The sequence below is a fragment of the Helicoverpa zea genome, chromosome 7, assembly GCF_022581195.2.
Source record: "Helicoverpa zea isolate HzStark_Cry1AcR chromosome 7, ilHelZeax1.1, whole genome shotgun sequence".
Lineage (NCBI taxonomy): Eukaryota > Metazoa > Arthropoda > Insecta > Lepidoptera > Noctuidae > Helicoverpa > Helicoverpa zea.
In genome coordinates, this window is record NC_061458.1 from 2,035,254 (window position 1) to 2,089,726 (window position 54,473).

At 35.1% G+C, this 54,473-nt stretch overlaps 2 protein-coding genes across 2 annotated transcripts; both read right to left on the bottom strand.

The window, feature by feature from the left end:
* Positions 1-268: 268 nt before the first annotated feature.
* Positions 269-9,050, bottom strand: LOC124632169 (membrane alanyl aminopeptidase-like). Its single transcript, XM_047166877.1, has 15 exons — positions 8,936-9,050; positions 7,255-7,829; positions 6,963-7,124; positions 6,508-6,825; positions 6,181-6,364; positions 5,587-5,825; positions 4,928-5,120; positions 4,361-4,550; positions 3,949-4,049; positions 3,540-3,716; positions 3,146-3,330; positions 2,351-2,518; positions 1,366-1,512; positions 1,197-1,266; positions 269-970 (listed from the first exon to the last, which is right to left on the bottom strand). The coding sequence occupies exons 2-15, from the start codon at positions 7,827-7,829 to the stop codon at positions 638-640; spliced, it is 3,042 nt and encodes a 1,013-aa protein (XP_047022833.1). The 5' UTR covers positions 8,936-9,050; the 3' UTR covers positions 269-637.
* Positions 9,051-11,966: 2,916 nt separating this feature from the next.
* LOC124632170 (aminopeptidase N) lies at positions 11,967-51,671 on the bottom strand. The gene is made up of 14 exons (XM_047166878.1): positions 51,539-51,671; positions 28,834-29,548; positions 26,476-26,631; positions 25,856-26,149; positions 24,387-24,570; positions 23,852-24,008; positions 23,290-23,549; positions 21,808-22,009; positions 21,210-21,490; positions 16,940-17,139; positions 16,419-16,586; positions 15,528-15,671; positions 14,325-14,403; positions 11,967-13,451 (listed from the first exon to the last, which is right to left on the bottom strand). The coding sequence occupies exons 1-14, from the start codon at positions 51,558-51,560 to the stop codon at positions 13,302-13,304; spliced, it is 3,012 nt and encodes a 1,003-aa protein (XP_047022834.1). The 5' UTR covers positions 51,561-51,671; the 3' UTR covers positions 11,967-13,301.
* Between the last annotated feature and the right edge of the window lie 2,802 nt (positions 51,672-54,473).

The window sequence follows — 54,473 nt, forward strand, 5'->3', positions numbered from 1 at the left end:
TGCTCGGTCATCAAAATTGAGCCCGCGGTTAAAAAGCAACTTTGCACTCTTGTATAACAAATAACTATTATCATGGTGAACATTAGCTAGATTAAATGAATAAATCAACAATATTATCGTGAGTGTCAAAAATAATCAGATCACTCATACTGTTATCACAATTTTGATAATTAAATCGATACGATAGTTTATTATCATAAGTTCAAAAATCAACATTAACTAGGGAGTGGCGAGTATAACACAAAATTTCACAAATTAAAATACATGATATATTTTTTAGATAATATTTTATTCAATAATTTACAGAAGCCTATTTACAATTCATAAGAAAATGAGGCTATTTAACGTTTACTTATCTAAGTTAAATTCACAACCATTTAACTCCATTTCAGTGAAAATTAAACTTTTAGAAATTCAATTTTTACATCTTATAGAATTTATCAAACATAGGGAAAGTCAACCTTTTACTGCAGACTATGTAATTGTCAATATGTGGTATACACTTGAACATAACCAATTCTCACTGCAACATTTTAACCTAGTGACGTGGTGTTTATAGCTGAAGAAGCTATAATCACTTTGGATACAAAAGAACTTACGAACTAATTTAGGATTCCACAGAAATGTACCTAGTTGCTTATAAAATAAGGTGCAAAATGGCACCCAATGAAATGATGAAGAGTGATGCGAAGCTCGTCATTGCTCCGTCGGTCACTGGTACTGGCAGAGATGGAGTGGACGGTTCCGTGATAGGGGGCTGAGTAACTGTGGTTGGTGCAACCGTGGTAGTGGTAGTAGAAGTAGTGGACTGAATGACGTTATCTCCGTTAGTGAGATAGGCGGAGAGGGAATCCTCAACGGTGGCCACCCAAAGGATGCTGTCGTAAGCGGCAACAGAGTCTCCGTAGATGTTATTGTAACTGGTACCAAGGACCTCGCGAGTGGTGGTAAGGTTCAGCCAAGTTTGGTACTGTGGAAGTAATTAGAAGAAATTATTGTAAATCTTTAAACTGTTATCAAACACGATTGTAAAGAAAAAAATTAAAAAAAAAGGTAAAAACACACGAAGTATACCAGTAAGAGTACTGTCTATAGAAGTGAAATTTTCAAACTACGCTTTATCGCAGTAAATTGATTCAAAACTCCATGAATGTAAAAAAAATGAAGAATACAAGTAAAATATGAGCAAATCTTACCGCGGTAACGTCTTCAACTGTCCTCAGCCTAGCCGCGATGTAGGATAGAGGTGTTCTTGGAGACGTAAAGCTAGAAACAAAAACATATGTTAGTAATCCTTCAAATTCGATTTCGATAAAAAAATACTCATATCATTTAACTATAAAATATGGAATCATAAATACATACGCTTTCAAAACAGTCTCCAGGTTATTCTGGATGTAATTGAGAACAAAGAGTGTGTTTTCTTCATTGCCTGAAACAGCAGTGCTGAAAGCTGTGGTGTAGTCTTGCGGACGAATGATATTGTTGGGCGTGACAATATCGTTCAGCAATCTAAAAGAAATAATGAAAACGAGATTAGAATCAAAATTATTTGCAGTAGAATGTCCACAAAAAATTCTCCTACTAAACAGTAAATAACACTGGACAACAAATTATTATTATTTTTTTGGTGCAAAGGTGAAATATACAATTTCTTGTAGAATATTTGATACGTAATCGAAGTCCAGAACATCAAGTTGCACTAGCACGTCGGGATTTAGAAATATACCCCTCCTAAAGTACCAAAAACGAGTTTTTTTTATGAAATTTGATGTAATTTTTTGGGGACAGCAGAATTTTCTAGTAATTTCTAACTAAAGCATTATATAGTACTACTTTCCCCGCATTAACCCCATTTTAATTTATATTTTTGTAAGTTTTCTTTCTCAACATATACCATTTTATATCTCAAGTGGAGTTTTTTCATACTAACAGGCTAAATAAAATGTAGGGAAGATCGAACTATCGTAGCTGTATACATATTTCATGAAAATTTTGACTCTAAGCGTTTGAAATAAAAATGAATTTCAATCGGGAAGAGTTGTACTGTATAATGCTATAGATAGAAACTAAAAAACAATGGTATATCTCTAAATCCCTACGTGTTAGTGCAACTTTATGTTCTGGACTTCGTTTACGTATCAAATAATCTATAAGAAATGATATATTTCACCTTTGCACCAAAAATGCTGTTGACCAGTGTAATTAATAAGCACGGTGAACTTAATAAGACAGTTCTATCTTTCAATAACCAACCTTTTTCGGGCAGTAATAAGGTCTATTATACAGTCTGTGTTATCAAATTAGTCATCAATAATTTGTATGTCTAACATTATATTTGTATACTTACGTGGTCAAAGAGGCAGGGTGACTTGTGCAACCAAGGGTTTGAAGGATGAGGATCTTCTCAGTGTAGACATTGTGTGCCTTGAACCTATTGTACAAGTGGTCGAATTCCACGGCTCCACCATCACGGAGGGCGTTGCAGTATACCCAGCTACGGCTGTCCACTGGTACTCTAGGGACATACAAAAAGAAACATGAGTTTCAATGTTTCCAAATTCTTGTTCATCCAATATGTAATACAAAATAGCAATATCTTACGAGTACAAAGCAATCGGAGCATAGTAAAGATGCAGCTAATTGTAGTCTTAAACGACGACAATAATGAAATCAACCTTCATGGATCTCCAAAGTCATATTTAGTACCTATCTAGGTAAGATCTTAAAGTTGTACAGAAACTAATAGATGTATGAGTGCAAAAAAACAGATCCCACAGGTGACGGGTGTAACAGCCAGTTCACAATAGTATCAATAAATAGATAGAAAACGATTGTAATTAATTTTATTTTCTTTTAAAAAGAGTGTCCATTTAGTTTCTTGCCGGTTCTTCTCCATTAGACCAATTCTTTGGAATCTTGCAACTATCTTAACGTTTCGAAAGAGCTTTTTAGGCCTATTTGAAAAAAAAAAACATGCTAGTCAAGTATAGTCATCAGAACTCAGAGCGTGTGCAAAATTTCATCCTAATCGAAGACCGGCAAGTGGGTCAAATTAAGATTCCAAGATTTTCATACATAGTTACAAGTGAAGCTAATATAAACGTGTTAATTGTTAAAACTACTTTGACTTTATTGCACTTACTCGTGTTGATAAAGACGAAGATTATCGAAGATGACTCTGGCACCAGCGCGGCAAGCGGGTACGTTCAAGTTGCACATAACTGGAGCTAGCTGCCAGCGCAAGTATGACCGCATGAAGGGCTCTCCTTCAATAGGCATGTATGTCAGCTCGGACATTACCTTCGATGACCATTGGACGATCTTTGCCTGTTATAGGAAATACATTTTCAATATTATTTCACTTGATAGAGGATGGTCGTGTAAAAAGAGGGATATTATTTGACGACTTTTTTATTTGCCTAATCCCACTGAAGAGCAAACTCTTTATGTAAAAAAGACTTGAGTATCGATAACCATTCCTTGATTAAATGAAGTGAAAATCATCGAATTCTTTTTGTATAATTCTTTATACTTACATTAAGTTCTGCAAGCTGAGGTTTGCCAACCAATCTGTTTCTAAGCCAGTTGAAGCCAGTAATGGCAGCAACCCATGGGGCGTAATCAGTCTCATTTTCCAAGTAAGAGAGAATGTTCAATGCACGTTCGTACGTCATGAGGCCGGAACGGGCGAATTGGAATACATCGTTGACGATCTGCCAATAATTCAAGATAAATATCGTGATGTCTATGAAGAAACAGTCTACTAGAAGAAATCTTGATATATCGGAGTAATGGGCATTTGGTAGTTAAATAATAATAACTAGCTAGGCGGCATCAAAGTTTGTTTTATACCGTTCGGCTTATTAACATCCAAACTTTGAAATATTTTATTTATCATCTATGAATATAACATTAGTTATGACTACGTTAGTGTCCAATTCTTACCTGAGCACGGTTGTATTCATGAATCTTTTCCCTGTCAGCGCCTCTCAAGGCAAGTATGATCAAGTCCCAGGTGTAATCATCATAATTGACTCTGTAGAAACCTGTATAAAGAATGAGAATGCAGTTATAAAAGAACACCATAAAACGAAATCTGTAATGAGAATAAGCGCCTCATTAGCACTCAACAGCAAAATAAATAATACAGGCAAATATGCAGTTGCAAAATATTAGAAATAGTTGACCCGATAGTTGGCTATCTGTTCATTTTGAAGATAAATCAATCAATCTTTCTGCACTGAGATTCATCTCCACACTGATTTAAGAGCCTGATCACATTACCGGACAAGTTAAGGTATAAGTAGTCTGAGAGAGATCGTAATATTTATCACTTTTTTCAATTTTCAATGCTTACCAGTCTGTTGAATGTTGAAAATGGTCCAGACATCACCAACCACTCCGCGGTCGATGACGGTAACAGCCTTGGAGATAACATGAGAGGGCTTCGTGTTGCTGAAGTCGGGATCGGCTCCGGTCGTGAAAGTGATGGGAACAATGTAGTTCCTGTTTTGGACCGAGTAGCCAGTGTCGATGTCGAAACGACGCTAAAAGAAATCGAATGGGCTTATTTTATTTGTTTGTTATACTTTTATGCATGAATGAATGTTTATATAAAGTGAGACACAGACAGATAATATGTTCAATGCAATGACTGGACATAGAGTGATGTTTGACACTTTATTTTCTTGAACAACGTAACTGTGTATAAAATGATGTTACAAAATTCCTCAACACGGAAACAAAAAGTAAGGGAAGTGTCAGAAGCTAATAACGTAAACGAATTACTTAATTAATTTATTATTTGAAATAGGCCAAGATAGGCAGTCCCTCCTTGTACTCAGCTGCTTAGACTGGAAGCTGACCCCAACTGAGTTGGGCAAAGGCTAGCCAGATGATGATGTTATTGAAAAAGACGTTGTACCTGGTAAATGGTCATGTGTCCGGTCTGGTGATTGATGTGCACATTAAGCACGGGGTGTCCTGGCTGTTCCGTCCAGCTTTCGTAATACTTTACGAAGTCGAAGTGATCTCCATAAGCGTCGAGGGCACCTGCATCGTTACCGGCAGTCTCCAGAGCAGTGAACAAATCAATAGGCTGAACTGTTTTGAATTTCCTGCAAATAATTTTGTTATATAGACCAGAACACATTTTTGAACACACGTAAATGTATGTAGATGATTTGTTTAATGAGTATGTATTGTATACATAACTTCAATTACTGGTAAAACAAAACCAAGTCTTTGATGAAATGATGAAAATACATCTTTTTTGTTTTTTGTATAACTCTAAAATATCAAAAAACTATGATCGACAATTAACATAGTGAAGAGATTTAATGCCCATACTCGTGAATCAGTAATCTGAGCTGTCTTTGAACATCTTTGGCAGTCATTACGGGTAACCAGAAGCCAGTAAGTCTGACAACCAGTCTTACCAAAGGGTATTGGGTTGCCCGAGTAACTGGGTTGAGGAAGTCAGATAGGCAGTCGCCCCTAGATAAGCACTGGTACACAGCTGCATACGGTTAGATTGGAAGCCGACCCCAACATAGTTAAGAAAAGCAAACAATGAGTACTCACATATCCTCCAAGTATTTCCTAAGACCTGCCCTATGAACCTCAAAGCCGAGAAGATGCTCAGTCATTCTGATGACAGAAGCACCCTTGTTGTAGGTGATAGTGGAGAACATAGCGCTGACGGCGGCTGGGCTACCAACACCGGGGTTGGTGAGAGGATGGGCGTAAATTGACGAGTCACTGAGCAAAGATGCGTGCACCTGCTCGTTTATGAAACGAGTGGCGAGACCCATGTCTTCAACCTACAAAAAAGGACGTATATTTATAACTTGTATTATTACTTAGAGACTAAAGATTCAGATGCGGTCGTGCTTATCTTCAACTTGGCGCCTTTTTTGTCAGCCGACAGTTTGTTTGGAGTCATAATACGCATATTACAATGAACAGGTATTTTGATGGTATCAGCCCAACTGAAAACTTTGATTTGAATCAAGATTTTCTGGTCCAGGTCAACTGTCAGTCAACTGTTTAGTCTACAGTGTGCGGACAAAAAGTTTTATTTAGTTATTTATGACCATGGACTGCAACATTCCCATTTATATCTTTCATTACTTTAATGAAAATAATGTTATCTTCAAACGTAAGTATATTTCTTACCCATGCAGTGAGGAAATACTGGTAATATCTGGCAAAACCTTCGTTCAGCCACAACACATCCCACCAGGCGTTGGTGACTAGGTTACCGAACCACATGTGCGCGATCTCATGGGAGAGAATATAAGCGATGATTTGCTTGAAGTTGCTGCTCGTGTGTTGTTCGTCATACAGAATGTAAGCTTCCCTGAAAAAGTTATTAACCTGTTTATTTACTTTATTTTCGTAATGTTATAAGATATTTGTTTTTCCTCTTCTATCTGACTATCCTTTGACTTTTATAATTATCATTCCTCCTTTATCATCTTATGGTATGGCAACTACACTTACCTATAAGTCAGTAAACCCCAGTTTTCCATAGCGCCTGCACCGAAGTCGGGAATAGCAGCTTGAGTCATTTTAAGGTTTTCGTCCTGTTTGTAAAAGTCAAAGCCCGTGTGGTCGCTCATATTCCCTAGAAGATCTTGGCCAGCTCTTTGAGCATAGGCTGCTTGTCCATTGATAATTGCTCCAGGCCTTGCAATAACTTCATGCAAAACTCTATCGTTAGCATCGAGAGTTGCAAGAGAGTCGTAGTCAGCAACAATTAAAGCTAGAAGGTAGGTAGACATTTCCGGGGTCGTGTGATACTCATCTTCTGCGTAACCACTAAAACAAACAAAAATGCTTTAGTAAAAAAGGACAAAGATCTTCTCCACTGATGAATAATAGCATGGCTATAACGCTAGAAACTACTGTTTTCAATATTAATCTTTTAAAATAGTTATAATTTTTAAAATACTTACGTGGTTGATGGTCTGGTGATCCGCTGCCTGGTACAGAACCAACTTTTGTAGCCTAAGGGGCGTCTGATCGTAACGTCAAACTTGGCCTTGTACCCTGGCTCGTCGTAGCAAGGGAGAGCGTAGCGAGCAGCTGTGGCTTGGAACTGAGTCGTTGCCATCCACCTGGAAATTACAACCATATTTACTTCTTCATGCAATTAACATTGATTATTACATAATCGTTTTCATTTTGAACTACTACAGTTAAAAAAAATATAATATAGATATAATATATTATAAAGAATATAATTACCTGATATTGTTATCTGTGGGCAAGTTCCTGTACCAACTTCTGTAGATACCGTACATGTCATCACGCATTTCGGCATTGAATGCAATGGAAAGGGTATATTGCACGGGGACATTTTCATTATACAAGAGAACGCCATCATTAAGTGCGACCCTCAAGAAGTGGTATTGAGATTGAGGTGTAGGGGTGGTGGGGATCAATGTTCCTTCCGTTGCCGTTCCTTGCCTCAAGACCACAGAGGTGACCGTCAAGTGGTCGCAGTGGATGACAATTTCATTGACATTTGGCTGTGTAGCTTGAAGAGTAATATCGACGGTACCGCTGTAGGTTTGTTCGTTATCACTAAGGTTGATAACCCATAATACTTTGTAGTGGGTAGGGAAGGTAGTGTTGGGCAGACGGTAGGGAGAAGCGGCGGCGTTGCTCAGTTCGATGTTCTTGAAGGCGTCGATATTCTCGAAGGCACCTCCTTCAAGACGCTCGTCTAAGAAGATGGTCCTGCTGACTGGAGGGATGGGCGAGTGCGCAATCACACATGCGCAAGCCAAGGATAAAACTAAGAGTTTTATCGCCGCCATCTGAAATATTCAGGAGAGAATTAGACAAACGGCGAATAAGAAACCTGATGCACGTTACTATTTTAACCACAGAAAAAGAAATAAATGCTTTGAGACTTCTTGCAAATTGTTTCAATCCTAATGTTATCTGGTACATATTTGGCTTATGGGCAACGATTGGGCTTGAATAAATGAAATGAACTAAGAGACTAGTGAGTTGCATTTTACCAGTTTTAGACTATGGTGTAATAGATAACATAGGTACAAATCCTTTAATGTTAGCTATTGTATGCCGGCTATAGTGTCACCACTCTTGATAATACTTTTAATACATAGCCATCTTATCGTATTAACTGATACCGAATATTTTATATCATTTAAAATATTGTTATCTTGAGACCTTGAAAAGTCTTTATCTTACAATTAACTACATTTTTGTGGAAGTAGGTTTGCACTGATACAATTTTACCATACCTAGGTACCGAGATAACTAATAAAATTGAGTGATAAACATTATTTCAATAGAAATTCCAAACTTAAACAAGTTTTTTTTTTGTTTCTTATAGCCACGGACTTATATCTGTCATCAAACATGCAGTGCTTATTAATTTGGTTCTTCTGTTAAAGTGATATGTTACACGACTTTTATCTTTTATAAATAACAAATAGTGTCGGTACATATCTTGGTACATACATACATTGCCTATTTCATATTTACATACTTACGTAAATATTTTGAAACAAAGTTACTTTCTTGATTGACTCTTTTTGAGTATAATAGTTATGAGAGTAGTTATGAGATGATTTCGTTTTAAAATTCTTGCCTAAATAAATATAGAGCAATACTCAAAAACAGCAGTTTAACATTTACTATTCCTACTTCTGAAATCGTAGTTTTCATTACATACATGAACTAAAACGTACATTTTCATCCTGTATTTTTCATTCAGACAAGTACATAGGTTGGTATAATTTGTTATCTTTAGCGCCTTTAGAAAACCTTCGACTGAATTACTAAGCATCTATGTCAAAATTGAACTATAGTGGTTAAAAAGAAGATCTTGTAAAGAAGATTTGTTAGAATATGTAAATTATGGTTCTATAGGTGCTTATAAAAAACCACTTACCTTGGTCACACCAACCACTGAAGCGGGCGCAAAAGCCGCAACTGGATTACTGTAATCAAATTATTGAAATATACACATTAATACGTAATCAACGACGATAAATTATCAAGTTTTATCAAAAATATCATTTCAAAGTAATGATTTTTCAAAATTTATCGCTTTATCTTTTATAATAGTTGATTAGGGTTTTTTTAAGTCCGGTTATGTTAATGAAATTGGTACACGGAGTTGTGTTCTAGTTACCTATATTGTATCCTGGTCTAGTTTGCTAAAAGGACATCGTCTGCTTAACCAGATCCAGTCTAACCCGATGCAACTGAGTACCAGTGTTTTACAAGGAGCGACTACGTATCTGCTCTCCTCAACCCAGTTACCCCGGCAACCCAATACCCCTAGGCAAGACTGGTTGTCAAACTTACTGGCTTCTGACTACCCGTAACGAGTGTCAAAGATGTTCAAATGACAGTCGGGACCCTAAGTTCATAGTGCCTTCGAAAACCGGTCATTGATGTGCTAAATTGTACTTAGAGAGTACGTACAAACATAGAAAAGTTGCATTGGTACTTGCCTGACCTCGAATTGAACCCACACTCATACTAGAGAAGTCGGTTCTTCACCCACAACGAAAGCTTGTTTCCGGACAACGGGAAGAATTTTCTTATTATTACTGAACCCTTCAAACAATTGCTACTTGATGAACCATTGGTGCGGTTATTGAAAGCGCCACTGCTTATTTCACTAGTGTCTCATACTAGATTTTAGGTAGGTACTTGTAAGGTTTGCTGAAGACCTAACGAATTGACGAACTTTAGCGCTTTTGTCTAAATCATCACATCGCATCTTCGGACATCTTCCGGCTTCTTCTTCATCTTTCGTGTCGATGACATGTCTTATAGTGAGACTACACTTTGTCAGTCCAATGTATCTTCCGTCTGAAACTGTTCTATCTAAATTAAATTAAGTAAATTAATAATTCCAAAACGTTTTTGATGATTGATTAAAGCTTTATAGTCACTTACATGTGTAAATACACACAGATAGGCTTCGAAATCACAGGGGAAAATTAAACCCGAATTTAAGTCTTTTCATTTCTCCCAGGTATATTGTAAAATATCAATCTGTTTTCCTGTTTTACCCATTTGGCTCCAAACGGTAAACTTACATCGACTATTTTTGAGTAAATAGTCCATTGCCTTCATATGAAAAGGTTTTTTTTTAGAATAAATTAATAGTTATAGTATTTTTATATGGAATAATATTAAGTAGATTATAAGAACCTATCATTTGTTTAATTAAAGTACCTAATAGTGGGTTAAAAAAATAACAAATTAAATTATTATGTTAGTAAAAATAGTTGGGCAGAATATAGCTAGAACTTTTAACTTCTGTAAAAACTGGTACCACCAATGTACTATGCAAATAAATGTTTCTTTCTTTCTTTCTAACTAGTTGTCTGAAATGGAACTCGACTGGTCATATCTGCACCATATCTTATGAATGTTGGGCGGGAATTTACTGCGAGGGCTCCAAATTGCAGGGAATGATCATAGGCCCAAAAGGAGATGGCATGATGAACTGAAGGAATGGCCGAATGAAAGGAGGAAAGGAGTTTTTGACCCGCAGTAGTACAAATAAATAATAAGGCAATTAAAATTATTTATTTCATCATCCTCATCCTCCTATCCTTTTTCCCAACTATGTTGGGGTCGGCTTCCAGTCAAACCGGATGTAGCTGAGTACCAGCGCTTTACGATGAGCGACTGCCCTATCTAACCTCCTCAACCCAGTTACCCGGGTAACCCGGTTAGACTGGTGTCAGACTGGCTTCTGGCTACCCGTAACGACTGCCAAAGATATTCATTGAAAGCAGGGACCTACAGTTTAACGTGCCATCCGAAACACAGTCATTGGTGTCTAAGATATGCTTAGAAAGTACATACAAACCTGGAATCGAACCCGCGCCCTCATACTTGAGAGGTTGGTTAAATTAAAATTACTAATTTATGAAATGGAAAATCACCAACCTAACTATCATTAAGAAACGTTGATTAGAAGAGTTCAACATCTACCGCTTCTTTCACTGTAAATATGAGTGAAATCGATACTTCTAACGCCATCTGTCAATATCGTCATGAATTAATGGATAATTCACAATCTAATCAGGTACTTAGTTTGGAACATCATTACAACGATATAATCACATTTGTATGTTTGCAACTGAACAGATTAGGTACTTTAAATGTTTTTAGCATATTGACGACCTCGATGGCGCAATGGTCACCATGCCGGACTGCAGAACCTGAGGTCCCGGGTTCGATTCCTGGTTCGGTCGAAATTTGTGTGATGAGCATGCTTGTTGGCCGTGGTCTGGGTGTTACAATATGTATTTATAAATATGTATATGTGTAGCTATATGTAGTTTATCAGTTGTGTTAGCACCCATAACACAAGTTAATTAATAACTTAGCATGGGGCTAACCGACCGTGTGTGAAAAGGTGTCCCGACATATTTTCTGAGTGTACCCATGGCCGACATTTAAATGTAGGTATCTGTCTGGCCTTTTACTAACTACATATTGCTGGGTTCCAGTCTAGCCGAAGTAGCTAAGATCTAGTGCTATCCATGAAGAGACTGTCTATCCAACTTCCTCATCCAAGTTACCCGGTCAACGTAACTCTTGGTTGGTAAGACTCCAGCAACCGAACTAAACTAAACCCAAATAGGACCCAAGGAAAAAACACATTAAATCCCTTCAACCTTGGATACTACTGAATGGGCGGAGACGAGAATTTTGAAAAATGAAATTCTACTCGTTCAAGGTAGTCTGAAAATCAGCACATTTTGAAGGTCAAATTTACAAAAGACAGCGCCCAAAACGCCCGCCCTTCACCACTTCCTATGTGTTTTTGCTGGGAAGAAGTGATGGAACAAACTCCCCAGTAAAAGTTATATTGCTAGTATTCTTTGGGCCTAAAATATATTTGGCAGAAATTATTCAGCTAGGACGAAAGGTAAAATAAAACAACATCATTATAAACCACATATTTTATAAACTTTAATTTACGAAAGTTATTATTAGGAAATAGAGCTAAATAGTACAAAGTTTTAAGGTATTTATTTACATACAATTAACTATCTAAGATAAGTTAATAATATCTATTAATGTATATTTATTTTACTAATTAATTTAATGCAAAAAATCGACTATTTCACAAGAAATAAATACAAAAATATTGTCTACGAATTTAACTGACAGATATGGCTTTTAAACATTCAGAAAGAATAATGTGTTTAAAAAAAAAGTATAAGGCAGTTTTTCTTTTACGCACACTTAACCGAAATTTAATCAAGGAGGAACATCGTCGGCCTTTTCTTAATTTATGTTTTTTTCTTGCATATTAAGTTATAAACATTGATTGCATTGAAATGTATTGAAAATACGTCACGGCCGGTAGACGACACCAACCGATGCTCGTTGTACTTAAAAATAAGTTCTCTGCATTTGGCATAGGGTTCAATTTATAAATTCGAAAATTTAGGCCATTTTATATTATGTGTGATTAGGCCTCCCACAGAAGTTTTCAGGAAATTACGTACAAAAATGTTTATAAAATAAAAAATCTACAAATATATTTTGTTCTTATAAGTACTTTAATATCTAAAACATTTTGTTAAGAAATGAATTAAATTCTTAGTACAGACGCCAGCACTTCAAGCTACTTCAATCTGTACAATAATTTTCCCAGTTAATATTGAACATTATACTTTGGAGATAAAGTTGGAAGTATAATATAAGGAAGACAGAATACAGTAGCTCGATTTGCTGCCTGTACCTACTATGTTTTGACAAGGTTTTGCTTATAAATCTTAGTGATAGGACTCATTATGTTCAGTAATAAATATCAGATCTTAAAAATGCTCGATTATATTACACTATGGTATAAACTCGGTACTAGAATTACATCTTGTCATGATCATCTCTCATCATGTTACGTAGATGACACTTATCTCTATTCCATTTTGTCCCTAATTTTTGGCCATTCTTATAACTTCAAAATATAATAATATATTCCAACAATGAAATTAATGTTGACTCTTCGAACAGTCACATAACATTACCGCCCTGTAATTGACGGACTTCACAATAATCAAAATGGAACACACTGCTACGCGTTCGCAAGGCATCAAATGACTGACTTCAGAGAGACAATTTTACTTCACAAGAACAGAAAGAAACCTTACAAAATCCCTTAAAAAATTAGGCCAAAGGAAATCTTACTAAGTGTATATTTGACCAGTTTATAGGATTTGTGCATGATACTGCTGTCTATTGACTATTTCATTCTAGATTATTCTTAATCTACTTTAACTGGCTGCCCTGTCTGCCGCCCTAAGCCAGTCGACAATAGTATGGTAGTTCCGATCTCTCCATTGCACGTTTGAGGATATCGTCTCCAGAACTTGCTGTACTGGTCTGCCTAAGTCACTGCAGGATTCCGTGACGAATCTCTTCAACTGTGGAAGAAAGAACATTTTGGTTATCATCATGCTTGAGTTTTTCATGGAATAAGAAATGGGTCATAGCTTAAACACACACACAGAACAGTTTGTATTATATAATGTATTTATGTGAGTTTCTAAGATATATATCTATGGCCCATTGTTGTTAAAAGATTAAATAAATAATAAAAAAAAACCTAAGTCATAGCTGATCGAAAAAAAAAATATGAACAAACTCATAATCATTTATTCAAACTTGGCTGCAAAAGAGCACTTTTTGAACGTCATTTACAAAATATAGCCCCCAAAACGCCCACCCTTCATCACTTCCTATGTGGTTTTGCTTTTCAAAAACGCTTATTATAGTAATCTAGAATTCAAACAAAAGTCTTGTTTCTTAATTTCACGTTTATACATGAATCAATATAAGTCATCATTGGTACATATTTTATCTGCTTAAAAAGCAACCTCATAATGATTTGTAATATTTTTGCCGTGCGTCATGACAGCTGTCAATTAATTCAATGATATGATAAGGATTAGTCATACATAGAAATATTTCCTATGTAAGAAGAAATTAAGAAATATGTAACTGACGATATATAACTGATCTATCCTCGTTCTATCTATCGTTGTTTGGCGATTGAAGATTGAGTTTTGAAATTAACTTAAGATAATAATTAAACTTTTCCTACGTCAGTTTTTCTTTTATTTTCCTTTTCCTTCAACGGTTCAGTAATTTAGGTCACCTCCTGCTTAAGATTAGATTACAACAATACAACTACTGCAGAGGAAGTCATGCCATTCACAAATTAACACTTGGGTTTTTTAGCGTAACTAAAGATTTTCGTCTATGTGAGGACATTTTATTTAAAGATGCTTTCTTACCTCATCATATTCATGCGCTTGATTCAATCTTCTGGTCACCAGCTTAACGATCAAGTTGATAGTTGATAGGGATCCGACGCTGGAAATAAAGAAAAAGCACATAAATTTATTTGTGTATGAGAAATAGGTTGGCAATGATGATCACAAAACAATTTAAGCAGAATCAATCGTGAAGCCAGTTAAGAATCAAAAATAAGGAGTCTTGACTCTCAATAATGTAAAATGAAAGGTCAAAGAAAGAGGGAAAGATTAAGCGAAAGTTTCAGTTAAGAATGTGCAAAGTAACTCCTTGAAAAATACCGGCAAGAACGTAAAATTAAATTACTTTAAATGAGTCAGAAAAAAGGGTTCAAGATGAACCACCTGACAATTCCTTCACACAAGAGTCATTCATTGATCAAAAACAATGAATGTGGGTAAAACCAAAGATAACCGCTAGTCATAAATAAATAGATCCTGATAATAGAGAGGATACATTCATAATTATCTTTAGGTATTTAACATTCAAAACGCAAGTTAAGATTTATGACCATAATCAATACATCAGTGACTCATCCTGATGATGACGGACGTGTAGGATTAAAAGAATCATTTTTTAAGTTTTGTTATGATAAAGATAAAGAACAGGATCTATAAGCAGATAAAGAGTAATCCTACATAACAATAAATCATATTTAAACTAAGGAAAGGAAACGGATGTTGTAATGAGACTGGTGAGCATTTTAATGAGCTATAGTTTTTGCCCGCGGTTTCGCCACCATTCGGAGGATTTTTTACCCGCTGTAGGATAGATTACCACCTCTTTTCATGATATCGATACAGCACTTTCGAAAACACAGAGTAATTAATAACATGAACTACTCGGCGCAGCGGTTTTAGGTAGCTGCAAGAGCACTGATGACCCACTGATGGGTTTTTATATCGACGTTATAAAATGTTCTATATGAGATTCGATTTAAGGGTGAAAATCAAATGGAAATACCATATCGTTCATGGCTGCCTGTGATTTTAAGGATTATTTTACAGATCATAAGAGGGTGATTAAAATTGTTTAGTTCACAACAGATTTTTCGAGCTTTCGAATGATGGCAAGGCAAGGCCGGTAAGTTTCATGGTAAAGACTCAATGGTAAGTGTACCGGCAAATAAAGAACTATATTGTTTTACATTTAGATTACAGCAAAGATTTTTTTCCAGTACTTACAATGATCGTAGCCTCTGCCAGTTAGCCCTGATGTAGTTGAAGGCAATAGGCTGTCCTATTGCTGTGCCCGCGACTGCAGAGAATACCCGTACGATGTCCTGCTTTCTGATGCCACTGTCATTGCGCAGTGACATTTCCAGATACCTGGAAGTTTAGAAGAAGAATTATTTGACAATCTGAAGAATGTTTGACTTTAATAACCTTAAAACGTGGATTTGGAAAGAATTTTGGAGCCAGTTTCCAGTTTTAGACTTTTGAACACTCATTGAGTGAATCTTGCTGGGGCCCGATTCTCCTAATTTTACTTAAGCAACATACGATTCACGTTCGACTCGATTCGACTGAGATCCAATCCCGACTCGATTACGATTGAAGCGTATGTGGCATTCCGCTATTTTTTCTTTGAAATAAACGTTTTTATCCTTTTCTGTCATTCAATAATGAATCATTTTGTCTGCAAATGATTTACGATTGCAAAATGATTGTACAGCAAACTACCGTATAGACCAAAATTACCAAAATAGCAGACCAATCGCACGCCAATCAAATGTCAATCGAATGCGATTGGTCTTTTATTAGTAGCAGAAAGCCCGATATGGTTAAAACTGCTATTGCGATCATATTGCGATTCGATTTCTATTCGATTTTGACAGTATTAACTTAGGAGAATCGGGCCCCTGTTTTGAGTTTGAATTTAAAAACTTGAAACTTCGTTTGATTCTAAGGTCTGTGCATTGAAGCTAAGTTTTCATATAGGTACTTAATAGTTAATTCAATGAAAATACATATTGCTTATAAGCTTACATTTTTTTCCACCATTGCTTCTTTATAGAAGGTGAAAGTTCCGTATTACAGATATATTAAAAAAAAACTTTATATCTGTAGACCTACCTATGCAACAAAGAAGGTGATCTAGTACATCCGAGCACAGACAGCAGACGATGCCGCTCCGATGGCGCTGTTGCCACTCTGAACCTCTCCCACGCGAAAGTCCACTCTCTGACGCCTCCCGCTCGAACTCCAACACAGTAGACTATGCCGCGAAGGTCTACGTGAATCCTGGAATAAAATATAGTTTTTATAATTATGTATGGACATTAACTCTGAAAAAGCTGTTTCAGCTACTTCCCAAACATCCCAAAAAGGGGGTTCTCAAAACGTCAGCGTATTTCCTGCAAAGGTAAGTTACGATTGTTGGATGCGTCAAGCGGAAGATTTGGTGATAAGCATAAGTTAGCATTCATGTTCATAAGTATACTAGAAATATTTCATAATTTTCTTCTTTCTTATTTCAGTGCATATATTGAACAGGAAAAAAATTGTCAGTACTGGTAATAATGCCCAAGACCGAGTCATACAACAGTTGAGAACTAAGTAACTAACGACAGTCACTTCACTGAAAGTTTACTCACTCATTATGCGCATCAGGGTTCGGCGAAAGCATCCAATTGGTATACATCCTGACGGCATTCTCCAAGCAGTCAGGGTGTTCGAAGTGACAGGCCGAAGCCAGTAGGTCCACTCGGTACTGTGATGTGATGACACTCTCGTTCGGAGACACCTTCCATCCAACTTCCTTGACTGCATCGTTTAGAAGTCGGAGGACGTAGTGCTGGAAATAAAGGGCTGAAGTTAGCTTGTTTTTGGACTTCTGAGAAAGCGTTGCATGGTGACGCTGGTAGGGATTTTTAGAAATTGATTTATTTAATCAGATAGATAGTAATCGGTAAGTGTTCGATTGTGGTAAACTCCCTTTTCAAATTCGGTAGTTTACGTATGATGATTATGTGCTTAGTACTCAAAAGAAATGGTTTATCTCAAAGACAGAGTTTACAATAAAATAGAACATTACTTGGCCTAGGTCTAATGTTACCTACATTTTTAAAGTACACAAATAAAAAATGCTCTTAATTGGTCACATCTTCTTGATCTCATGTCTGACATGATTCATTTCGATATTCCGCATTCAATGCCTGACTCATTATTATTTTTAATTTTTATCAGAACAGATTAAAAGCTTATCCTGAAATTATTTTATTGCAAAGTCATGTATTTAGTTTTTACATTTATGATACTACTAGCGACATCTATTGAGCAATAAATTGAAACTAGAATTTAAGATTCCGGCTAAAGTCTTTGCAGAGGAATATAAAATAGTTTTGATTGTCAGTAAAATAGACTAATGAAGACAATTACATAAATTATCTTATCCCTGCTAACATTATAAATGCGAAAGTAACTCTGTCTGTCTGTCTGTTACGTTTTCACGTCTAAACCACTGAACTGATTTTAGTAAAATTTGGTACAGAGATAGAGTTGAACTTGAGAAAGAACATAGGATAGTTTTAATCCCGGACTTTTGAAGAATTCTCTTAGAAACGCGATATAACCGAACTCGAAGCTAGTAATGTATAAAAATGAATTGCTGTTCAATAGTCTGACTAAAACACGAGAATGGCTTTACCGATTTGGGTTATTTTGGTTTTAAAATGTTCGTGGAGGTACAGGAAAGGTGTAAACGATACGAAGTTTGTTGGGTAAGTTAGTAATTAATTATAATAAACGTTCTTACACCCAAACCTATTCATTAAACTTAAACAAAAAGTGAATGGAATCGTTTCTTTAAAAAAGGTTAGTAAATAGGTAGGTATAAATGTAAATTTAAATAAATACGAGGTGAGTTCGTAAAGTACTTTTAGTACAACTTTTACGATGTTTTACTTTTTTTTTTAAATTTAGTAAGGCATGTTATCTGATTTCGTATATTGATTAACAATCCAGGACACTTTATCGTTCGATAGTAATCAATTTGACTGCAATTATCGGTACCTACGATCACGCATTTTAATAACTCTTCAACTCGTCCATTGCAAATGCCGATAGATACAAGAAATATCTATTCTATACTAATATAATAAAGTAGAAACATTTTTTGTTTGTTTGGCTCCGAAGCCATGGACAGATATGAAAAATTATTTCACTGTTGTCAAGCTACATACTTCACGGGTAACATAGGCTATATTTTATTCCGCTACGGGCTATTGCCCTTTTCTGGATATATTGTTCCAACGAGACGCGGGTAAGACTGCGGGGAAATCCCTAGTATGTAGGGCTGCCATCCATCCGGGTTTCCCCCGATTTGTCCTAGTTTGGAGGCCGCCCGGCCGTCCGGGTGCCGTTTCAAGAAGAGTCCGGGGAAAACCCGGACACTTTTCATATAAGGAAGCATGGAAGCACATGGCAATAGTAAATGGATTAAAAATTGAGTATTGTTCTGTTTTAGTTTCTTTTTTCAGCTTCGTCCGTGGAAAACGTGCGATTTACGCAAAAGGCCAAATTCGAGATGGCAGCCCTACTTGTGTGCAATAACAATAATTAATCTAGATAATAAACTGCACTTTGATTTGCTAAACCTACCTAGGTAAATTTCTCCATACCTACGCGATAATTTTGAAAAACAAAAAAATGCGATAATATTAACGATAAAATTGTAAATTCCATTTTTATCGCATCGGCGTTTAACTTTTGCATTGCATGGTAATAAATAATAAAAAAAACGAGTAAACAACATTTTAAATGTCTTAGCGTAAATACTTTTATTTACTATAATTCCATATTATTTACTTCAAAATTAGATACATTCAACGTGACTTAGTAACAAAAAATTGAAGCATTTTTATCTCTGAATTACATGTGATTATTAGGTATGTGTTCTCCTTATCTATCTATAGTGATAATGATCTATGTAGGATCTAATACGTAAATTAGATTAAGTACGTATTAGCATTGTAAACAGGTAAATACCAAGGGCCAAACAAAATATGTACATCGGTTATCGCTATCATTAAGGAAATCATAGATTGACCTAGACCAAAACCTTCCTTTTAATAGTTAAGTAGCTATTAAAAGGAAGGTTTCAACTCCTTTCTCATTTATAAAGATCTATCTACCTAGCCGGAGCTGCGGGATTGTTCGAAAGAGATACCGCGGCCCTGGTACATAAAAGGCCTACGACGGAACACGACGGTTTTTAGTCAGTAAGAGTCCGACACTCCCTCACCGCTGCTAACCCACGTGATATGCTAAGAGATCCAAAAATATAAGGTACGGCGAGATACCGCATAACTTTGATGATTGTAGATAATTTATATGGGCAATATCCAAACGCTTGCAAATTTGCAGATAGTTAATGCTATTAAGTAATAACCCCGAATTTTCAAGTCATCCTTCTAATATTATAAACGCGAAAGTTTATAAGAACGTAAGTAGGTGTAGGTAGTATCTTCGGCATTTTTTCCCCGGATGTATAATTATCGGCACGAATCTTGAGCTCTGACCTACATCTGCGCAGAAGTGATTTATTAGCAAAGAAGCAATCCCGAGTGACGGCTATGACGCGATGCACTGCGGGCCAATCACCGCTTTACAACGCCCCCGCGCCTCACTTCATACCACAAAAGGGACCCAATAAATTACTTCTGCGCAGGTGAAGGTCAGAGCTCAAGATTCGTGCCGAGAACTATACTTCAATAATTTTATAGAACCAGAAGTTCCCTATATACCTAGCCTAAAATATTTCAGAAATATATGTACATAGCCTACTTTAATCCCTATGTTGGGAAGTAGTTACCTTCTATTTTACAGCATACAGATGAAACTGCGGGCGGAAGCTAGTATTGTAATAAATCCTACTAGATTATCTAGGTTATCTTAACGATGATATTATCTCCAATAATATTTCCCATAATCTTTATTGAACATGTAGGCATAGTTAACCAGTTTTTTCTTGTACCTATCACTCGGATTAATCTGGTTTTTGATAAAATTGTTCCGAGCCTATTCTTATGACGTTAGTAGATTGTAACAAATTGTTCTGATGTTAGACTTCGGACCTCATGACCGCAGTAGAACTAAGGTGGATTATAATCTGGGGGAAACCAAAGATTAAAGTCTAATTTCGTCTTCCGTAAGTACGAAACGAACTCTGTGAATCTTATTAAGCATTCAGCTGAAATATTACTTACCCCATGATCACCATGACCACCACATTACATTTATAAATGGTAATAAATTTTATGATTGTATTTTATAAACTATTGTTAGCTGCCAGTAGTTACAAAGAGGGCAGCAGAGACGAGCGACCATAGACACCTCGCCATTCAGCCGTGCATCTATGCTCGGAAGATTCTTTTTTCGAACGTCATTGTGACAAGACATGTTATAGTTTGACAGAATAAGATTTTGCCGCGTTTCTGATTAATCTTAATTGATTTTCATGTTAAAACTATTTCTTGTTATTTCCTCGTTAAACAAACCTGCTTCTGGTTTTTAAGACTATAGTTTAAAACGTAAATGAACACAGCATAAGAAGGGAATTCAAACATGTCAGACTACTAGCGACATCTATTGGCAAAATCAAAAAGGTGTAATTGTTTTTCACAATTTTATCTGGTTAAACAGCTTCTAACTGCCCTCTTAGCCGTTTATTCTATTTTCCAAAGGAACCGTCAGTCAAACTTAGTAGTAATCTATTGTTCATACCCACTGAAAGGTAGATGTACACACAAAGTATCAGCCTTTACAAAATAACGTGTCTCAGTCGCTGGTTCTCGATCTATCTTATTCACAGTCTTTCTTTCAGCAGTAAAAAAAGAGAACAAAACACAAAATTGTGTTACTCACCCCATACTCCAAATAATGAGCACCTTTCGAGAGCATCGTGTCTATATACCCTAGCGCCGACAAACCCGCTTTCCAAGGCACATAGCTTCTCTCATGGGCGAGGTAGCTGGTCACATCCAAAGCAGTTCTGTAGTCCAACCGCCCGGTAAGAGCGAGGTTCATGGCATCGTCTACCAGCTGGGCACGGTTGATGATGTGGATCTCTTGGAAACGGGTGGGATCTTTGAGGATCTTGATTAAAAGCTTCCAGTTTTGAAGGTCGTAGTTTACGCGGTAGAAACCTGTAATGATTGATTGTTAGGGTTTAACAGATATACGTGAGACACAATCGATTGTCTATTGTTTTATAATTAGCAACATACAAGAGATTAATGATTGTTTAGTTTGGGTAGTTCATTAGTGGTTAATAGCTAATTACATGTTTTCATGACAGAAAACCTGAGGTCTGGAAAGATATTTAATTCTTCGGAACAAAATTTGTATTTAAAATGATACTCTCAAGAGTGAGATTCATGGATACTATACATGGCAAAATTTCAGTAACACTTTTCCTTGATTTTTTTTTATTTAGTTTACAAATTCAAAAGACGGCAAATACCTGTTTGTTGCACATTTGCGATGAACCAGTCATCCGGCTTCATAGTAATATTGGTGACGGTCAGTGACTTCTCTCCCTTCAGCCATAGCTTGGGTTGGGTGGTCTCGAAATCTTTCTCAGAAGCTGTCGTGTAAGATACCGGGATCCACCATATTGGGGATGTTTGAGCTCCAAATGTGTCGTTGATTAAAACGAACCGTTCCTGCAATAACAAATGTATTTTCATTTCTCAAGATTTCTGGTTCATTTTTAACCTAGATTTATAGGAATAGGAAGCTACATAGAAAGATTGTTGCGGGAAAGCTTCCTTAGCGTTGGATTTTACATTTGATCCGCTAATGGTTTTAGCTGTTAGGTAATCTGTATCAACCATCATAGAAGTATTAGGCATATCCCTTTCTCTGTCATCTTATAATAAATAGGTACTATACTCCTCTATCCCTTAGCTATTTTTATTTTACTTTACTTCCAAATTCAACTTAAACATACCTTCGCGAAAAATATGCATAGTTTCTTAGCATCACAAGGTTTCATTCGTCTGCATAATGTTATGAAATATAACTTTATCTCTCAGACTACGACTTGCAATATATTTAGCGTGACTAGCAGAATATTTGAGACGTAATTAAGATATTTCCTTAATCATATTAGAACTATTAACGAATGCATTGTCACGCGCTCATGGGTATTAACTGGGATAAGATAAAATGCCTTGTAAATAATGTGTGAAATTTACCGGTCACGTAAATTTTTAACTACATTTTGATATCGCCAAGATTTAAATAATTATTAGCTATTTTCCGGCAGACACATTTTCAATAAAAAGGCCCAAATTATTTTCCTTAAGGTGTCACCGATCTTTGTGATGAAGCCTTTTACGTACTCCGTTACTTACGTAATCAGAAATAGGAACAGGTCAGGAAGGAGAAAACTAAAGATATATTTTACTTTGTGTTTTACGCAATTATTTATCTTTTTCAATGGCATTAGAAAATTATACAACATTTTAATTCTTTGAAGAATTAATAAATCAAATCGAAGATTATTTCCTAATGACCCATATCGCGATAAAATAATATCGATGTCCCTAATCCGATAATTTTGTCTGAAAAATATCAGCGTTTACGATATCTCAATCATGAAAGCCGTTTATGAATATTGATTGATTATCATTTATCATTATTTTTGCGATAAATAGGAGTGTAATCGTAATTTAATTGTTTATTTTATAGCTGTGTCGCGTGACTACGATAATCATAAAACGTGTATTTTTTAAATTTTGTTCATCGTAACGCCATCTAGTGGTCGTCGAGTATCGAAAATTAAACTATCTTGTTTGATAGTTACGGATTTTAATGCTTGGTGTCGCTAGTTATCCCCAATTTTATTGCAAATTGTAAAACGACCACATTATTGATTTCACTTTATACCATATCAGAACAGCTTTTAAAAGGACTGTTTCCAATTCCAAAATTAACAAACCTGCGTCAAATACAGCGTCCCATTCTGATAATTCCTCGTGACAATCAGGACTGGGAAGCCAGTCTGCAGGGTCCAAGAGTCCATGACTACTGCGACATCAGCATCAAAATCCCCAGTCTTTCTGGCTGCACTGGTGAGGGCACTCCATAGGTCCCGCTGTTCAGCATTACCGTACATCTTGGAGTTCAAGTAGTTGGTCACGCCAGCGTTGAAGACGTCGCTTTTGAGTACGTGGTTTAACATGCGGAGTAGGGCTGATCCTAAGAACCAAAGGCATTAAAAATAAGAAAAAAGCTTTTTTACATAATTCTCCGTTAATAAGCAAAAGAAAACACATAATGACTTCAAGATTAAAGCTTTACGTAATAAACTGAACAAAAAAAAACACATTTAATTTAGTTTAATCATCAATACTCAAAGTTAAAAAGATTTCTAGGTTCTTATGCAAAAACATTAATTAGCCCAAGAAATATTTTCTGACTCCTATACGTCTTGTAGTGCCATTGTCATCTATATTTTCGCTGTGAAAAGGCCTAGTAATAATAATCTCATAAAATATTACCTTTTCCATAAGAAATCTTATCGAATATAGCATCAGCTTCTTCAGAAGCACTGACTTCAACAGACAGTTGATGCGAGGAGTTGAGGGCGTCTAGTTGAAACACGTTGTGTACGATGTCCAAAACACAAAGCTCGGTAATGTTCCAAGATTTTTCGACCTGCAATCGAAAACGCGTGATGAATCAATATTTGAAAATAAAGCTTTTAATAAATCTAAGATAAACTTAATAAGTTTGTTTGTTGTCTTCTAAGTAGCAGCGTCACATGCTCACAGTACTTCATAATCAAATTCTATACATAATCTTGTTTGTTTTGTTCAAAAGAGGCTCTTTATATTTCTATGTTCTAAGTCTTCATTTTTAAGTAATAGAAACGAATTAGGATGAACCTAATTCGTTTCTATTACTTAAAATTAGTAACCCAAAAAAATACATAGGAACAGCTGATCACTTAACGAATTGTTTTATCCAAAACACATTAATTGTTCGCACTAAAGCATACCTACTTGTAAGTAAGTATAACTTCAGAATACTCACAGCATTAACAGCAACATATTCAACGTAAGTAGCAAAGCCCTCGTTGAGCCAAAGATCTCTCCACCAGATCGGAGTCACCAGATTGCCGAACCATTGATGAGCGATCTCATGAGCTACTACAGTAGCCACGTGGACCCTGTCGGTGCTGGCTGATACACCTTCTTCGTATAGCATTGAAATCTCCCTGTAACATATAGCACAAGACTTAGAGAAATGTAAGTAGATGATAGTGGTTTTTGGACAAAGGAATGGTAGGCTTACAATGCAATTTTTCAAATTTATTGGTGAAGGGAAGATAAAGAGGCGTTCATCATTCCAGGATAATATTATAACGTGGATAGATATGAATCTGCATTTGAACTTTCATAGCATAGATTTATTAAGAAAATATATCGGGTGTGTCGTTCACAATCACATTAAATCATATCGCATATACTTTACGATATTCTATGGTGAATAGTGAAAAAAATAACCTAATCCATTCAGTGGTTTAACCACAGGAGTCATTTTTCGTTTTTATAATTTACAACATCATGTGTAAAGCAGAGATAAAGTTAGGAGTATCGTATGTTTTGATCAGTTGACAGCTGTCAGTTTTCAAGGGAGAATTTCAGTTGTTTGTAATGACCGTAATGACTGACTTTTATATGGTGTTCTAATTTTTGCACATTTTTATTCCATTTACTTTGTTTGAAAAAATCATTTTTTTTATTTTTACGTATTTTTCTTTTATCTTTGTGTTAATCGACATATATTAACCAGTATATTAACGTATTTCATTTAATGTGATTATGAACGACACACCCGATATGTATTAAATCAGCATTGTTAAAAATAAACTAAACGCATTCAACAAGAAACCATTATGACACTATGGCATGTACACAAAATTAAGTTCAATCCCAATCCATCAAGAAACTACAACAAAAATTACGCATCATTTGAGCAAAAATAGGAAACAAATTCGACCACTCAACAGGACCGTTTTGTCCCAATATCTGGGATCGAACAATATGTGCGAACGCCCAACCCTCACCCCAAATCAAAGGGATGATAGATAGTCGGTCCCCAGCCGATAATGAAGTGTTACGATTCATTCATCCATCAAGACTCACCCCTGCGTCAGATTTAACGGAGCTGATTTTATTTACCGGTTCGTACGGTTTCATTATTTTTATGAGGATCTCGTCTGTGTTCATTTTTGTTTTGGTATTAAATGTATCAATAGTATCTTGGGTTTATTTTGCTAAAGCTAGTTCATTTTTCAATGACCTATCTTGTTTTTCTTTAACAAAATTTAGAAGTAGAAAATACTGAGATCTTTTTACCGCCTTTCAACAGTTTTGCCAATTAAAAATATCCTTCATCAGACATCACGACATAATTATACGACATTGTTCTTCCATATATCTGACTTTCAAACCTGTTTGCACATCAAAACAATAACAAAAATCCAATCAAAATCTTACCTAAAAGTGAGCAATCCCCAATTCTCCATAGCGCCATTCTTAAAATCCGGCAACGCAATCATATCTATCTTCGGCAAGGGAAACTTTATCTTGTAATACTCTTCTAAATACTTCAGTATCTTGGGTCCAATTTCCAAAGCAAAAGCAGCAGATTGGACGGCTTCACTTCTAGCCCAGACCGAGAACTTATTGTTCGTCATATTCTTGAAGTCGGTTACCGTGAATGCTACTAAGTAAGTAGACATTGGTAACGATTCTGCATAGTGGTCCCATGTGTAGTCCGGGAGTATCTCACTGTGAAAATTTAAGGTAATTAGAATAAGTTATTAGGGTAATAAAGTAATATTCTAATGACTTTGTGCGCGTAAAAGCTTGCAGCTAATGAGATAAACAGCAGAGGTATTGTTAATTCTATTACGCGTTGCACAGTCTAAGACGTTTAATGCAATGGATTATATTTCAAAGAGCACTGCAATGAACGTTTTCTTTTGAAAATTTCTCAGTAGTGTTTAGTTACAGCTTCTTTCATCAGACTTAATAAAAATTCTGCAAGTACTCGTACTTTCAAGAGTCTCATCTATCACTCCTTAAACTAACTGAAGCTGAACGTCAAGACTTACTGCGGACTCTGTCTAACGATGTTCATGTTAGAGAGAGATGTCATGTTGTTTGGTCGTGCGATGCTGATAGTGAACTTTGCTTTGAGAGCTGGTTCGTCCCAGCACGGGAACGCACGGCGAGCGTCCATAGCCTGGAACTGAGTGACTGCTATCCATCTGGAATATTAATTCGATTCCAATTACACACTGAGATTCGTGCCGTTAATGATAGCACGTAGATATCTGTGCTCAGAAGTTAGTTACAAGCCGCCAGTCATCTACATCTATTTATTTATCATCATTGTCTTACGTTACCCTCTATCCTACTGTAGGTATTAAAGATCGTCGAGTCTCCTTAGTGCATAAATAATCCCTATTGAAAAAGGGGATAATACTACCATATCAATGTAGCTACGTACGCTTTTATACCATATCAAAAACACCTGAATAGATTTTAAAGAAAGTTATACATAGAAAACGAATATGAAGACTTTCTTCGATATATCCCTGAAGTAGTTACAACGACATCCATTCAAATGGCCAGTACCATCATTAATATACCCACAAAAGCGTTTCAATTACACCTCATTAAACTCCAGCGGTGCCAAATCTCCAATCAACCGTAAATATACCCAAAATTCAGATACAGTCGCCAGACGAAATGTCCAATCAATTCCGCAACATAAAACCAATGGCCATGGCATTCAAATTTCGCTAACAATACTCGAGGAAAGCAATTAGAAGCTCCATTGTACGACGGAGAATATTAAAGAATGATTTTATTGCTTATAATCTGTCGTTCGTATTCAATGCGACGCGTTTATTCATGGGCCGAAGCAAGATGTGTCGAGTTACGTGACTCGTTCGCCTGTTATTTTGTAGTTATGATTTTAGAGCATATTTTATATTACGTATATTTATAGAAAAGAGCAGGGGGAATAAGTATACTTTTAAATCCTATAGATCATTTTTCAAATAATCACACGTTACCAAATTAACATTGTACCCGAGAATAACCACTTCCAAAAATACATGTTTGATCAAAAGCTATATTTGTATATATTTACGTAATCACATTTCTGAAGAAAATAATGTATGAGGAAACCTTTTATCACGAGTGATTCTTATCGATGGCCGAAAATAAGACTCACAAGAGACTATATGGAAGTGACCCATAGATGCATTCTCTTTTCGTTGTTAACACAACAAATTATCGAATTAATAAGTATGTCATCGATATACTCACAATCATGATCAGTTTTTAAAACCACGGTAGTATATTACTCAATAAAACAGCAAGTTCATACATATTTATGCACGAGAGTGTACTCAGATACTATTGAACTTGACAGTTTGTCCTAGATTGTAATAACTGGTTATTAAAACGAGACGTTACGAAGCATAATAGTATTTAACTTAATCATGGCACTTTAAAATGCTCGTTTTAATTTTCTTGCAAACGTTTTGTAATGAGGGTGAACCAGCAAATTTTTCAATATATTGTCTAAACGGTTGCAATGTTATCAAAAAATTCACTAGACATTACAAAAGTATTGCTGATGTCCGAGCAATCTAAGGCTGAGCAATGTGTTGCTATATGTCTGCGATTGCTTGCAATGTTACCGGCCACTGTGTTGCAGCCACATACTGGACAAAAAGGGACTACATTTTTATTTATCTAGACGCGAACTTAAGTAAAGAGAACAACGTGAATTGGTGCTGCAAAAAATTCTTTTATTCTAACTCTATGTATAGTTCTATGTTCCTTTGGTCCAAACACACCTTTATAGTCTGTAATATTTGATATCTAAGGACGATCGATATCTAATGAACTGGCATAGGATTAACGAACTTATTTACGAAGTATCTGGTTATTACGAAATAACCAGATACTTCGTAAATAAGTTCGTTAATCCTATGCCAGTTCATTCAACTTGTTGCTACGCGAAACTTCCCCAAGTATTGCTCAACTAGGCCTAACTATATTACAAATTCCTTTCATGTTCCAATCTTCTGGAAGGGACATTAAATATAAATATAAAAAAGTATCCGTTGCCAGGCATTTTGCCAATTCCAATAAATATCTATTACGTGGTTACCTTGTACTTCAATAATCATAATAATTTATATGCTTCGGTCGTCCCACCTGTGTGCAAATGTGGAGCGAAAACTGTTAACATGAGTATTTCTACTAGTAAATTGTTTCATCTTTATCAATATAGTCATTTTGACGTCGTATTATTTTAAATAGTCCCCTTCTTATGTCTTTTGCCCAAGTACATACTATATTAAGATCACATCAATTATCAAAATCTAAATTCGAGTCCAAATACAATATTGCCAATCTCTTTTTAAAAGAAAAACTTAGTACCCACTTACTTTTTAACTCCTTTCTCTTCATACGAGCTTCTGTAGAATCCATGTAGGTTATCGTTCAACAGTCCAGTATATCTGACGGACATAACATACTGTCTTCCAACCAGTAAACTGGATCCCAATGTCAAAATATGAAAATTCCTAGGCACATCTTCCAAATGTCTAACAATGTATATCAAGTGATCGTCATCTATTTCATGGATCCTTATTTCATGTATCTTTAATTCAACACCATGGAAAGTTAACTCTTTTGTTTCTTCAACAATAGTCAGATATATTGTCACTTCTCCATCGAAGGTAAAATTCCCTTCATAGATATAAGGTGTTATGTTCAGAAAGTATCTTTCTGGCTTCACGTGTTTAGGCAGCCAGAGATTTGTGATGTTTGTCACTGAAGAATGTGTTGTAGTCTCTAGGGGTATGACTGATCTACTGCTTTCTGTCGTCAGTGGTAAGACTAAGAGCTTTGATTGGTCACAATGGCAGAGCTCGTACTTCGTTACATTCGCCAATTGGTCGACTTTAGGGCATGCTGCGTAGTTGTAGACCAATAAAGAGGCGGTCACGAGGGCTAGCGCAAAAATCACGAGGATTATGAAGGCCAGACATTTGGAGAGGTAAACCCCCCTCTTGGTCTTTGTAGAATAGTCAGCGTTTGTACCGTCCATTATGTTTAGTGGCTCGTGGGCTTGGGTCATTACGTCACCGTTTACTCGACCTGGAAAAGACAAGACTTCGTTATAAATTGCTCAGAAGCATGTGAACAGAGGAATTTATAGTTTAAGATGTTCCCCGCGGTTTGATCAGCATGCTAAGGGAACTAATTCGCATACCTGGTCAAAAGTACCCTATTTATTAAACAAAGATGTTATTTTTGTCAAGTTTTATTTAAAACCGTTATGTAGTTTTAAGTGAAAGAGCAAACATGCTACAATCCACACATCCACACTTCCACATCTGTTTTGATTAGAATTATAGTCATGCGAACGCTAAACCCTCAGCATCATATGATCTACGAAATGGAATAAACCTCAAAAGACCTTATAAGTAATTCCTGCAGCAATAGTCCACTTTATAATAACTTTCATAACAGTAGAGGAACTGCAGCATATTTGGAATACTGCAGGTAACTTGGAATACTTCGATATCTAAATATATATAAACGCCATCTGAGTTTTTATGCCGTAAACATAACGTCAAACGATACACAAAGCCATACAGCATTAAAAACAGGACGCTATCTTGACATTTCGGCTACCAGCCCCCAGCGAACGAGAAGCCTGATTTGAAAACTTTTTCGGTAAGAATGCAATCAGTGGTAATCATTTGCTGTAATACTCTAAATCTTTATTGTAATTATTTTAATTGCGGAGTGACCTTGTTAGTTTAAGATATTACTATGATTTTGTGAATATTTCTAGAATTAAAAATTTGACATGCAACTTTAAGTTAAGTTGGCGTGTTGTTAATTTGGAATACCGTGTTTTTTTTGCTTTTCAGTTTTTTGGGAGTCGGTTTTATTTTTTTGTAAAAGTTTCTTTTTTTGTAAAGAGCCAATGACTATAAAACATTTAGAATTCTATTAGTTTCTAAGAAAAAGTGTTAGCAATTTTCAAAGAAAAAAAAATGAATATAATTTGGAATACTATATTCCAAATTATCTGCACCCTAAGTCAAATCACGTTTTTGGAGTATTTTTAGTTTGATAGGCATTTTGATAATATATCTGGTATTTTTTATATTTGATTGTTCTCATTATTAAAGTTTAATATTTTGACAATAATTTAATGTATTTTTTATTGAGCTATCCCGTTTCTCCTTCAATTTATTTTCAAAAAACAAACTGGTATTCCAAATATGCTTCACTTCCTCTATATAAAAAGCAAACTGCACAGAAATACAACCATGCTTCACAGAAGGAAAATGAAATCGAAACAAAAAAGTTTTTCGCAAAATACGAGTATAAATTGGCAACATTCGTTCGGACAACCGCACGCAGCACCGACGTATGTTCGCGGCTAAAAGCAATTTCGTCGAAAACAAACTCATCAAAATGTCGGTCTGTTTGTTTCAAAACTAAACCGCTTGTTACAGAGTTTATTTGTGTGCCTAGGCTTACTCTGGTAGGTGATGAGAGAATATAGCAAACGTTTTCAGAGTTAAATGGTTAATTTTGGAGGTTGCTTTTGTAATGAAGAGAGCAAACAATCAAACAAATCTTCTGCCTTTTGAAGTTGTGTCTGTAATATTATTTATTGATATATCATCAAACTCTGTACTATTAAGGATCTAGGGCTTTACTTAACTTGAAACTCATAATTTAATATTAATATCTCATCATCTTGCCCCAATTTTTATTTGGAGTCGCAGAATACCTTCTTCTTTGTATATAACTATTCTTCTTCTTCTCTGTTTGATGCTATCACATAACCTACATAATTCCCAGACTTTCCAGCCATATCTTCTTTCACACAATCCATCCACTATTTCCTTGCAACTCAACATATGTATGATGCTAAAGTCACCATTATTAACCAAGCTATGAGTCGAACTATCGACATCAAGACATAATTTTAGAAACTTAGATATTTATAACGAGAAGAACCTAGACCAATATTCTACAAGACCTAGATATTATTAGTTTATCGTTATCAATTGCTTGTCACATGGCAGACGGTTGACTATTGTCAAAGGTACGTACGCAATTTGCAACTACACAAGATTGCTATTGTAATGAAGTTGTACCAACCGTGTGTTGATACAGACGGAGTTAGAATGAGATAATCTTTAGTGTACCTTCACGTATTTGTAACTAAATAAAGATTTTGAGTCCCACTAAGGTATGAAGGGTTTGATGCCTTGACAGCTAGTAGATTATTATTTGTATTAAAAATATTTTGTTATCCTAACTAATATTATAAATGTGAAAGTAACTCTGTCTGTCTGTCTGTCTGTCTGTCTTTTCTTCACGCCTAAACTACTGAACCGATTTGTGTGAAATTTGGTACAGACATAGTTTGGAACTTAAGAAAGGACATAGGATAGTTTTTATTTCAAAAAAAAATAAAAATAAAAAATAAAATTTATTCCGGACATGTAGCGCCATCTATTGGTCAAACCAAAAATATGCCGGAAGTCACAATTCCATGCGAACGAAGTCGCGGGCAAAAGCTAGTTCTATATATATGTAAAGCTGAGGCCACGAAACAAAAAGAAAAATAATAAGAATTTGTAAGTTTGATCCAAGTAATATGCCTTGTTCAGACAACAAAAAAGGCAAAGCTTATTCTGAAGTCTTGTAAAATCGCATTGTTAGTTACCAAGTTTTGATCTTCATTTTTCTAGCGTAACTCTTCAATTAGGTGTTCTTTTTTTGTTGAAGACTTTTGGTTTCAAAGTAGCCACTAACCTACATTTTTTCTTTGGGAAATCTGTGGGTGTAGTATGGGGAGTATCAGACAAAAACCCACCATGTTCCTTATGGAGCCGTTTATGTACCAGGGCTGCGGTAACTCTTTCGAACTATCCCGCAGCCCAACTCACCTTAGAACATAATTACATTACTCAAGTACATTATGCAAACAAGGTTGTTCAGCTAACATTAATTTAGAAGCTAATGTTCGTACATCTAATGGACCTAATGCTATTCCTAACTAGTTCTAAATGGCAAAGGTTTGTTGCTTATTGTAAGCCAAGGGAGTGATTCTAACAAGATTTTAGTTTAAGTTTAGAGGGTAAGTAAGTGCAGAAAGTAATTTGTTTTGCTTTTCTTGTGGCAGTTATTATCTAGTTGCTAATATAATGAGTACTATAATAATTACTAATATATTATTATAATGAGGTCATTTTTTACAATATTTTAATTGGAAACATTTTTACTGTTGGAAAGTTATGCTATCCTCGGGTGGCATAAGCTTTAGGCCTATAATAAGGTTATCTTATTCTAATGTTTAACCTGTACTGTGATTATTGCTAAGTAGTGCCAAGTTTCATCAAAATCCGTTCAGCCGTTTACCTCGATAGTTACAAACATACACACATACATACTCACAAACTTTCACCATTGTAATAATAGTGTGATTACTAAGCAGTTCTCATTACTTCTTCTCCATCTATTTACAATAAAAACTAGATTCAAAAAAGACTATTCTTCACCCTATTTTACCGGTAAAATGTTGACACTTCATAAATCATTTCAATGGTTTCTGAACCAGTTACGCTGGTGCTACTGGTTTTCATTCAGTGGTTATGAATAAAGATTAGGGTAATTTACTTAAATTATATTTTATGTTAAACGTTTTTGGTACAAGATTAGATCCAAAGGGATAAAGCATTGTTATACCAGAAATAACAATATTTTTACAAACATTTAAATAACAGAATTTTTATTTGTGAAAATGATACCATAAAAAATGAACTCATAAAAAGAGCTTTTAGCTTAGCTAAAAATCCGTAGATGTCATACATACCATAACATAAAAATGTAACCATTATTCCTAAAAGCAATTATATATATGTAATATGAAATCGATATTCTTTCAAAAAATATATACTACGCTTTAACTAGCCGATAGCCCTTATATCCTCAAAAAAAACTTCAACAATAAAGAAAATAAAAAGGGGTCGCGTAACTGAAAACGGTCGTAAAATAAAGAAGCGGCTCAATCGAGCGCCCTCATTCAACGACACAATCAACATTGTTCGGGCTCTGATTGAAATCTGTACAAGTAATCAGTGCTCACTTATTGTGTGGTACAAGTTAATAACGATCAGCGATTCTAAAATGACTGAGTTTGTTTTATTGTTTGACAACAACTATCTATAGCAGCGAGTAGGGCTGCATAGCTCGGTTGCCGTTAACAAAAAGAAAGTTTAAGGCAAAGATTTACTTGTATCCTAGATCTGGTCAAGAGTTGGGTGTCTTAATAAATATTTAAGTGCACTTTTGGGATTCATAGTGGGGAATGTAATTCAATGTAGTATCATTAAGTAGGTACATATCTGAAAGTGCACAGCTCACATAAATAGCATATCATAATATGATGGTTATTAAATGGATCGTTCTTATTACAGTAAGGTGAATAAAATAATCCATTTACCAAAGACATTTTATCCATTGTTATGTTTTTTTATTCATAAATAAAAGTCAACAGATTTTTTTTTTAAGTAATTGAGATGAAACGCTCTTCGCTTATACCTTGAATCGCCCTCCTAGGATAACCCTTCCAGCATCTCGTAGATGCAACTTAATACCGCCGTGATGAAACTAACAGACGGACGAACCAACGGGTTAAAGTTTAACTGAGAGTTTTAACTCAACTAGTTATAACTGACACAATATTTGTGTTAGTTAAAGCCAGTTGAGTAAGCTCGGGGAAGAGTTTTGAATAGTTTAGCTTCGGTTAAAATAATTGAATTTTTAAATAGTACTTGAGTGAAAAGAGAATAGACTGGTGTGGTTTTGGAATTTAGTTGATTATGTAGAAATATTATATTATGTATGTCTTGTATATATATAATATCTTGTATGTTACCTAAAATATAAAGTTGTAATTCGTGTCCAATATAAGTACCAAGAAATTCAAAATCATATTCATACATATCCGACGTATCTGAGGGCACGGCAGTGCCCCAGCCAAGACTCGAGCAAAGCGGGCACGGCCGTACCATCTTTTCTCGAAGCGTTTCGCGGCTATTTCAGTCCCCTGTATCTTCCATGTGAACAAAGCTAGGAGTTTAGGTTTTCGATGACCAAGAGTAAGTATTAGAACAAGCTCAGTCTCAAAATTACAAGACATTTGAATAAATAGTTTACCAGTTATGAGCGATCAAAGTTACACCATTTTGTCACTGACTCACTGACCGATCATCAAAAGTCTAAGGTACTTCTAGCAAACTTAGAACCTTCAAATTTGGCACCAAGGTAGGTTATTAGCTACATATAAAGGGAAAATTATAAAAACCTTAAAACTTAATAAAAAAAATAGGAAACAAATTTATATTTGCGGTTTTTCAAGAACATTGTGTATGAATTTTGACTGCATTGATAACTTTGTTATTTATTTATGTACAAAATGTTACTATTTGTTTTATTGTTACGTAGTGGTATATTGTTATTATGTATTAAATATACAACATATGAATAAAAAAGCTAGGTTTAAATGAAATGAATAATGATAAAATCTTTCATATTAATGCAGTGCGATAAACACTGCATGCTCGCTCGATAGGTGGCGTTGTCCTGGTCTAAATCGCGCTATGGTTTCGTTACATAGCTTAGTATAAGTAGTACTTAAAAAAAAATCAAATAATTTCATGTGATAGCGTCATCTACCTCTGATATAAATCTCTTTTATTCTAAAAGCTATTCGATTAAAAAATTCGACAATTTCGAATTTTTTTAGGTTAAAAAAAAATATTGTTTACGTGCTACTTTAGGTGTACATATTTAGTTTGTTATATATTTAGTTAGTTGCATGTAAGTTAATTTAATTTGTTATATACTTAGAGAAGAAAGAGACCTACAAAAAATTAATTAGATCCCACCAAAAACATTAAATGTAAAAAAAAGCCAATCCTCTACGCAATTCCTCCACCGTAAAAAGTTTTGAGATCGCATAGAAGCCAAGTCCTGTTCTACTTTATTTGTAATAATAAATAAATATTTTGTGACTATATCAATAGTTTTGTTCACATTACAATAATACTGTCTTGGCCATGAGCACAAGTTAAAAGTCGCTCCTTGAAATAATGTGCGATTGATAAATTCTATATGGACATGATTTTACGATTGGACTGATTATGGACTGATTGGAATTTGAGATCACCATGGACTAAACATGCGCCATAGTACATGTGCAGTTCATTGATGTTGGATGAAACTGACTGTCGGTCATTTAGTAACAATTGAATAAACTAAAAGTATTTAATTCTGTGATATTAAACTTCATGTTTGACTTTCACCTCTCCAAGATATGCTGTATTATATTTGCAGTTTATTGTGCTCATGGCCAAGTCAATATTATTGTAAAGTGAACGAAACTATTGATATAGTCACAAAATATTGATTTATTATTACAAATAAAGTAGAACAGGACTTGGCTTCTATGCGATCTCAAAACTTTTTACGGTGGAGGAATTGCGTAGAGGATTGGCTTTTTTTTACATTTAATGTTTTTGGTGGGATGTAATTAACTGTTACCCTTTCTCTCAAATAATACATGAAAACCTAATATTTTTTTACTCGTATAATATTCTAAAAATCTTATGATAAAAGAGGAAAGATAATATACCAAAGAGAAGGTACCTCTATAATGTGCGTTCCCAAGAATCTTCCACCAATATCAATTTGTCAGTCATCTATCAAGTGAGACATATTGACGCTAATGGATAAAGAAAAGCTATATGAAGAGTGTTCATAACAATGGTAAACAAAAGTAATTATACCGTTTTCTCTTCACAATATAGTCATCTTTCTTACAGGATTTATTACAGGATCATATGCTATGTATCTAATGTGTTTTTGCAACAATAGGAGTATTTAGTTGTATATAGGTAATTGAACTTACATAAATATGCATGACAAATTATAAAGTACATAATTAATCCGTTAAAATGTTTAGTTTTAATATTAATCTGGATCTATGTAATATTTTCAGCGACAAAGGTATAAACTGTAGTAATAATTTGTTCACAGCAAGCAACAATTAATTGGAATTGCTTTAATATCAAAAACACAACATCCAGACACAACTTAATTAACATAACCAAGTTCAACCAATTAGCAAGACAATACAAAATATTACATGTTGTGACCCCCAACATAAGCTTTCATTTCATAACGACATTTCTCAAATCTGACCTGCAAACAAACGGCTTAACTTTAATTGGCTTGTGGACGAAAGCTTGTGTCATCTCTGTGATCTATAATAAGGGTCGCTCTGAAGGGTTTTCTAGATTTCCTAGCGTTTACATCAATCTTGTGGGAATCATAACAAAGCTTGCTCATCTGGACGCTCGAAGAGTAATGAATAGGAGGAATGAACCACTTCCCTCACGCGAATAAAACGTCGTCTATCACCTTTGTCTGTATGTAGGCCTTAGACTGTATGTATAAGATACGAATTTTTAGTTAAATAAAATCCTGACAGACAGATTTACACACAGAAAACCCTCTTCGTATCTCATATCTAATAACTTAGTGAAATACTCATGAAAACTTTTAGACTAGAGACTAGGGAATTACGCTAAATATGAAAGAATGAAGAGACAGAAGGAGACCGAGGAAAAGATGGATTGACTGCCTGAAAGAGAACATGAATAAGAAGGGATTGTATGTTAATATGACGTATTTTTTTACATATCCACTAAAATCACACGCTAAAATCATCAAATGACTCCTTCTGCTGTGAGTTACGCGGTAACTCTTTCGAAAAATCCCGCAGCTCCGGCTTAGTCTGACAGAGAGAAATGGAAGCAAGAAACATATTGCGCCGACCCCAAATAACTTGGGAACAGGGCAGGAAGAAGAAGAAGACTATGTTATAGTAGGTAGTATATAGGTACATTTAACAAATGACAATACTTATAAACTATAACATCTTTATTCTCACGCTTCATATAAACACGAATCGACAACGGTAACTTGAGAACGAGCATCGATTCATGTGAAAACATCGACCATGTTTGGTTTTCCAATCTAACAACTTATAGTAACACTAACTAACCGTGAGAATTGTCCAAATTAAGTAACTTAAATAAGGTACATACTAGGTAATTTGAAGACCAATGTTGCAAAAATATATTTAAAAACTGTGCGAACATGTATTAAGCCACTGCTGAGTTTTTAAGTAGGAAAAAAAAAAGAAAATTGTGAATTCAATCAAAGTTTTTAGTTAGTGCGATATCGAGCAAATACCTAATCGTTCTTACGTGTGTACTTCCATTCATCTTCATACTGCTTTATGAGGCAAAAATCATATACTTATCGGCCGACTAAATCTTTGTAGTGTGCGCGCGTTCTTAACTAAACACCCTAGTATATTACAATGATACATCTTTCCTTATTCCAATAGGTATATCGCTAGAGGCTACGAGCAAATCGTTTCAAAATCCGTTCTATTTTTCCATCTAATACTGTTAGAATAACAATATCTATGTATCCATGTATTATTTACACAAATGTATCAATAAAAGCATATTAACTTAAACATACCCTTGACAAGCCCTTGCGCGTGTTTTTAGACAATGGCCAAGGTGTGTTTATTCTTCAACCATAACCAAAATATATTTGGCTACCGATTGTCTCGCGGTTTCACCCGCGTCCCTTGGGAAATACAGCCTGTATTGGGATAGTTCTCCAATAGTTTCCAATAGTTTCTGAGCCACGAGCAGATGTTGGCTCTTCTATATCTATACATTTAATAAATCTGTAAAAAAACTGTGTCTGTACATTGAGTATATTAAAAAAATAATAATTGGGTGGGGTTTAGAAACAGCAGTGGAGCACAAATCCAAAAAAAAAATTCTGTCTGTTTGTCTGTATGTCTGTATGTCTGTATGTCTGTATGTCTGTTTGTTTGTACACGCTAATCTTCCGAACTACTGAACGGATTTCAATAATTTTTTCTTTGTTGTATCAGTATTAAGCCTGGTCAACATATAGGCTATAATTTATCTTCGAAACTTGAAGACCTGATGCAGAACTCCAACAGACCAACAAAACTATAAGAGATACAAAAATGGTGCCATGGCAAAAATTGTTTCTTGTGATGAGCATTTTCTGCTGAAATAATAAATTTGAAGATCTGGAGCACCTGATGTGAAACCCCAAGAGCTCAGCTTCTCTGTACCATATACAGGTATGACGTTTTAGCAAAAGTTATTCAATTTCATAAGCACTTTCTATTGACTTATACAAATTGAAGATCTAAAACACCTGATGTGGAAATCCAGGGGCCCAGCTAGACTATAGCATATAGAGGTATGACTTTTTAGCAAAAGTTGTTCAATCTGATAAGCACTCTCTGTTGACGTATAAAAATCGAAGATCTGGAACACCTGATGTGGAACTTCAAGAGCAATACTACACTTGAAATGTATAGAAATGAATGTTATGAAATAAGTATGGTGAATCAAAAAAAGTAATTGGTTCCTCTTTTAGATAACCCTAAAATAATGGACACGTATTTTTTCTTTTCTCCTTCTCACAAACAAATAATAACGAAGATATAACACGCTTGAATTTTGTGTTAAATCACTGCTTAGTACAAATTTTACATACCTAGATGTGGCGTCACGAGCCCCCACTCTCCGAATTTGTTGCGTTTTATCTCATTATTATTTTTTACTTATGTCTCTTCCGGACCTCGGGACTACAGAGTTCCGAATTTTTGGGAGGCGAACATGGGGCCGAAGCCAAAACGCTGAAGCCCTTTTGAGACAACTTTAATGAAATGGTGACACAAAACCGACGATCGATCCCTTTATACAATATAGAAATGAACCCAAGGACAATCCCCGGTGAACGTCATTAAAAAAAAGACAATCCCCGGTTCTGTGCTATACTATTGCTAACTGTGGATGAAAACTACTTGGGCTATTGTGATGGGATGCTAATGGACTAGGAATGGGGAAACTACGGGAACTATGGCACCTGCCGATGACAATGTATTAGATACATGTAAAAATGGCAGGTGGAAACTCGCCAGCTCACTTACTGGGCCCCCGGGAATCAGTCACTGAATAGCAACATGGGGGACAGTATACTCTCCCTGGAGAACTCAGTATATACAGCCCCGCGGGGTCGCTACTTCCCGTCATCAGCCTCAGATGTCCTGCGGTGCTTATATTTCATTTTATTATTGTCGTTATTATCTCAAGAGCCTTTGTGACAATTATGTTAGGGTCGACTTCCAGTCACGATGCAAATGAGTACCAGTGTTTGACAAGGCGCGACTGCCTATCTGACCTCCACAACCCGGTTACCCGCTCAACCCAACACCCCTTGGTAAGACTTACTGGCTTCTGACTACCCATAACGACTGCCAAGAATGTTCAATGACAGCCGGAACCTACAGTTTAACATCCCCTCCAAATAACGGTCATTGGTATCCAAAATATACGTAGAAAGTAGGTGCATACGAACTTAGAAAAGTTGCATTGACAGGTAATTGCCAGACCTGGAATCAAAGACGCACGCTCATACTTGAGAGATTGGTTCTCTACCCACTAAACCACCACGACTTCCACTAAGTCACCACGACTTTGTCATCTCAGTAATATTTAATGTTTTTTTTACGTAATAATACGTGTAATATTTTTGCCACACACAACTTAGGTAAATGCGGACTAATTAGAATCACTACTTTTGTCCCTATGGTCACGTCTATTGCGGTTCAGTTCTCAGCGTTTTATTTAGTCTGCTGTGCTTTTGCCGTTGAAGTAAGTACAAAAATTAAATATATGGAACGTTTCTAATGATTATGCGTATCCGTTGTTTTCAAGTCAACGGGCCCTTAAAATTCAATATCAGACGATTCAGATCTTTGATTTTGCTGATCCCGTAGTCGCTGGCATAAGGGACAGGATCCGCGTACGAAGTCGCGGGCAGAAGCTAGTTATTCATAAGTGTAGAGATATACATAGACACAGAAATAAAGTTAATATAGACAGTCACATTTTTTTCTAACAAAATGTTACCCTTTTTGTACCAACACTGTAAAATTTTAAACCACTACACGACCACCTATTAAAAGCATAATTTATATGCACTTTGCTTGTACCAAGTAATCTCCTAGCACACACGGGCTTTGAAAACTTAATGAGCATATACCAGCCGTCGGCTTTGTGCAATCTGAAGCATGAATACTGCCTGAATTTACTAAAGAAACCAGCCTTTTGTGTCAAAGGACTGGACTGGGTGGCCCAAAAAACTTCAGCAGTATGTTTGTTTGCTTGGATAAGCTTGAGAGTAGCTTAAAACGAATTTTAAAAAGGCTTGCTTGAGTCTTAAGAGGTTTTTTGGAGGATGACGAATAGTATGTTAGTAGGGAGATCGATTCTTTGGTTCGGTTGCTCATTTTGGGGATCAGTTTGACTGCTAAAATAATTATCTAATTGTAAAACAGACCTCTAAGAGAGATCATAAGAGAGTAATATTGTTTAATAATTGCTTTCCGGGTAGAACTTTCTGTACATTTTTACCTGTCTGAATGTACAACTGTACCGTCGCCTTTACCGAAATAATTAAACCCTAAAATGATGTTGCAAACTTTTGTTCAAAAACATCTCGAGTATTCAACTAAAACCGCACCTTTGTGCATCAACCCCAAACCAGTGCATTCGTTTTAAAGGTAAGTGCATACAAAGACTAGTATTATTTCAATTTCCCACCTTCCATAGTTTACATAACATAATGTAATGTTTACATAGCAACAGTGTAACACAAAGATTCTTATATTCCTCAAGAATCGATATTCTTTTATATATATTCTTCCTTTTCATGGCACGCGCTTGGAATTATTTCCGCTCCCGGGATATTAGACAAACGACGAACGTACATAGACAGTATGTTTAATTAAATTCTTTCACAGCTTTTTCTTTTTAAATTAAGGAAATGAGAAAAAGATTCGCTTTGGATAAAAAAGTTAAGGTAATCGGAGATTCACACACACTCACATAAATGGGAGTAAGTAGATCAATCTCGGGTTATGCACACATTCAGGGCAATTGAGAGATGTCAAGACGGTAAAACTCAGATGGCATAAGCCATAAGACATAATCATTTACGTTAGTCGATGCATATATCAATAATGTAACACATCATAATAATTTATATGTAACTCAGTATATTTTTTGGATTGAATGCTGAACCAATAATTCCGGACTCAAGGTTACTAGAGAAAACTCCGGAAGACTTGAAGATACATTTTCTCCGAAACCAAGGCCGTTTGAAGGACTTTTCATTATACCAAAGAATATTCCATTATTCCCACGTAACAATATTACAGGTGTTATATAAAATTCAAACATTTGCTCTCAATAACGAGCATGGGATACTTAAATATTGATTCAGCGAACACCTTGTGTTTGTTCGTACAAGTAACACACTATAAACTGGTTCTGATTGGCATAATGCGAAGATAAATATAACATAATATCTACAGAATTAATTCTGTGTATGTCACTTCAGTTTGTCTGCGGTTTTACTCGTTTCTTGCAGAAAGTAATGCACCTCAAATAATCATTGTATGTAAGTGCACCTTTTCGAGTTGTGATCTATCTTCTCAACAATTTAAAAATACCAATGAACAGGAAACAGAGCTATTTAAAAAAATAAAAACTTATTTAAGTATTCTGACAAATATTTAGAAATATTACAATTATATTTAGTCCAGTCAAGTCTTATGAATTCGAGAATTATGATCATAAAAATTAGACTTAATCTAGACGTTTTGAAGTTTTATTTATTCTCAATTATACTAGCAGTATAAAAATCTGATGGAGTGCAAGGAAAAACTAGTTTTGCGAAATAATAGCCACTTATTAACGTGTACTTTACTATGCACACACCTTTACCCAGTTTACCTTCACCGAGAACCGAGATAGGTACGTACTATGGAAGGCTCTAGATTTACTTATTTCATTTTTATCGACCTCTTATCGACAAGTTTATTAATACTAAGTACAACTTTTTATTGCGAGTAGGATATCTTGATAGTTAAGGGTCAATTTCACTAATAGTTGATTACGTTATCGGTGTTTTAACATTTTTACGTCGATCCTGGAATTATTTTTAGCTTTTCATTGATAGTATAAACCTCAATTATCTTAAACCAACTGTTTACTATGAATTTTCACGTTCTATTTTCCAAGTAAACAGTGTTTTTTAAGAAAAACAGACTATGTACTTCGAACTTATTCATCTTTGGTTTAGTAATGATTCGTTTTAAAAACAAGGGATTCAAGCAATATTGACTAAACCTTCTACTATTAGAGGTTTTAGTTTAAACAGCTGTTTTGTTTCTCGGTTTCTCGGTCAAATCAAATCAAATCAAAAGTCATTTATTCAAATTAGGCTACAAAACAGCACTTTTAGAACGTCAGAAATTTATAAAAGGCAGCCCCCAAAACGCCCGCCCTTCACCACTTCCTATGTGTTTTTGCTGGGAAGAAGAATTTGCGCAACAAACTCCCCAGCAAAAAGGTCGGTTAGCTTGTTAGTGAAAATGACCCTAAAACCGATATGTTAATAAAGCTTTTAAGTGGTATATTAGCGTCTTAGGTTATATGGTTATTTATTATCCTCTTAATTATATCGTGATGTCATAACCTTAGTCTAGACTGGATTGAGGTAAAGTGATGTCATGGCTTGTATTGCTATACAAAACCTTTGAGAGGATCTTATATTAGGATGTCGACATCGACAACACATCGACATCTCGGCAAACAACGAATTCTCATGTTTTTATACAAAGCCAACATTTTAAAGGGGAGAAACACTATAGCAAATGTGGTAACTTATTCATAACAGTATAACTTTAAGCATTTTACAATTAAAACTTTCCTACCTAATTTGTGTTGAGTTCCGCTTCCATACGAACCCATCAATTTTCGTGAATGGATCGACTGCTAAACCCAGTTATCCAGGTAACATGCTTTTTTACACTCAAAAGTACCTAAATCAAATTCGATTCCCAGCATGCTTTTCAAACAAAACCGGACGGAACATCCGAGCTTATGTAAAGCAGCAATCGCGACAATTGGTCCAGCCAGACGCGAGACTCATTGAATCGCAAATGTACGTCTAGTGACCATTCGCGGCCACGTACGTACAATAGCAACCTGTGGAGTCACCTTTATAGCAATTGAAGTTTTAAGTGGACGTTCTCGAGAAATTGATGTTTGGTTAGATATTTTTCGCCTTTTGAAAAGAGATTCTTATCACCCATGTGTTATCTAATCAATAACACTGGTCAACAAATATATTTTTTTTGGTGCAAAGGTGAAATATACAATTTCTTGTAGAATATTTGATACATAATCGAAGTCCAGAACATAAAGTTGCACTAGCACGTAGGGATTTAGAGATATACCCTTCTTTAAGTACCAAAAACGCTCCTTTACCCAACTATGGTGAGATGAGCTTCCAATTTTTACAAGATTGTTTTACGTCAAGACAGTCTATCTCACAGATTTCATTAAGGTTCGACCTTTACGAAATGACTCATACACCACACTGGCTTCTCACACACACACACAAATAACATTTAAAAGAAAAACATCCGACACATAAAAGCAATCGTGTTCAATTGATTGATTTATTTCACACATAACTACGAAACTTCCTTTTCGTGGATAATAAAATTTTACTGAGAAAATAACGTTATTAGTACCTAGTTTGAATTTATTTCAACCTTGTCTATCTTTGCTATTTAATGAATAGTTGCCAACCTTTAAAGATACACACATTTATCTAAAAATAAAATAAACAGTAACAAACATTTCAAAGGGCCAACAACATTGCTACTCCTTATCCATGTTCGGGAAGTTGTTCCTACTGGAAGTCACTGGAAACAGCTAGTCTAAATATAATGCTGAAACACAACAATATAACGTTGCAAAGCTTATTTCCAGTCACGTACTAATTATCCTTTAGTAGTTTGGGATAATTAGTGGTTATGCCCAAAGCTTCTGTTTTGAAATACTATTAACATATATAGACGCTCTAAGGCAACACGGTAAACCCTCGATTCAGAAAGGCTTTTTATCATACCTTCATTAACTAACTAGCTACTGAAAATTGCCTGGGCAACCCGATATATCCCTTGATAAGACTGGTTGTCAGACTTTCTGGCTTCTGACTACCAATATCGACTGGCAAAGATGTTCAAATGACACCCGGGACCCACGGTATTATTAACATACCTTCCAAAAATGGAAGCACTCGTCATTACAAGACGGTCACCCATCCACGACCAACCACTTAACTTTATAATCGATCGACCCGTCCGTTACTTTAGCCACGAGCTCTCAACACGAATGACACAGAAAATAAATCCTAAAACAATTTCCTCAAAAATATACCTTCCCTCGGGCTTAGAGGCCGGAAGATAGATAAAATTGGAGCGATCTCTTAATCCCAAAAGGTACAACATTGTACCACATATCCTCAGAAATGTCACAATAACATTGGTACATTTTTGTCGCAACCCTTTATGGTGATATTCAAATAAGAGCTATTGATCCATAGAGATAACAAAGAAAAACGTTATTCTTTACCCCAAGGGCACGCCTAGTGATGAACCAAATGTTTTAAAAATCGATTTTGTTTTGTTATTGCAAACAATGGAATACAATATTTATTCGATTATAAGCGATATAAAGGGAATTTACTGGAAATCGGTATGAATTTGATTCCTTTATTTATTTTATGAAAGTTAAAGGATGGAAAAATATTCTGCAATCAATTGAAAAGCTCGCTTTTAAATTCAGTAAATATTTGAGTTCAATCAATTCTGTGAAATGCAAATTCTCTACAGTTGCTGCGGTTTGATGTAATTACGACTCTGCTGTTGTGGTTATAACTGATTAATCGAATGCTCGAATGAATTATTCGATTATTCGAAACTCGCTCAACACTAGCGGGATAAAATCTAATCCTCACCTTGACACGGGATTTATCTGAGATAGCTTCGTCGATATTCTGTTGTTCTTATAAAATGTTTGGGAGTAGATACAAACAATATAAGACCTTTTGATCCTGAAGATTAGAAGGAGGCGTATTGGTATAATGTGTGGTAAGATCGATGGTGATTCGACAAGGTCTTAAAACATAATGGGTAAGCTTATCCTCGTTTATGCCATCGTTAATAATATTGGAAATTCTATATCAGTATTACTTGGAATAATACTGAATAATCTGTGATTTTTCATATTTTAAGTAAACGTTATCAGACTTCATTTTTGTACATTTTAATATGCTCACGGATGAATCGATTATGTTATATATGAGGGCAACGGTACAATAAAAGGACACAAATATGGTAAAACATACCTCTTTCGGCGTCTGTGGTTAAAATAGACTTCCAAACTAGAATTTATGCAACCAACAAAACCCTCAAGTTTATATATTCATTCAACCCTACAAATTCAACCCTACAGTTCAATCACAAAACAGACTGTTAGAGACCGTACCAATTTTCTACTGACTAAAATAAGCAGATAAACTTGTACCATAAAACACTGGCTATGCATTAGCTATCGATAAGATAAGCCCTAAATAAAGCTAATATATTGTTGCATAAGGGTCTTTCCCCATCCCCTTGCATCCCTTTTCAGCCACATGCATCCCCTTTCTATTGTTTGTTACCCAAACGTGATTGTAACAAAGGGTACGTCTTTGGAACACGAAAAGACCGTTGCATGCGAGAGTTAGATTGAAACGTACGCTTCTGACATTCTGTATTACTCGATAATACGGTCGACATATTGGCGTTATAAATTATTATTTTTGAACGTTTATTTTTGAATAATTGTATTGGGATTTGTTTGGTTGGATTGAATATATTTTGTTTTGTTTGTTATGGAAATGTGAAAGCTTTCGTTGTATTAAGTTTTGAAATAATAAGGCGAAGTTAGAACAGTCATTAATAAAGTGAATTTATTGCAATTTTGATTGAAGTTATTATTAATTCAATCTAGCATAAATGATCTATTTTGATTAATTACTGTATTATCCATATAATTGCTACAAGTGTTAACTAAAAGCTGTGAAAGGGCAAAAGAATTGTCCCAGGATAATTAATACTTTTCATGAAAATACAATCCCATAGCGTAAGTACAGCTCCTAATCTAACAATGAATAGAAAATATAGTTAGTAATTAATTATTACAAACACTATTATTAAACGATTTATATCCAAAATGTTAACCAACTCGACAGGTGTCTATTCCATCACCCTCAGTACATGTACCCATTTAACCCTTCCCTGCTCACTACTCTGAACTTTTGCAATAAAATACCCAGCTGCTCACTATATTATTGCCGAACCAATTCCGCGACAGGAGTGAAATATGTCAAAAATATTAGGCTATAAAAGTAGATAAAATATAAAAACGATTGTAAGAGAAATAACTAAATAAAGGGAGTAATGCATTTTTGTGGGAACTAGGACTTAGAGAGTGAAATTGGATTATGTGTGAAAGGTACTGAGTGATTTAAATAAAACTACTTTTACGGATTTTATCGCGGTTGTATTAATATTATTTAATCCCGATGTTTCGGATCCTTTACAACATCTATGGTCACGTCCAGATGGGATTAAATAATATTAATATAACCGTGATCGAATCCTTAAAAGTAGTTTTATTTAAATGTGTAATATTCGCGTAAGTGTCAGAAATCAATACTACGTGACTTATGAAGTAGCGATTCTGTATCATCGGCAAAATTTACTTTATATTACTAACATGAAATGTAAATATAAAAGATTATTACACATCATAATGAAGATTATTCTCTAAACGTACGCAATATAGTTACGTGTAAGCTTAAAGCAGAAACTAGCCAATTTATCGGTTCAGTGGACCTACGATTAATGTCATAACAAGTTCCTGCGTATTTCGGACAACACGCTAAATGTGGGTCTTTGGCAGTATTCACAGGTAATCAAACGCCAGAATATCTCATAATCAATTTTACCAAAGGATATCGAGTGGCCCAGGTAACTGGATTGACGATGGGAAATAGGCAGTCAATCCATGTAAAACCTGAGTAAGGTTAGACTGAAAGCCGACCTCGGCATAATTTAGTTGAGAAAAAGCTATGAAGATGTAAGGACTTTTTTCAATAAAATTCTTAAAGAACTGAGGTAAAGCCGTGGGGAACTGTTACCAAGGCTTATAACTTAGCTAAAACGTGAAATTTTACAACCGCAGACAAATAACTTGCAAACTAACTTTAGCACAAACTGTCAAACTTCCCGACAAAGGGAATGCCGCACTTATCGACTTTGTTATCGCTTTGTTCCTTTCATGTTTATTATAAATCTTTGAGTACTTATATTATTAAAGGGTACGCTGAGGAAGGTCCCTGTCACGTGTAAGTTTCTTCAATATGCGGGTGATACCACGGAAATTTTACTAGTAAAATATGTAGAAAGGATTGTATCTAAGCTTTTTTTATAGCATTTTTGACCAAAAAACTTATTTTCTTTAGTCTTCCTCAAATCTACACTATAGAGGTAAATAAAGCTGAAGAGTTTGTTTGTTTGCTTGCTCGAACACGCTCATAACAGGAACTTCTGGACCGATTTGATAAATTATTTCAGTGAGACGTAGCTTCAACTGGCAAACTCATTTATAAAGAAGGCTACTTTTTATCTGGCTCTGGCTATGAAATTGTTAGTAGAACCTAGTCTGTATATATGTGTAGGTATACAATAAAATCTTTTCTAACCTAGTATAGGCACGAATATAATGGCCATCAATATTCCTTGATGTGAGTTCCGAAAAGTTTAGGGTTTGACCCTCATCGAATTTCCCGACAAAGACAGACAACGGATAAAGATTTTCGTGTCGACAAGGAAATTCCATTTCACTATTTCCTTCCTACAATTTAATATCGTGGATACTCGACGAAAATTCTTTGAGTGCAATTTTGAAGTCTTATACTTTTGCAAATATTAAAGTACTTGTATTTCGTCGTTTTTTGATGCATTTTTAAGGATCGTGCAAATAAAAGTTCTTTATGTTAATCTAGGCAAAAATCTAGCTGTTTTTCCGTGGTTTAACCTGCGTTCTGTGAGAGCTACTTTAAATGATAAAATCTTTCTATCGGTAAATGAGTTTTCAGTTGACAGAAATTACTCCCTAAAACTTTAGAAACCTAGAATTTTACAAATATCATCATAATCATCTGCCTGGCCTTTTTCTAACTTTGTTGGGGTCGGCTTCCAGTCTAACCAGGTGCAGCTGAGTATCAGTTTTTTACAAGGAGCGACTGCCGAGCTAACCTTCTCAACTCAGCTACCCGGGCAACCCAATAGCCTTTGGTAAGAGAGGTCGTCAGACTTTCTGTCTTGTGACGAATGTCAATGTTCAAATGACAGCCAGAATTTCACAAACACCTGTATACTATAGTAGAGATTTAATTCAGATATATTCAGGTTCTTGTGTATCAAACTTGTTATAAGTTATAACCCATTCATAAGCTAAAACGTTTCATAAAAATACAGTTTCTATTCAAACCCAAAGTAAACAAACGCAGGTGCAACTGTGAGCAAATTGCTAGTAATCAAATTAAAACTGAAAATGTTCCAATGTTGCGAACAAACTACGAACTGTCCAAACTTTGTTGTCGATGACTAATTTACTTGTGTAGTTGTAGCATGGGGAAAGCGGGCTTTATTTTGAAAATTGCCGTGGAACAAAAGGGTTTCTTTATGTAAAAATGTAGATTGTAAACCTGTTGGGTACCTTAGCATTTGTTTAATTAAGTATAATGTTACGTTAAGTAACAGCCTTTTTATAGTCCTACTGCTGGGCACAGGCCTCCTCTCACACGGAGAAGGATTGAGCGTTAATCAAGTTAAGTTTAAGTCAATTAAGTATAATGTAATAACTTTAAAAATAAATGTAAATTATATTAGGTACGAACGAAATAAGAAACTTCTTTTTTTTCAGTTACTCTTTTTTTGATCACAGAGATATTTAAGAATACGACTGATCATCACCACACAATTATTTATGATGATAATATGTGTTAGTAGCCACTTTCGTTTAAAGTATTCTACCAAGTCAAAGTTTTTACAGTTTTCTTATAAACAGCTGATTTTACAACTAGAATAATAAATAACAATAGCTATTACAAACGCATAAACATAAAACAAAAGAGATACGTTTTTCCTTATGCGAAATCGCGTATTTCTTTTATAACTCGCAAAACCATAGATATAGATTTATGCTGATCAAGGAAACTACAGCTTATTTGGCGAAAAGTGGAATCCTATGTACTTAAAATGGACTCTTTTTTATTCTAAAGGTAGCATAAAGATCAGCTAATGGTGTTGGAAATGATGTCTGACGTAATCTCTTTATAACGAAGAGGAAATATTCTTTTATTTGCTTGTTTGTTTGTAAAAGGTTCCGATAGTAATTTAGGTTCAATATTAATTTAGGAAGTAAGTCAATATGTTTATCAAAGTACGATGGGATTGATACCTCGCTCATTGTGTACAAATCCCTTAAATAAAGAAGATAAAAAAAATACTATACAACTGGACCTATTTGAAAAATAATTAACTGTTGGAAAACTTAACTACTCCTGAATAACACATCTACATGTACCTATTTTATCCGTGTAAACAGCTAGTAAGCTATATTCCTGCCAAGTTTAATCACAATCTGTTGAGACGTTAAAGAGTCATTGAGGAACAAACATCCAGATATACCCACAATACATACTTTCGTTATTATATGCCTACATTTGTTAAGATATGCCCTTGTATTGCGCAGAATCTTTTTAAGGATCAGTAATTTGTTTATTAAAATTGAGATTATTCGGGCACAAACAAATTGTTCAGGTCATTTTAGTTAAGAATGAAGATGGAGTCATCTTTATAGTACCTAGTTATTTTTAACGCGTAAAAGACCCGTATGGAAAGTTGTAGATTGTGTAATACGTGATTACCTAAAGGACATAAGTTGTACCTAATACCTACTAAGCAATCTAAGAATCGTATTTTTATAAAATACAAGCCGATTGCCCGTGGGAACTACTGCACGTACCGGGATCCAATGGTACTTGGAAAGAGTGTAGCTTACCAACAGAGAGAAAAAAAATCAAATCGGTTTCAGTAGTTTCGGAACTTTTAGGGTACAAGCAAATAAACAGAAACATTATATTATTTTATTAGTATAAATTAAGTAATTTTATTTTTAAATAAAACGTTGTCTACATTGAAGAAATTATTAAAAATGTATTCCTATAGGTACCTACGGGTTACCTAATGCCACCGATATTTTTATTCTGTTATGACACAAGACATGTTAAACATTGTTAGTAAATACAGTTTGCCGTTTGAAGTCCTATATTTACCGCGGTTTTTGAACAACCATTGCTTTGTTTAAACTATAAAAAATAGCATAAATCAATGCCAATGTTACTACCTCGAAATGTACCTACGTGAAAATATACATTGTCTTAAGGTGTAGGTTTGTTGAAAAATTGTACTGAAAAATTAGATATAATACAAATATTTTTTTGGAATAACGTAGTGAAAGAACCGTAGATTTTTGATAGTTAAATTGATATACTTAAAAAAGAAATATCAAAAATAAAAATGAAAACAAAACAGCCTTATAAACACATGTACAATTGCTGAGCAATTTGTAATAAAAAAATACAAATTATTTTTTGGAATAACATTAAAGGAACCTGTAATTTTTTGATAATTGATGCACTTAAAAAAGATATATCAAAGATGAAAATGACAACAGAAAACCTTTAAGTAACATAAAGCAATGATGTATTAATTGACAACTATTTTTTATTATCTGTAAAATCAACCCTACACATACAAAGACATCCGAAACCCGTCCAAACAAACCCGTATTCAGAATATTCCACTCACCATTTTAGCACGATTTGTTTACACTATCGACCATCTCGCGACAAACAATTGTAGGATAAAAAAAAATAATATACCTATCTGTGACGTATAATCCATTGTGTTGATTTTAATTGGTTCTATGTCCGTCCATAGCGACGTTTCGTAAGGCGGGAAGGTTTTTTGTAGAACAACACGCGTGGTATCGCGGCGGTGGTCGAATCGAGACTGCGGGTCCGCCCAGATTCAACGCGGGATTGGGCTACGGGCAGATATTTGCCCTTATGCGTAGGGTGACCATGGTGTGGGATTAATTGGGGTGTTCGTCCGTCGGTTTTAATGCACGTTATAACTTAATCTTGTTTTTTTCACCATATTCTTTGTAGGTGTAGATTAAAATGTTTTTTTTTTTAGTCAGTTTAACAGGAACATTTTTATAGGGGAGGGTACTGTTTAAACATTAAAGTTGGAAGTTTTTGAACGACATAAAATTTATTTTTACTGTTGTGACTTGTTTCATAGCATCGAGAATTTATCTATTCATTTTCCCATAAAACAAACAAAATAGACAGACCTCCTGCTCTGAAACCGCAACTAAGTCAATTATACAGAAATTCAATCATCTGAATCCAATACAACATGACGCTGAATGAAGGATGCTGTGAAAATCTTGCCTTTGTATTTATGTTGTGTAAACAATTAGGCAATTGTTTACTAAATTCGTTGATTTGATACTTATAAAATGACACAACAATGTAATATGTTCACAGTACGAAACCAGTCCCAGAAACCAAATACAATTTTAAGTACCTAATTTAAGTCCATTTATAAATAACTAGCCGTTTCCCCGCGGTTTCACTCGCGTCCCGTGGTAACTACTGCCCGTACCGCGATAAAATATAGCCTATGTTACTCGTGGATAATGTCGCTTTCGAATGGTAAAAATGGTCCAGTAGTTTTTGAGCCTATTCGTTACACACAAACAAACAAAGTTTTCCTCTTTATAATATTAGTATAGATAACTATCCTTGATTTTTTTAAATAAATTTCCACTCTATGGAAAACCTGTGACCTACAGTGGGACGATAAAAATACTGATGATGAAAACTCCTGTTTATTTTTTTAATTAATTTTTGCTTGATACAAAAAAAGTCCTGAAAACCGTCCAAGAAAATCCAAAACTCACAGTGACCCTACTTATAATGGAATCAACCGGCAGTTTTGCGTTCCCTCAAATTGAAGCTGTTTCCCGCGGGCTTTCATCAGCATTCGAACCTCCTTGCTCATTAGAAGCCTTTACAATAAGACTATAAATGATTTTCAGTTGTTCAATCAACTGGTTTACACGTAATTGGGGATAGGTTTGAAACAAATTAAGTATCAATACTTCTCGTTACGTTTGAAGTAATGATTTATTTACTTCGATATTCACTAAAGATGGATATTTATTTATACATTTTGGAGTTTGATTGATTCAATCATGAATTATGGATGTTATTACCATGGTGATAAATACATTTCCTTCATAGATTGGGATATGGAAGCCTAAAATTACTTTTATAAGAGGAAGTATTTCAGGATCCATGAATAGTATGATGAACCATATTCTTAATGTTCTTACCGTGGCAGTCTTGACAAAAACAACATGTGTGTGTTATACATAGATATTGCTAGAATAATAAATTATGTTTAATGTCTTTGATTTTATGTAACCATTAAAGTATAACCTAAACGAGTTTATCTGTATGGGTAGCGAATCCACAGCTCATAGTGAGCATTCAGCATCAATTAATTTAAGTCCCTAACTGACCTAAAGTCATACTTACGAGACAACTATCTAGCGTTTATTTAAACATCTACTTATTAATCAATAATTCCGAATTACCAGCAAAATTGATTCACGAACCAACTAATACTAGAGAAAAATATTAACAAGCTATACTTAGTAAGGTAAAATCGAACTAATTAACACATATGAAGTGGCACACCGTTCGCCAATTACACCGAACACCTACGCGGCGCGATTAATTAACGGCAATCAAGGTTCTATGATTGACAATCATAGCTCGCTATTAATAGAGGCACAACCTAATTAAGATGAAGAATCTAGTGCTACATGTTATTGGAACTGATTTTACTTATATCGAAACTAATTCAGTTGGCATCCTGTAAAAATAATTTGAAAATCGAACTATTATCTCCTCTTACCTCCAAACAGTAATAATTTTCTCTTCCATTTTTTTAATGAAAAAATAAACATGTCTCGTTTTAATTGCTGTTCTATTTTTAAGATCGTCTTTCTTTATCAGTTTTCGCATGTCAGAGACAATTTTCTTACCTTTTTGTCAAGCTCTATTTTTGACTAAAGCAAAGCGTTTTAATAATTAAAAAACAAATATTTATTGTATGTTTTTCTAAATAAATTAATAAATTCGTTTATTGATCTACAGTGCATTTTAGTTATATTTAAAATTATAGCGAACAAATATATTTTTCGATCTAGACTCGAATATTTACAGTTCTGTTGTTACCTATATTTTATAAAAAAAATTGCCCAACAGCGGGAACCCTTATAGGCTGCTGTATAAGGATTCCTTGAGATGAGCCTCGGGGAGAAGGAAATAAAAACCTGTGAGCTGAGACTGTGGCTCAAAAATAATAAGCCGAAACTCCGCTAGTCTGAAAGTGCTGTTGTCGTGAAAAAGCTCCATTATTTTTATTAGGATTGGTTTTAGATAATATTCATAGGTAAACCTTCATCTAAAAAAAATCAATAGGTCCACTATATTTAGCCTCAAATCCTAAAGATCAGCAATCTAGGACATAGGACTGACGGGTTTACTGTATACGTGCCTTTCGAGGTACGAAGGGGATCGGGCTAGGTATTGTTGACGAAACAATCACCTAGGGATAGACTGACCGGGGGTTTACCTGTCTTATCTATCGATCAAGAGTTAAAACTGCATAGAAACAAGCCCCAGCTTTAATATTATGTATTTAGATAGTCATCTGAACACATAAGTTAATAATTGG

Excerpts from the sequence above, each read along its gene's own strand:
- LOC124632169 (XM_047166877.1), bottom strand. The coding sequence starts at position 7,829 with ATGGCGGCGATAAAACTCTTAGTTTTATCCTTGGCTTGCGCATGTGTG. Across the intron at positions 5,826-6,180 it reads AGTATTTCCTCACTGCATGG|GTTGAAGACATGGGTCTCGC; the intron begins GTAAGAAATATA and ends CCTTTTTTGTAG. Across the intron at positions 1,513-2,350 it reads CACCCTGCCTCTTTGACCAC|ATTGCTGAACGATATTGTCA; the intron begins GTAAGTATACAA and ends TATTTCTTTTAG.
- LOC124632170 (XM_047166878.1), bottom strand. The coding sequence starts at position 51,560 with ATGGATTATACGTCACAGATAG. Across the intron at positions 21,491-21,807 it reads CGCAAATGTGCAACAAACAG|GTTTCTACCGCGTAAACTAC; the intron begins GTATTTGCCGTC and ends CAATCATTACAG. Across the intron at positions 17,140-21,209 it reads CTCATTATTTGGAGTATGGG|CACTACGTCCTCCGACTTCT; the intron begins GTGAGTAACACA and ends CTTTATTTCCAG.